General features: G+C 42.5%; 5 protein-coding genes across 5 annotated transcripts; all 5 read right to left on the bottom strand.

The window, feature by feature from the left end:
- Positions 1–11,303: 11,303 nt before the first annotated feature.
- Positions 11,304–13,091, bottom strand: LOC115582446 (tripartite motif-containing protein 16-like). The gene has a single exon (XM_030418422.1). It carries the CDS (start codon positions 13,089–13,091, stop codon positions 11,424–11,426), a length of 1,668 nt encoding a protein of 555 aa, XP_030274282.1. The 3' UTR covers positions 11,304–11,423.
- Positions 13,092–20,388: 7,297 nt separating this feature from the next.
- On the bottom strand, positions 20,389–28,848 carry LOC115581744 (uncharacterized). Its single transcript, XM_030417067.1, has 3 exons — positions 27,160–28,848; positions 24,002–24,331; positions 20,389–22,181 (listed from the first exon to the last, which is right to left on the bottom strand). The coding sequence occupies exons 1-3, from the start codon at positions 28,846–28,848 to the stop codon at positions 20,514–20,516; spliced, it is 3,687 nt and encodes a 1,228-aa protein (XP_030272927.1). The 3' UTR covers positions 20,389–20,513.
- A 9,434-nt stretch (positions 28,849–38,282) lies between these two features.
- Positions 38,283–40,008, bottom strand: LOC115582445 (tripartite motif-containing protein 16-like). Its single transcript, XM_030418421.1, has one exon. The coding sequence runs from the start codon at positions 40,006–40,008 to the stop codon at positions 38,341–38,343; it is 1,668 nt and encodes a 555-aa protein (XP_030274281.1). The 3' UTR covers positions 38,283–38,340.
- Positions 40,009–45,499: 5,491 nt separating this feature from the next.
- LOC115582443 (tripartite motif-containing protein 16-like) lies at positions 45,500–47,298 on the bottom strand. The gene has a single exon (XM_030418418.1). It carries the CDS (start codon positions 47,296–47,298, stop codon positions 45,625–45,627), a length of 1,674 nt encoding a protein of 557 aa, XP_030274278.1. The 3' UTR covers positions 45,500–45,624.
- A 5,516-nt stretch (positions 47,299–52,814) lies between these two features.
- LOC115582444 (tripartite motif-containing protein 16-like) lies at positions 52,815–54,932 on the bottom strand. Its single transcript, XM_030418420.1, has one exon. It carries the CDS (start codon positions 54,930–54,932, stop codon positions 53,259–53,261), a length of 1,674 nt encoding a protein of 557 aa, XP_030274280.1. The 3' UTR covers positions 52,815–53,258.
- Between the last annotated feature and the right edge of the window lie 17,157 nt (positions 54,933–72,089).

The raw sequence follows: 72,089 nt of genomic DNA, 5'->3' as shown, positions 1-72,089 counted from the left end.
GGAAACATGTGACAGAGAAAATGATTAATTCATGTATTTTTTAACAACAACACATCTGTCTCTCTCTCTCTGTCTGTCTGTCTCTTTTACTCCGGCACATATTTGTACACACATCGCATGCAATATATTTTGCTAATAGTATTCACGCAGTGTTTACTTGGAGGCGGCCCCAATCCATGAAAAATTTAAATGACTTCTACCTGATTCAAACCATCCTTTCAAATATTTTTGCTGCACACCAAAGTGAAGTTGGAGATAAATCGAGCCCACTCTGTAACGGCTCCTTACACTTCAATCACCCACATCTGAATAACCCCAAAGTGTTTCTATGAATACTGATGGCTCATATGAGGAAAAGCAGCTGGTGGGAGTCCAAATATTGATTAGAGGTAAAAAAAAAAATAATAATAATGTGATTAGCAAGACTGACATGAACTCATTTGCTGTCAGCTCAGGGTTTCTCCTGTATCGACTCCGCCGTGGAGAATCCGACTATCAGCACGGTCGATTATCACGACAGCCATCGCGTTAGAATCGATGACACGTCTGAGGGCGCCATGAACATCTGTACATCCGGCCAATGCTGCATGGAAAATTATTGATGATGTCATTTATCTCTCCTTCGGGGGCGTGTGACAGAAAACACGCGCTCCACATGTAAGTACCTCCATCCCGGCTCGTGCTTCGGAAGTGTTGCCCGTGCTTTGTTGTCATTATGTGAATCAGGCTTGTTCTATTATAGAAGGTACTTATGGTCAGTCTGAAAAGGAGGTATGGAAAAAACGCCTCAAGCGTAAAGAATAAAATGAAGGTAAATTACAGCTGCTGTAGAGGTCTTCCGTCAATGCCGCACGCTACAGAAGATTTAGTTCCCAGGCAACAGAGCAAGATGAATAAAGGCCATCCCATTTCCATGAGTGTGCAGGATAGGCCGGCGATGAAGCCTCCACAATTTCACATCAGAAGAGGCAGGAGGGAGATAAAGAGGAGCCCTACAGCCGCTGTCTTAGAGGAAATGATGCAGGGAGAGAGCAGAACTGTGGGTTTGTGTGCAGCCTCTCGCCACAGGAAGCTGTCAGAAACCACTTCAGGACATTTATACCATTCTTCTTCCACGACACAATTTGTCCCGGAGGAATTAAGCAACCACCCACGATGAGACGTCGCACGTCATCCCCCCCAAAAAAATGCATCATCCGCTGATTAAGACAAGCGTGCATTTAATTCTCCCTGTGTGTTCCCCTCTAATCACGGATGAAGAGGGCGAATCTTCTGGCCTCTGTCGGGGGGCAGACGTCTGTATTTTTTGGGCAGATAGGATTGTGGGAGGAGGGAGAACACGAGCCACAGTACGAGGCCAGCCGGGAGAGAAAAGTGGAAATAAATGAAATGACAATAATCGGTTAGGAGACGCTGTTGAACATGAGCGGTGCACACTCGCAGTGCAGTGACAGGCCAATACGTTCAAGAGAGGGAGGGGGTGTTTGTTTTTGGACCCCTGTGGCCACGGTCATTATACGATGACGCGTGAGTTTCCGTCAGTGTCTGAGCCTGTTTGTCAAGCTCAGGTGGAAAAAAATAACAGAGCAATGAAAAGCAATTTCATTTATCTGGTCCTTCAACAATGGAACAGCTTCAAAGACGACGATAAGGGCAAAAATAAATACAAACGTATGAGCAAAATTCATACCAGTTATGCAAATGTGACTTATCATGAAACAAGAAAAATGGTACTATATAAATGTGTGTGTGTGTTTGTGTGTGTGCTTAATTTCTAAGCAGTTGGTGGCATATAGTAGTCAAGTCTCTGCAGTAAAGCTAAAATCCCAGTTTTGAAGGTTCACATATACACTTCGACTGATGGAGACCCTCTGTTAGACTCTCTGCTGTTGTTTCCTTCCATGTATAAAGTGTCAGCAGTTTCTACTGATTTCATCATTTACACAATTTTTTTTATAAAAGAAGAGGATGACATTTTATTAACGGCAAACATGTCAAGTTTTTAAAATACAGTCAACAGCAACGAACACTGGCAACGTCTTTGCCGTCTGTGAAGAAAGTCACCAGACTCCCTTAAAAAAATGCTCAATTTTGTGAGTTGTGGAGTTCAGAGACACTTTATAAACTTTGTGAAACATTGTCTACAACCAATTCTGAACTATTTGGACTTTCTTGTTAATTCAGCAAATGTTCTACAGCGGAGATATTTCTTTATTTGTTTGTGTCGCACATGAGATGTGTGTTCATGCGGTGTGATCGGATCACTCAGGACAGATGCTAACACCAGCTCTGACTTCCCCCTGAACATGTGGTTTGTCAGGCAAGAAGAAGTCGTCAGCTCCTCTGGATGTTGTTGATATCTGACTCTTTATTCTTTACATTTTAGAGTCTTAATTAACTTAATTTGCATTTGTAGACGCAGCGATGAACTGTGTTTACAGACAGCCGTGTTCCTGAGTCCATGCAGTAAAATCCTTTAAATCACGGCTGCAGTGTCGCCTGAAAGATCGAAGGATTCTGCTTCCTTTGTGTTTCCAGTCTTTATGCTAAGCTAGGCTAACCATCCAAGGAGCGTAAAAAAGAAGGAAGGGTCATTACCAGACAGTGGTGACAGCAGACAAATGGAGAAACCAAACGTATGTACGTGATTCAACTTCTGATGAAGAAAATGCCTCCAGAAAATGACAGAAGAGACTTAAAAGAGCAGATCAACCGCTGATTTATTTTTATCTACATGCTGTTTGTTCCTCAAATATGTGTGAAGGGAAGGCTTCATTCTCTGTATATCTGCAGTCACATCAGAGGAAATCAGTCGGACGTGCCCCGTTTGATCACAACATTATCAGCCCTGCTAATCATCTGGGGGGAAACTCAGCTGTTAACCTCGTCTCTGACGTGTGTGCTTTCATTTTCTGGAGGCTTTTCCTCATCAGAAGTCAGACAACGTAGACGTAGAAGTCCTCTAACCCCATCTTAATATTTAATGCAAAGATATGAGAAAGTTATCAGTCCCCTTGTGTGTCAAACGATTCCTTTTACAGCGTTTTAACTAAACTGGAGGGTCAAAACTGCAACTTATTTGGGTTTCTGTCACCATTTGAACACAACTGCAGCAAACAAATTTCCTGATGTAAAAAGAATAAGCACACCAAGTTTTAAGTTTAGGTTCAGACAGAATTTGCATTTCTACACACGTTATTCTTTTGTTTTGAACGTCGAGTCAACACGACGTGGATACAGAGGGATTCATGCTGCTCTGTGTTGTCTGCGGTTGACTCTGAACAGTCAGTCAGAGTCATTATCCGACTATTTCACAGCGTGAAACAAACGCAGAGTCGGAGGTCAGAGATGTGTACGTGTAATGAGTCATTCCCACTTGGTTTCATTGTTCCCGGTGCTTCTACAGCATCGTTTTCTGATGAATGAACGGCTCGCTCATCTCCCTTCAATATAATAACTCAGACCATGTGACATTCTTGAATGTGCTATGCGTTTAAATCGGTAAGATGTGGATAATTATGCGATGCTACACGCAGCAGTAATTGAGGCACTTAGAGGGTCTTTGATGATGGGAGGGAGAAATATTCTGCATATCTCACTCTCGCTGTTATTTCTGTCAATCATTCATTCTCTCCACCACAAAGTAATACTAATAGTATCTGAATCAGTTTGACTGTACATCCTCTGCCTCTCTCTGGATGCTGATGAGACATTTCCCTCCTCATCCTCTCTTCTTTCCTGCAGCTCTGAGTTTCTCTTTCTGGTGTTTTCACGTGTTTTAAACCAGTTTGTGGTGTTGTCACAGTCATGAACAGCCTCATACACACATCACAGTTCACAAGGTTTTCATTTACAGCCGTAGTCGTGTAGTTTTGTTGTCCTAAAACCTGGAAATCAGTTATAATTTGTGCACATCCAGTTCTGTCCTCTCAAAGTCTGAGAGTATCTTTTATAGGTTATCGGTTATATGACTGAAATAAGGTGTGTGGTTACCGCAGCTGAAGATATTCACAAGTTTGTTCTGCATGGTTGCTAACGAGTGTCTAAATGAGACTACAGAGGTTGTCGGGGACATTAAACGGAGACTCATCTACTCACTAGTCCGTCTTTACAGGCCCACTTTAGTTACACACTGTTCTAACTCTGACTTTACAACTTGTACATTGATCAGTTTGTAGAAAACCTGGATAGTGATTGTGCAGTAAGACTCTTAGTGGTGGTGCAATGAAGTCATGTGACCGTGATGTCGTGTGTTTGTGGCCTAACATTTGCTTCTTACTTCTTAATCCAAAATCCAATTCAACTCCCGCTGGCTTTATGTGGAGGGAACCAGGGCGATGCTAACTTCCGGGCTAGCCTACACAAATACGTCATCACTACACCTCTCTATCGACACTCCTCCTTTTGTTCAGCCATCGCTGCCAGAAGTCGGATCAAGCTAGTGAGCGAGGCGAGCTGCACAACACAACACAACAGGACAACAGCTCTACTCGTTAGTGAAATACAAATATGTTGGTGAAACGTGGAGGAGAGAAACTGAAATGAATATTTTGGGATCCATCCGCTCACCCCTATCACACTTTCCGACGATGACTGGAGGGGAAACTTTCCAGTGCTCTTGGAGACTAATATATTGGGATACACTGATGCATTTGGAAGGCAGGGATAGCTGAATCAGGTGAGAACGATCCTCACTGGCTGTCAAACTGTCAGCTGCTCTAACAGGCTCTCAGAGGACCGTAGGAGCACCATGAAAAAATCAAGAGCGGCGCTGGTGCAGAGACAAGTGGAGTGATTACAGGTGGGAGCGGGTGAATATGCAAGTGCCTGACCTTCTTTATATTTGATAGCAGGCCGTCACTCTTTGTTTCGCATTGTTCTGTGAGCAGCCAGGAGACGAAGGAAAGGAGATTTTAACAGGCCTCCAGACGGCACAGCAAATTAACTGTCTGCCAGTCAGCGAGATGTTCTTAAATATTTAGAGCAACTGTGAAAGAGCGAGGTCAGAGAACTGACCTGAACACCTGCATGTCCAGTCGTCGAGTCAGGATTCACTGCAGAGCAGCGAGAGACTTAATGTGAAACTCTCGCCAAAATGCAACCTAGGGTCTTTTTGTGAATGTATATGAGTCAAACCTTTGTGTAAAAGCATAATTATGACGAAAGAGGCATAAGATTTACCATATTTTAGTTTTCGGGTCAAACTCATTTTCAATGGGAGTGCTACGGGCACTTTTACGATAGCATCAAAATCTCTATTTTTAAAACAGTAAGAAGTCTCGACACAACATGAAACTTTGCTGGTAGTATCACCAGGGTCTCTACACATGAACACGAGCATTGAGAACATTGTTTGTGTACACAGAGTTTACTAAAAAGAAGGTTTTTGAACAACTCACGTTAGCAGTAGCTTGTTCCGCTCGCCGCCGTCCTGCCAGTGGAGAAGTGTCGATCTCAGAATGTGACGTAACCTGGAGGACAGTTAAGGTGGAACTACTGTCTTCCAGCAACAACTATCCACGCCAGATCTCACGTGACTTTTCCTGCTTTTTATTTTAGTATTGTTTCTTATATGAGGCTCCTTTTTCAACTTCAAGGTCAATATTGTTTTTCGCTAACGACAAAACAACGAATTATCCTGCATTTATATGGAAGTAAGCTTTAGGAGCATTCCACCTTAACTGTTAGCTTTTTAGTCTACGAAATAGATAAAGAAACAACTGTGTGCTTTGTGCTAACACTAGCTGCTGCAGATGTTGCAGATGTTTTATTGCTCAGGGACGGTGTGCTTCGTGCTACTTGGTTAGCACCTGAGCGATTGTTAGCACTCACATTTAAGCATCGTCTTCATTGCTTACCATATTCAATCACCTCATGTCTCACTTGTGTAAAAAACCATCTTGCATTAGCATGATGAGCGTGAACAACCAACATGACAAACCAGACGGCTGGATGAGGTTATTAAAAGCCTTTAATAGTTTGAGATACTGGATTTATTTGAAATTCATCGACAGTTATATTTGAAAGAAATTCTCTCAAACATGCTTCTGGACTCACTTATTAACCCTGAGCTTTAACAGGAGACCTGGCAGGCTGGAAGTGAGCCACGGGAGCTCCGCACTTTCTCATCAACTGCTGCTAAAAATTGCCACGAGGAGCCCGGACCACCTCGCTGCTCCAGTGGAGCTGCTCTGGAGAACCTCTCAGGTGTGAGATATATGCTCATAATCCTCTCCATCCATCAGTAACAGTGCTTAAGTAAAGTTAACATAAAAAAAAAAAACGTCTTCTTAGTGAGTCTGACTGGCTTCATTACTGTGAAATTGTAAATGTTGTTCATATGTTCTTCGCCATGTAATCCTCCCGTTGTTTAACTGTCCATTCCCTCCATTTATCAGTGTTCAGCAGATACACACTGCGCTCCAGTTTATTAATTGGAGAATATTGCGCCCCTCCCTTCTGACATTTAAACAGGCTTAGAGAAAACTAAATCGTTATCCATCACGGTTTCCTTTTCCCTCCCTCCTTGTCACCGAGCCTCTCCTCTGCACTTATGGGAGGCTGTTATTGTGCACATCTGTCTGGGACTTCTTGTTATTATCAGCGGAAAACTCTTTAAGGCTCGGCTTACAGTCGCATCACGTCCTCTGAGTTACAGGCGAGATACCGGCCTCCCACCATGAAATGAAGGAGCCCACTCGCGTCTCGTATGGTGGAGCATCATATAATTGCGTCCCCTACTCATGTTCATTGATCTCCTCGCCAGACGATACATCACCTATCAGGCTGGTATTGACACTTTATTAAAAAGAAATCCTGCAATGAAATGAAAATCCTGATAATTTCAGTGGTGGCAGTCAAGATACAGGATTAGAAAACTGAATTCTTCTTCTTTTTTGCATTAAACACGATTAAAAAGCTGCTGAAACATTTCATAAAGCCCCAGCTAGCATCATTTTTAGCATCTTTGTGCTCACAAAAAACTGTTCTTGTCGATACCATCACGCTGATAATCTCAAAGATCTCATTCACACCACGACAAATTCCAGGAAGCTGAATATGTAGGTGAAGTTATCAATGATTTTACAGTATGTTAAGACCGGTTGTCATGTTATTCACCTCCAGGCGTCCATTTCTCTCCGTCTCCAGTAATCACCTAGATTCTACTCAAAGCCCGGCCACCGAGAATAAAGCTCAGAACCAGATAACATCCCATTAGAGATCCACGCTGCAGCTTCATCTTTATCGTCACATGTTCATCTTTGACTGACTGGTGTTCAAGTTCGTTTGAGCATTTTAATAACATTTCTTAAACAAATAAACTTGGACTGCAAACTTTTTTCCATTTAAATGCATTTATTTAGCTCCAGGAATCAGTTGTTGTTGTTGTTTTTGGGGAAGACATTTAAATCACAGGAGAAAAACCTTGACGGACTGATTTTCATTAGTGAAACTGCATAAACAAACTTCAGGCAGGGTTATAAAGGGACATTATTTCCCTCTGAGGATGGCGTTTTTTTATATTTATGTGATTCTGACTTTAAATTACAAATAGACAACTTTTCCCTGAGGCACAGAAAGCATTAAAACAAATATGTATAGTGGTAAATCGCGAGAGAAACACAATTTTGATGCCAACATATAACAATAATGTCATGAATTACACATGTGTGACAACAGATGAAAGATAATTTTGCAAGTTAAGAAAGTCAGAGTTTGTTGTAAAAATATTAAATACCATCTAGTTTTGTGTGAAACGATTGCGTGAACAGATTTACATCACCAACGCCAATGTCGCTATCAAGTTGGCAAAGAAAAAGTCCCAACAAATCCTTCTGTATTGAAAGTTTTGATGTGAAAGAAGAGTCAGTTCTGTGAGCCAGTTTATATGTTGTACTGGTTAAACGTCTCAATCTGACATGATGTGATCCCCAGTGAAAGAAGACATATCTCACCGAACTACAAAAATACTCGTGAATAAAACTGAGCCGTCATTTGTGGCACTTGTTGCTTAAAGTCCTCCAAGATTTATATGTGTAAAATCCATGAATGATCGTACTGTCATTTTACTACAATGGTTTATTCTGGAAATGAAGCCGTCAGCTGCTCTTTCTGAGGTTTTTTCCTACTTCAGGAAGTTTCTGTTTGCTTTTTTATCTGGATCCAGGGCCTGAGGAAAGAGGATGTTGTGCGCTGTGCAGATTTTAAAGCCCCTTGAGGAAAATTTGTGATAAGAATAAAATCACCTTGACGAGTGTTATTGGTTCCACCTGAGCTTTTGCCGTTAAAAACTCAAGTGAACTGTGTCCTTGACAGCTCAGCTTTGTGCTGCACCTCCCAAAAGCATCAGTCAAGCTGTCCTTGAGTCCATCAGTCCAGTTAACTGACAGCCGTCCACCTCCTCTCATCTTCTAGGAAGTAAATCCTTCAGCCACATCATGAACACATACAGAATACAGTACTGTTTTAACGCAGTATGATGTCCGCTGATGTGAGAGATAATTCCACTCACAACACAGGAAAGGGAAAACCAGTAAACTGCTTCTTGCAAATTACAGAACATATATACAGTTATTGATACATTGATATATCTGTTAAATCTGCATCAGGGTAAATGTTAACAGCAGAAACAAGATCACTGAGCATCGATATTGTAAACACAGAGTCCATCTCACGTCATCCAGCTGTACTCATTTCCTTGTCGTGGCCCAGTTGTGCCCTCTAGGGCGACAAAACGTGTGCTAAAATGCCCCCTTGGCTGGTTAAAACATAATAAACTGCCCTCTTGGGTGGCAAAAACGCATGCTAAAGTGCCCTCTTGGTTGGCAAAACACACTAAACTGCTCCCCTTAGGTAAAAACATGATAAACAGCCCTCTTTGGTGGCAAAAACACACGCTAAAGTGCCCTCTTGGGAGCCAAAATGCTTGTTAAAGTGCCCTTTTGGTTGGCAAAAATGCATGCTAAAGTGCCCTCTTGGTTGGCAAAACACACTAAACTGCCCCTTTGGTGGGTTTAAACATGATAAATTGCCCTCTGGGGTGTCAAAAACGCACGCTAAAGTGCCCTCTTTTTAGCCAAAATGCACGCTAAAGTGCCCTCTTGGGAGCCAAAATGCATGCTAAAGTGCCCTTTTGGTTGGCAAAACACACAAAACTGCTCCCTTTATGGATTAAAACATGATAAATTGCACTCTGGGGTGGCAAAAACGCGTGCTGAAGTGCCCTCTTCAGTGCCCTCTTCAGTGGTGAGAACGCGCTGTATTTTTGCCCCTGCCCTTCAAAAAGTCTGTGCACGCCACTGCCAGACAAGCTGGATTAGCTCGGCCTTTATTCTGACTCTCTTCCTCCTCCAGCTGGTCAGGATGGGTGAAAGACACTGAGGTCTGTGATGATCTCAAAGTCTACTGCTCTTAATCCAAAGCACCACACTTCCCTCTCCAGTGATGATGACAGTATTCCTGCCTTATGCATTATGTAGTTCAGCAATAAAACCGAAAGTATTAATGTTAAAAACAGCAGCATAATTTGGAGGAGGGAACAGCCGCTGCATCTTCCTGTGCTGCTGCTGCCATACGTGAATTAGTAAATGAGTAGTTCATAAGTTAGTTTACCTTAAACAAAGTAAATATCATGCTAAATGAAAAAAGAAGGCTTCTTATTTTGTGTTTTTGTTGTTCCTCTACACTTCAGTCAGCTTGCTGAGCTTGCGTGGCTAAATGTTTCCTTCAGTCACGCAGGCTTAGCCTTTAACTTTCGCTCAAAGATGAATGAACCAGCAAACAACATCACACTTAAGAAGACTCCACACACATACACCCAACTGAAAACACTCTCGATCCCATTTCTTTTTGAACCCCACTAAATGACTCGCGGGGCCGAACAATGCAGCACATCCGCCCACTGACTCAACAACCAGATCCATCCTCAGCCACACAGCGCCCGAGTGTTGTTAATCTTTGTGCTGCTGCGTTTCTGTGCGGTGTAGATTGTGGCCCTGCCGCTCCATCACTCATCTCGTGTTAGCCCCTCGACCTCAAGTCAATTGCATCGACATTTCCCGGGCTCCGTGTGCTTCAGTCTCGCCTCGGGTGAGTGAAGATGTAATTAACAGGCACTTCATTTCATGGCCTGCCCGACCTTCTCTTGAGAGGTGCGCTGCAAAAGTGAGCACTTCTACACAAGTTTTAGAGAGACGACTAACAGGAAACGGATGATCTTTTTAACTATTTTGTATGAAAACAAAAATGATATTGAAGAGAGAAATAGAGTTAAGAGAAAATGTGAACCAAATGCCAAAGATGTCCACTCACACAGGGCTGCTTACACTGTACAGAATAACCAGGTAGTTGGTCAGGGTGCTCGACTCAGACCTTTACCATGTAATATTATTTATGTGCAAGCGAGCAACCACCAAGTCATAATGTCGGTCGTAATGATAACATTCACATTTCACTAAGACATTTCACTCGAGCACCACAAACGTCTGCATCATTGTGACACGTAAGGAAAATTAAGGATGTCACATTAATTGCTATTTATGCCATTTTTGTGCCATTCTGCTCAGAAGGTGTTTAAATACTTCACAGAAAAAGTGAAACGTTGACCAGCTGGTGGATGTCTAGGGAAAGTGAAGTGATCATTGAAGCCATTAGGACCCAATTTGAAGTTGACCTTATTGCAGTTCCTAAAATGGCCTCTTGAGGCTCCAAAAACAAGACTATCCTGTTAACACCTGTGCTGAAGTGCCCAACTTTACAGCATGTTTACAGCCTGGTACAGAAAGTTGGTAAAGGTTCCATCTCTGATTCCAGAATGTAGTGGAGTGGAAGTACAACAGAGCAGAAAATGGAAATACTCGAGTAAAATACAAGTACTGCACCCAAACTTCAGCTAATGAACTCTCATGTTAGTTTGACATGTTCTCCGTCAGCTCTGTATGAAGCCCTGAATGAAGACGAGGAGAAAAGACTTTGTTCATGTTTGTTTATTCATGATTTAAAGCTTCAGTTTGTTCACACGTCCCGTCAGTAAAGTCTGTTAAAGCACTCTTGTTCAGTGATTTCATGATCAGATTGACTTCATCCACACAATCAGTGTGTTGGAGCAGAATCTCAGCTATGTACAAGCAAATAATGAAGCATCTCCTTATTGATTATGATCATGTGAAGTGAAGTCATCAGGAGCAGCGAGAGCCTCCGTGGCTGAACAGACACAGGAAGGAGCGCCGCCTGAAGAAAGTCCAACATTTACACAACAACAAGAAGGCGGCAAAGTACCGCCCACAATGTTTGATTGACAGGTTGATCTGTGTACAGTGAAGAAATGCCACAACAATCAGCTCTCAGCAACAATGATGGAAACACAACAAGTCTGAAGGAATGAAACACACAATTTAACCCACTGACCCTGAAATGACTTCAGACTATTTCAGTTTACTGAACTCAGCAGAGTCATAAACATAAACTCCAGCATAGAGAGGCTGAGTGAATGTGGTCTGGACTCTGTGGAGGAGAGTCATGGTGTCAGAGACGCTGTAGAAGGACAGAATACCTGCACTGTGATCCAGGTACACTCCAACTCTGGAGGACCGAGGACCTGAGACGGGAGTTCTGACACTGTTGTGATAAAAGTTATAACTGTTTGTGTCACAATCTAACCTCCAAGATTTGTCATTGAATCCAAATAAACAGTCATCTGAGCTCCCTGCTCTGCTGATATTCTTGTATGCGACTGCTACAATAACTGTTCCTCTCCTCTCCACCTCCCAGTAACAACGTCCAGTCAGACTCTCTCTACTCAGGACCTGACAATAGTCAGTAAATCTGTCTGGGTGACTAGAATAAGACTGTTGTTGACTCACTCTTGTTGCTTTTCTGTTCCCCTCAGATAATAACAGCTGTGTGTTTGCTGTGTTTGGATCCAGTGTGATTTCACGTGAATATCTTAAGAAGTCAGCTCTGGTCTCGGGCTCTGGTTGTGGGTTTGACAGTAAAACATCCACTTGAGTCACTGTCAGTGAGATGTTGGTCCATGTCTCTCTCAGGACGTCCTGTAGTTTGTCTCTGAGCGCTGACACAGCTGCTGTCACATCCTCAAAGTACTTGAGAGGACGGATCTTGATGCTGGATGAGTGTGTCGACTCACTGAGTGCTGACAGTGAGGGGTAGTTGTGTAGAAACTGGTTGTGATCCTCTGTGTGTGAGAGCTTCTTCAGCTCAGCGTCTTTCCTCTTCAGCTCAGTGATCTCCTGCTCCAGCTTCTCCTGAAGCTCTTTGACTCGACTCACTTCAGTTTCCTGCTGGGATCTGACCTGCTGCTTCACATCAGAGCGTCTTTCCTCCATGAGACAGATCAGCTGGGTGAAGATCTTCTCACTGTGCTCCACTGCTTTATCAGCAGAGCCATTGATGGCCTCCACCTCCTGTTGAAGCAGCTTCACATCTTCCTCTCTGTCCTGGATTCTCTGCTGGATGTTGTGTCGACTCCCCTCCAGCTCTCTCTGCCTCTCAGTCCTCTCTGCTGCAGCTGACACTGTGTCGTGGCCTTTATGTTCGTCCACAGAGCAGAGATAACAGATACACTGCTGATCAGTACGACAGAACATCTTCATCACCTCATCATGACGAGAGCAGATGTTCTCCTGGAGCTTCTCTGACGGCTCCACCAGCTTGTGTTTTCCATAGGCAGGGATTTCAAAGTGAGGCTGGAGGTGTTTCTCACAGAAAGAAATCACACAGAACAAACAGGACTTGACAGCTCTCAGTTTCCTCCCAGTGCAGACATCACAGGCCACATCTTCAGGTCCAGCATAGCAGAGATCAGCAGGAGCAGCTTGGAGTCCAGTCTTCTTCAGCTCCTCCACTAAAACTGCTAACATGGTGTTTTTCAGCAGCTCAGGCCTCGGTGTGAAGCTCTTCCTGCACTGAGGGCAGCTGTGGATCCCCTTCTCATCCTCTGTGTCCCAGTGGTCTTTAATACAGTTCTTGCAGTAGCTGTGTCCACAGGCAGTAGTCACCGGATCCTTCAGTAGATCCAAACAGATCGGACAAGAAATTGTTTCTCGGTCCAGCTGAACTGCTTTCTGCTCCATTTCACCTCTCAGTGTCAACGACCGTCTGAGCTTCACTTCCTGATAACTGAAACTAGTCTGAGCTCTGATCTGAACACGTGTGTTTGTGCAGCGAATGAGGTCTGTCAGCTCAGTTACGCCCATCCACAGACTGTAGATATGAAGGGGAGGGAACAAGGAAATATAGTGACAGAGTGGAGCTGCTGTGTGAGAGGAGGAAGAAGAGGGAGGGCTGATGGAGCTGTGAGTCACTCCAGGACGAGGAGCAGCTCTGTCAATCTGAACTTTGTTCCCTCTTTTACAACAGAGCCTCAGTTAAAACCTGCTCCACACTTGAAAACATCAAAGTTTGTAGTTGTAAAATGTTTCTTGGCTCCTCAGGCTTTGCTGGTATTTCTCTGATTCTGTTCACTTTTCTTCTCCTGGTTAAAAACAGCTGACTGACAGTCGGGAGTGATCAAACTGAACTCTCATAAAGATTCAAGCTGCTGTATAATAGTTGTCTCACACAGTTAATGATCTACTTTGAAGCATTCGTGACAAAACAGTTGAGTGTCAGAATCTCATCCTGAGCCAAAGCAGCATTTCAAGCTTCAGACGTGTTGAAACAAAAATCATCACAGCAGTTTTTAGTGAACTGTGAATCCAGAAGGACGAGAATGAACCAGATCAGCTGCTTCTGCTGATCGTCTTTGGATCAATATGAATCAATGAATCTGTACAGTTGACACACTTTGGTTTGTTTGTTGTATTTGATCATTAGTTTTAGTTTTCGTCGTAGCCCTGAATCTTCCCTATATGAGCTACAACCTGTCCGGGGTTCCTCTGTCACCTGATCAATAAAATAGTGATGCTATGAGCAGTGACACAGCACGACTCAAACCTCCAAGGAGATCAGTAGTATTCACTAGGCCTAATTTTAATATTACAACTAGCTAACACTTACAATTAAATTAACCATCATGTCCTTATTGAAGTCCACCTGCTGCTGTGACCCTGCCACTCCACCCTGTCTGATGAATCAAATCAATCACCATTAAGAGTGAGAAAACGGTTGGAAACAATGTTTTGCATTCAGTAGCAGCAGCCTATGAGGGGGGACTATTTTCCTCAGGTGACTTACACTTTGTTTGGTGAAATAACTTCTATAGTGGGGCTGTTAAACTCTTAAAATATGGACAATCTTGCTTTTTGTGAAAGAAGCATAAAACTTCAGGATTTGTTCCTGATGACCTAAGATTTAATTTAAGATTTGGAGGTATTCTCAATTTGACCCCTGAGGTCAGCTAGAGGTCTTTTACCTCTGTGATATGACATTTCTAGGCCCGATATTAGAAATGGGTGTATCTAGAAACGTAAACTAAAGATGTATTTCCATGTTTCTGGGCACGAGGAACTTGAACTCGATTTCACCAAACAATTCCATACAAATATGGAAATGACACAAATGTAGCCCTACTTGAAGTTGAACTCCGATCAGAAACTCACATCTTGTACTCCTATCAGAAATTCCCAATGTAACATTTAACATGTTACATATCATCATTCTAAAACAGTACAGTGAACGTTGTTGTAGGGGCCTTAGCTTTTGGGGGTAAGAAAAATTTAGGCCTACAAAACAGTTTTAGTCACTGCAGTCACCAGAACATGTGCAGAGTGCTGTGCACTTTGATGCTGCCTTTTTGCATTTACAGTGCCTGGTGCAACCCTTTTTACAACCACAGTGCACAAAGTTAGAGCAAGCCTGTGATGCCTCAGGGAGTGTTGTCCAACGTGGCTGCCAGCCTGCATCTGTATCAGTCAATCCCCAGTCTGAAGGACTTGGTAACTGTGGGCTTGGAACCAAGGCAAGGTTCCATTATGTAGCCTGGTGCATTGCTCTTCTGATGTGTTGCCTCAAAGCAGCTTGTGTAGGGGGGATGTTTTCCAGTAATCTTGACCTCTGGGTAAAAAGTTGTTTCCTTGCCTCATTGACATCTAAGCATGCACTTGTTCTGTCATAGATCAGCACCACAAAACGTTCTAGTTGAGACAAGGAAAGATCACTCAACTCTTGTGGCATATGCGACATTTCATGGAAAGCCTCTGTAATTTCTGGATGTACACGCCATGTATCCCAGGCAGTCTTTTTACCACGACCTCAGAACGAAGATGTTCTATCACAGCCAGTGAAAGAGCAGTGCAGAACCAGCGGAAGGACCCAGTGCAGTAACCACATTGTGAATGCCTATATAACAGAAATGGCTTCCAGCTCCAAAGGCAATCCACATTTCTTCCAATTTGACCTTCTGAAAGACAGCAACTGCCAAGATGACCACATCAGAGTCTACAGTTCGCACGCATCACCTTCTTGGTTCCCTTGTTGGCAACATCTGCCACATGAAGAAAGAGACGCGTATCAGCTTCCTCATGAGTGCATGGGACCAGGAGACTCAAGTCACAGAGTTGGACAACAGAGGACAGTGTTTTCTTTTGTGGCAAACACTTCTTTGTCAGGATTTAATGGTATGTTTACCAAAGTAAAGTTCAGCTTCGGTTTCTTCCACAGACAAGAAATCTTTCAAGTTTTTTGGTACTAAAGTACGAGGTTCAACTTTTCTTTGAAACCCCTTTCCCCTCCTCTGTCTTGTCATGACCTTAAGGCTATTTGTTTGGTACACATCCAAAACAATGTCAATGCATTTTGTGTCTTTCAACTGTGATACTGTGTATGGTACGAAAATATTGTCAGTATAGGCCTGGAAGGGTTCAGCAGTACCTGGTTCCAACATATGTGCAGCTGCAGCACCATCGATAAAAACAGCTTCTACCTGACCAACGTTGGTTTCTGACAAGCCAGAATTCATGGAATTACAGGATAACAGAAGTAGATGTCCAGAAACCCTTCTGTAATTATTTTCCCATCTAATATGACAACAAAATGAAAAAAATATTTTTCAGCCTGGCTTTATCACATGATCTGATTTCGTTTTTTAAAATACATGAAAATTAGCACATTTTTAATGAGATAAGGCCTTGTTTGCATATTTAAACATTAAATTACAAAAAACTTGCAATACATTTTTCTCTTAGTTTAACACGAGTAATCAACTGAGAAAGTTTCATGGTGATATCTGTTATTTATTTTTTTTACCCTATTCACCCATAGTCTCTCCTTAAAGGGATAGTTGGTGTTTTTTGAAGTGGGGTCATATAAAGTACATATCTATAGTCGATCTGTTTCCTACCATAATCACTGATCAGTGCAGCCTCAGTTTGAAGGAGCAGAGAGCCGCTCCAGCCCAGACGCTCAGCTTTGTACTGCAGTGAACGGAGTTCAGATATGGAGGACCAAACCTGACATAAGTATAAATAAATGCATAAATGCATAAATGCATAAATGCATAAATAAATAAATAAATAAATGCTGAAATAAATGTATAAATAAATAAATGCATAAATAAATACATGCATAAATAAATGAATAAATAAATAAATGCTGAAATAAATGTATAAATAAATAAATAAAAGTATAAATAAAAGAATAAATGCTTTTTATTTATTTATACATTTCTGTTCACCTACATTTATTCATTTCTGTATTTCTGTTCACCTACATTTATTTATTTCTGTATTTCTGTTCACCTACATATATTTATTTCTGTATTTCTGTGTCCATATGTAAATGAGGAGGTAGGAGGTCCTAACCTCAGTCAAGAGCATGATTGGTCAAATCGGACAGCCAGACAAAAGCAAACGATTCCTGATCTCAAGCCTCGCTCTCTGTAACGTTGTAAACAGCTCCAGTTAGCTTAATGGCCTCGACCAGTGTGACAGGTTAACTGGCGTTCATTTTAACTTGCGAGGGTCCCAGATGTGCTGGTGGTGTGGTTTGAGAATCCTGTCTGGAGAGCCATGTCCGCTATCCAGGAAAAACATTCTGCTTATCGCTCCAAGTCATGTATATGTGTATTCGTTTTGACGTGGCTTGAACACTTCTATCCACACGGAGAAGCCAGGGCTGCGACTTGCAAACCACTGCTAGACAAGCGCTACAGAGCACAAATCGTCCAAAAGTGCATGTTGTCGGTCTCATATCTTTGTCGTGAATCTCTGTACTCTTAAACAACTCATGTGTGGAACAGTATTAAGCATTTGTTCACGCCGAGCGGCTCGAGAGCGGCGTGGACACCGCTGTTAGCTTTTAGCAGTTAGCTGCTCGCTGTAGCGCTAAGAGCGTAGTGTCCAGGTTAACTGTTGATACATGTTACCACAGAGAGTGAGATACATGTCTGGGCTTTCCTATGAACCATTGTCGCTACTGGTGTTTGTATCACAGGTTGATCTGGACGTCTCACGATTTGCCACAGCTGATTGACCTCACACTGAGCTCGGGCTGGATGTGAACATACCCTGCAGACTGTTTGACCAGCAGGCTGTATGACAGTGTACAGTTTTCACACCGACTTAGCTTCAGCTTAATAACGATGTATGCGGCTCGGAACGATGGCTTTAAGCGAACATTTGAACAGTGCGGAATGAAAAATACCCGATGGTAACCGGTGTCACAAGGTAGCCTGGACGCTGCGCTACAGCGAGCAGCTAACAGCTAACATAAGAGCTAACCGGGGTCTCCACGCCGCTCTCGAGCCGCTCGGCGTGAACAAATGCCTCAGCCTGTTCCACACATGAGTTATTTGAGAGTACAGACATTCACAACAAAGATATGAGACCGACAACATGCACTTTTGGACGATTTGTGCTCTGTAGCGCTCGTCTAGAATACACATATACATGACTTGGAGCGATGAGCAGAATGTTTTTCCTGGTTAGCGAACATGGCTGAGGACCCCTCTCTCTCCAGACGGGATTCTCAAACCACACCACCAGCACACCTGGGACCCTCGCAAGTTAAAATGAACGCCAGTCAAATTCATAACTAAACCAGAGCTACATGACCAAATGTCAACAACTGCAGCTAACAGTTAGCAGAGCGGGCTTGCTGGTAGCCAGCAACATTCCTGTACAGTGTACAGGAATCAGCGCTGCTAGTAAGGCAGAAGTAGTAGACCCTCATCGAGCACACTCCTGTAACCAATCATGCTCTTGACTGAGGTTAGGACCTCCTACCTCCTCATTTACATATGGACACAGAAATACAGAAATAAATATATGTAGGTGAACAGAAATACAGAAATAAATATATGTAGGTGAACAGAAATACAGAAATACAGAAATAAATAAATGTAGGTGAACAGAAATACAGAAATAAATAAAAAGCATTTATTCTTTTATTTATACTTTTATTTATTTATTTATACATTTATTTCAGCATTTATTTATTTATTCATTTATTTATGCATGTATTTATTTATGCATTTATTTATTTATACATTTATTTCAGCATTTATTTATTTATTTATGTATTTATTTATGCATTTATTTATTTATTTATACTTATGTCAGGTTTGGTCCTCCATATTCAGATGCGAAGTGAATATTAACCAACTATAACAAGGCCCACCTAAAAAAGTCTATATCACCGCTTCACATCCCCATCAGACCGGCCTTTCTTTTGGCACTACATTTTCTCAACCGTAGAACCGCCGTATCCCTACGCATTAGCGCAACTGGGCAACAGGTGATCTGCTAGCGGTGAAGACACAGACCGTAGAACCTCCGTATCATTGCGGAACAGATCGACTATAGATATGTACTTTATATGACCCCACTTCAAAAAACACCAACTATCCCTTTAAGCCACTCACATTCCTAGTAACCTTCACTGCACTTAAACATGTCGACCTCTTAGAGTGCCATCAATGGCATAAATGAGTTCCTCAAGCCCAGAAGCTTGGAAATACATATTTGGTTTACATTTCTATCACATTGAGATCAAAAGATACACACATTTACAATTTTGTGCATAAAAATGACATATTACAGAGGTCAATGACCTCTAGCTGACCTCAGAGGTCAAACTGAGTTTGCCTCCACATCTTAAATTAAAGCTTATGTTCAGAAGAACATCTTCAGAAGAGCACAAATTTGCAATATATATGTGGATGATTTGATCCTCTACCTAACTAATATATCACAATCCCTGGAGGTAGTTATGGAGGAAATAAAACAATACAGTGCAACGTCTGACTATGAACTAAATATGGGTAAATCAGAAGCAATGATAGTTGGGCAGTCAATATCACAAACTATCAGATCTACATATAACCTAAAATGGCAACACAATAAATGGAGATACTGCGGGGTGACAATTTGACTTTAATCAGCTTCATCAATATAATTTTGGGGCTTTGGAGAGTCAAATTAAACAAGACTTACAAAAATGGAAACTGATCCCACCAACAATAACAGAGAACTGAGATTATAGAAACAAACATTTTACCAAGGTTTTTATTCCTCTTTCAAAATTTGCCAATTACCATACCAAAAAAAGAACTGTTAAAATTATTAATACATTTATTTGTGGAGAAAGAAATCCTCGTATAAAACTGAAGATGCTCCAAACAGCCAAACTACACGGAGGACTCGCTCTCCCAAATTTAATGAATTATTACTACGCTGCTCTAGTCAAACCGCTCACCGTCTGGTTATGGAACTCCTCAGTAGCAAAGTGGAAAGAAACTGAAATTCAACAAATGGGTAAATATTGGAATATGTATATATCTGCTAAAATAACTATCAATGACACCCAAAAAACTGAGAACACATGTACAAGAAACACAATAATGGTCTGTGGAAAAGTTACAAAACCAAAGGATATTCAAAAGTATCTGATATTTATGAGACAGATTGTGATGGACAGAGAATTTAAACCAACTTTAAATGTCAATACTCTTAAAAACTGTTTAAGTAAAGGCTTGACTGATATAATCAGATAGTTACAGATAAAGGAATAGAGATTTTTGAGAACTTATCAAAACTATATAACCTACCAAAATCAGACGTTTATGAATATTTACAATTGAGAAGTTACCTTGTGGAAGAAATATGACTAAATAAAACAGTGAAGGACATACACCCTTTAATAACTTGTATATTAAACATATCAGTAAAGTCTGTTAAACCACTCTTGTTCAGTGATTTCATGATCAGATTCACTTCATCCACACAATCAGTGTGTTGGAGCAGAATCTCAGCTATGTACAAGCAAATAATGAAGCATCTCCTTATTGATTATGATCATGTGAAGTGAAGTCATCAGGAGCAGCGAGAGCCTCCGTGGCTGAACAGACACAGGAAGGAGCGCCGCCTGAAGAAAGTCCAACATTTACACAACAACAAGAAGGCGGCAAAGTACCGCCCACAATGTTTGATTGACAGGTTGATCTGTGTGCAGTGAAGAAATGCCACAACAATCAGCTCTCAGCAACAATGATGGAAACACAACAAGTCTGAAGGAATGAAACACACAATTTAACCCACTGACCCTGAAATGACTTCAGACTATTTGAGTTTACTGAACTCAGCAGAGTCAGAAACCCAAAGTCCAGCACCAAGAGGCTGAGTGAATGTGGTCTGGACTCTGTGGAGGAGAGTCATGGTGTCAGAGACGCTGTAGAAGGACAGAATACCTGCACTGTGATCCAGGTACACTCCAACTCTGGAGGACCGAGGACCTGAGACGGGAGTTCTGACGCTGTTGTGATAAAAGCTATAACTGTTTGTGGAACAATCTAACCTCCAAGATTTGTCATTGAATCCAAATCTACATTCATGTGAGTTCCCTGCTCTGCTGATATTCTTGTATGCGACTGCTACAATAACTGTTTCTCCTCTCCTCTCCACCTCCCAGTAACAACGTCCAGTCAGACTCTCTCTACTCAGGACCTGACAATAGTTAGTGAATCTGTCTGGGTGACTAGAATAAGACTGTTGTTGACTGAATGTTGCTGTTCTGTTCCCCTCAGATAATAACAGCCGTGTGTGTGCTGTGTTTGGATCCAGTGTGATTTCACGTGAATATCTTAAGAAGTCAGCTCTGGTCTCGGGCTCTGGTTGTGGGTTTGACAGTAAAACATCCACTTGAGTCACTGTCAGTGAGATGTTGGTCCATGTCTCTCTCAGGACGTCCTGTAGTTTGCCTCTGAGCTCTGACACAGCTGCTGTCACATCCTCAAAGTACTTGAGAGGACGGATCTTGATGCTGGATGAGTGTGTAGACTCACTGAGTGCTGACAGTGAGGGGTAGTTGTGTAGAAACTGGTTGTGATCCTCTGTGTGTGAGAGCTTCTTCAGCTCAGAGTCTTTCCTCTTCAGCTCAGTGATCTCCTGCTCCAGCTTCTCCTGAAGCTCTTTGACTCGACTCACTTCAGTTTCCTGCTGGGATCTGACCTGCTGCTTCACATCAGAGCGTCTTTCCTCCATGAGACGGATCAGCTGGGTGAAGATCTTCTCACTGTGCTCCACTGCTTTATCAGCAGAGCCATTGATGGCCTCCACCTCCTGTTGAAGCAGCTTCACATCTTCCTCTCTGTCCTGGATTCTCTGCTGGATGTTGTGTCGACTCCCCTCCAGTTCTCTCTGCCTCTCAGTCCTCTCTGCTGCAGCTGACACTGTGTCGTGGCCTTTATGTTCGTCCACAGAGCAGAGATAACAGATACTCTGCTGATCAGTACGACAGAACATCTTCATCACCTCATCGTGACGAGAGCAGATGTTCTCCTGGAGCTTCTCTGACGGCTCCACCAGCTTGTGTTTTCCATAGGCAGGGATTTCAAGGTGAGGCTGGAGGTGTTTCTTACAGAAAGACATCAGACAGAACAAACAGGACTTGACAGCTCTCAGTTTCCTCCCAGTGCAGACATCACAGGCCACATCTTCAGGTCCAGCATAGCAGAGATCAGCAGGAGCAGCTTGGAGTCCAGTCTTCTTCAGCTCCTCCACTAAAACTGCTAACATGGTGTTTTTCAGCAGCTCAGGCCTCGGTGTGAAGCTCTTCCTGCACTGAGGGCAGCTGTGGATCCCCTTCTCATCCTCTGTGTCCCAGTGGTCTTTAATACAGTTCTTGCAGTAGCTGTGTCCACAGGGAGTAGCCACCGGATCCTTCAGTAGATCCAAACAGATGGAACAAGAGAAAGTCTCTCGGTCCAGCTGAACTGCTTTCTGCTCCATTTCACCTCTCAGTGTCAACGACCGTCTGAGCTTCACTTCCTGATAACTGAAACTAGTCTGAGCTCTGATCTGAACACGTGTGTTTGTGCAGCGAATGAGGTCTGTCAGCTCAGTTACGCCCATCCACAGACTGTAGATATGAAGGGGAGGGAACAAGGAAATATAGTGACAGAGTGGAGCTGCTGTGTGAGAGGAGGAAGAAGAGGGAGGGCTGATGGAGCTGTGAGTCACTCCAGGACGAGGAGCAGCTCTGTCAATCTGAACTTTGTTCCCTCTTTTACAACAGAGCCTCAGTTAAAACCTGCTCCACACTTGAAAACATCAAAGTTTGTAGTTGTAAAATGTTTCTTGGCTCCTCAGGTTTTGCTGATATTTCTCTGATTCTGTTCACTTTTCTTCTCCTGGTTAAAAACAGCTGACTGACAGTCGGGAGTGATCAAACTAAACTCTCATAAAGATTAAAACTGCTGTATAATAGTTGTCTCACACAGTTAATGATCTACTTTGAAGCATTCGTGACAAAACAGTTGAGTGTCAGAATCTCATCCTGAGCCAAAGCAGCATTTCAAGCTTCAGACGTTTCAAAACAAAACTCATCACAGCAGTTTTTAGTGAACTGTGAATCCAGAAGGACGAGAATGAATCAGATCAGCTGCTTCTGCTGATCATCTGTGGATCCATATGAATCAATGAATCTGTACAGTTGACACACTTTGGTTTGTTTGTTGTATTTGATTATTAGTTTGAGTTATTTCAAAATGACGTGATGTCATCTGTTGATTTGCCGAGCCTTTTGGCATCACGGCCGTCGCCATCTTGGGTTTTTAGAACCAGAAGTGACCATATTTGGAAAAGAGGGAGGAGCTGGCGTGGATAGCCGTAGCGACTTATCACTTAGCATACCTTGCTTTCTCGTAGGGCTAGGTATCACCAGGTACCACGCGATACGATACTATCACGATATTTTGCCCATGATAACGATAATATCACGATACAGCGATTCTGCGGTAATCAATCTATTGCAAGAAACTTCCTGCACGATACATCACGATATCTGTATCACTGAAGAAATTCAGAGTTTATTGACTGCACTGAATCCATTTCACAGGAATTACAAAACAATGACAATCAATTTCACATGAATGGCAGCCAAGTAAAACAAAGTGTATACTGCACAGTGGCTCTTCTTAACACACACACTGACCACAACTTGTTCAAGTTTAAGGGAAGAAAGATACAAAATAATGCTTCACCAAAATATTTTCTGTTCATGCAAATTAACAGAAAATTATAAAAATCAAAATGAACGCAGAAAATACACATTTCAGTGCTAGTATTATCAACTTCTTCTCTGCAAACATGGACACATATCAGTGCTGCTTAACAAGCAAAATCAAAATGTTTTATGAAAACTGGCAAATTTCAGAGTTTTATTTTTCATATGAAAAATAAACATTTCAGTCAGTGCATTATAATATAAACAACTGGGTGATCTCTGAAAACCTGCGCACACGTTTTAACTTGTACTTACCACCATGTGTAAAGTTTAACTTAAACCTGCACTTCAGACTGCACATACATTTCAGTGCTAATACTAATATTAATTGTTCTTTGTAAACTTGAAAACCTGAGAACATTTAACTTGTGCTTAGCACTTAACAACTTGTGTAAAGTTTAACCTAAACCTGTTCTGCACACACATTTCAAAACTGCATGTTCTTCTACAGGAAGAGCAACTGGTCAGCATGCTCAGAGGTGAGACAGCTCCTCTGAGATCTGATTATGTCACCTGCAGTAGAAAAGACACTTTCCGCAGGTACGCTGGTCCCTGGGACACACAGATGTCTCTGGGCCAGCTTGGCAAGGAGTGGGCAGGCTTGAGCATGAGATTTCCACCAGTGCACCGGGTCATCAGTCAGTGGTAGAGGTGGAGCATCTAGGTATTGCTTGACCTCCGTTTCAGCTATGGAAGTAGCCGTCAGTCGATGGTGGGTGGTCTTGAACGTCTCCCCAAGGAGATCAGCAAGTGCAGACTTCCTCTTCTTCTTTGGTGTGTGTGCATTGGTCTCTGGAGTCTGCTGCTCAGTGCTTCCCTCCTTGTTGTCAGTAGGAGTAGGGCTCACTGGAGATTCATCCATGTCTGCATCTTCCTGTAAGAAAATAATCAGTGACACACTATTTACATTACTATTTAAAAAAATCTTTTTAGGTCATATTAAGTCTCAAAACTATTACTATAATTTTTTTTATTTTTTTGCACATCTTTTTAATGATAATAATAACTTAGATTTATATAGATTTATTCATTCATAGATTTATTTGTATATATATTTTTATATATTATTTATTTTTGTGCATGTATGGATTAGATAATGCCTATATATGGCATCTACCTGAACTTCAAGGCACAAAAGAAGAGAAAGAAACTAAGAGAAAGATGACCTACTATTGTTAAAATCATCTTAATAATACCTTAAGAGCAGCAGCCATTTCCATCAATTCGGCATACGTGCCGGAACGTCTTGTTGCAAAAGTAACTGCAGAGACTCACACCTGGGGTCTCAGGCTGATGAGATGTGCAGGATGTCATATTGCTTGGACAGGTCTTGGTGGATGGTGGTCTTGATCTCTCTGACAAGAGAGTATTCTTCAATGGTGCTGGTTGTGTCACTTCAAAGCTGGGCATGGAGCAGAGCGATGATGGCGATTGTTGGGCTCTTCTCCTGACACATGATATTTGTTGCCACCAGCATTGGCTTGAGGGCTTGCACAACCTGTTTGGCATTTGAGATGTGTAGTTTCTGGGCTTCCCTCCTCAAAGGTGTCGGCGTGTAGTTTGATGATAAAGAATTCTGCGGAGGCAAGGCTGGGTGAAATAATAGAGCAATCTTTATTAAAACAGAATCTAACGCCTTGAGTCCGGATCAGAAGCGGCCGCGTTCTGATATTATCAAATCTGTGGACAAAACAATGCCAAAATGCTTTGCCCTCTGCTCCATCAAAACCTCAGCCTTTGCTCTTAGGAGGTTTACCAAGTGCCACCCCCTGTTCATTCTGTCAGAGCCTTTTTTAGAGTCTCTTCTCAAGGACACCCACTTCTTCTGATTGGTTCCCTTGCCGAATTATTTAACAGAAAAAAAGGAGTTTGACCTGTGTTTAGGCATCTCTCACTATTTGGCAGGCAGGTCGAGCTTAGCTAAGCATTTTATCGTCTGTTACCTTTGGCCCCTTACAGTTGGAATCTACCTCCTGGACTTCTATTCACACAATGGAAATGAAGTGGTCATGATTGAATTCAAATTAAGTAGATCAGTCATGATTGAATCTAACCTAAGTAGGTCAGAATGTGTTGTCCTCTAGATACCTCTGATGTCAGTGGTTATTCTGTCCTGGCTAACACATGAGCTGTATTTGTAGACAGATAGCTAACAAAGACCCAGTAGGCTTGACTCCAGGTTGAGAGATGTACTGCAGTTTTCTGAGACTTTTTTGTAAAACTGCAACACAATGAAAATATACACAATGTTACAATTGAAATGAAATATATGCAACCACACTGGTCACACTTCTTCCTTTAGAGGTTACAAATCAGGTAAATACAACACAATATTAAATAAGGCATATGTAATTTTTTAGTTTTACAGTACAATCCTCTCACAGCTAAGTAACAGTGCAAACACAGCAAATGGCAACAACCCATGCAGTGGTTTACACACACAACACAAATGAGGCCCAGCAATGAATTCAATCAGCCTATGCTAACAGCTAGCATCCTGATTAGCTTTAGCATTGTTAGCACGGTTTCCCAACTCAAATTAAAAGGTTTTCAACACCACTCTGAAGTACAGAATGTTGTTAAATGATGATGCAACTTAAATAAACTAAGAGCAACCATACTCACTGATGGATCTACTCCAAGGATCAGACAACAACTACTCTGTGGTGGAGCTCAGCCTGCAGGCAGGAGAGTAATGGTGGACCGCTCCTTCTTCTTCCTCTTAGGTCGTTTTTAGTAAACTCTGTGTACACAAACAATGTTCTCGATGCTCGTGTTCATGTGTAGAGACCCTGGTGATACTATGAGCAAAGTTTCATGTTATGTCGAGCCTTCTTAGCAGTGCCCCTGTAAAAATGTCCCTGGCCCCCGCTGTGGCCCCCCCCTGAGCTGACTGAATGATAAAATTAAAATGAAATAAATTCTACACAGATTAATCAGAGCAACCCACCCAAACACTGCGTAGCCAGGTGCGAGATTAGGATGAGAATGGCAGCAACAAGTTTTTGAAGAGAGGAGCCTCTAATGTCTTCTTGCAAGAGGTGAAGGTAAGCAAAATGATTTCATCTCTTGAAGTGATTTGTTGCATGTTAAGGACCAAGCTTTGAGCAGTAACATTTTCTTCTGGGGTATAACAGTAGCAGAAAATGGAAACACTCGAGTGAAATACAAGTGCTGCACCCAAACTTCAGCTAATGAACTCTCATATTAGTTTGACATGTTCTCCGTCAGCTCTGTATGAAACCCTGAATGAAGACGAGGAGAAAAGACTTTGTTCATGTTTGTTTATTCATGATTTAAAGCTTCAGTTTGTTCACACGTCCCGTCAGTATAGTCTGTTAAACCACTCTTGTTCAGTGATTTCATGATCAGATTCACTTCATCCACACAATCAGTGTGTTGGAGCAGAATCTCAGCTATGTACAAGCAAATAATGAAGCATCTCCTTCTTGATTATGATCATGTGAAGTGAAGTCATCAGGAGCAGCGAGAGCCTCCGTGGCTGAACAGACACAGGAAGGAGCGCCGCCTGAAGAAAGTCCAACATTTACAGAACAACAAGAAGACGTCAAAGTACCGCCCACAATGTTTGATTGACAGGTTGATCTGTGTGCAGTGAAGAAATGCCACAACAATCAGCTCTCAGCAACAATGATGGAAACACAACAAGTCTGAAGGAATGAAACACACAATTTATCCCACTGACCCTGAAATGACTTCAGTCAATTTGAGTTCACAAAACTCAGCAGAGCCAATAACATGAAGTCCAGCATAGAGAGGCTGAGTGAATGTGGTCTGGACTCTGTGGAGGAGAGTCATGGTGTCAGAGACGCTGTAGAAGGACAGAATACCTGCACTGTGATCCAGGTACACTCCAACTCTGGAGGACTGAGGACCTGAGACGGGAGTTTGGACTTTGTTGTGATAAAAGTTATAACTGTTTGTGGAACAATCTAACCTCCAAGATTTGCCGTTTAATCCAAAGTAACATTCATCTGAGAGCCCTGCTCTCCTGATATTCTTGTATGCGACTGCTACAATAACTCCTCCTCTCCTCTCCACCTCCCAGTAACAACGTCCAGTCAGACTCTCTCTACTCAGGACCTGACAATAGCCAGTGAATCTGTCTCGGTGACGAGAATAAGTCTGATGTTGACTTGTGTATGTTGCTTTTCTGTTCCCCTCAGATAATAACAGACGTGTGTTTGCTGTGTTTGGATCCAGTGTGATTTCACACGAATATCTTAAGAAGTCAGCTCTGGTCTCGGGCTCTGGTTGTGGGTTTGACAGTAAAACATCCACTTGAGTCACTGTCAGTGAGATGTTGGTCCATGTCTCTCTCAGGACATCCTGTAGTTTGTCTCTGAGCTCTGACACAGCTGCTGTCACATCCTCAAAGTACTTGAAAGGACGGATCTTGATGCTGGATGAGTGTGTAGACTCACTGAGTGCTGACAGTGAGGGGTAGTTGTGTAGAAACTGGTTGTGATCCTCTGTGTGTGAGAGCTTCTTCAGCTCAGCGTCTTTCCTCTTCAGCTCAGTGATCTCCTGCTCCAGCTTCTCCTGAAGCTCTTTGACTCGACTCACTTCAGTTTCCTGCTGGGATCTGACCTGCTGCTTCACATCAGAGCGTCTTTCCTCCATGAGACGGATCAGCTGGGTGAAGATCTTCTCACTGTGCTCCACTGCTTTATCAGCAGAGCCATTGATGGCCTCCACCTCCTGTTGAAGCAGCTTCACATCTTCCTCTCTGTCCTGGATTCTCTGCTGGATGTTGTGTCGACTCCCCTCCAGCTCTCTCTGCCTCTCAGTCCTCTCTGCTGCAGCTGACACTGTGTCGTGGCCTTTATGTTCGTCCACAGAGCAGAGATAACAGATACACTGCTGATCAGTACGACAGAACATCTTCATCACCTCATCGTGACGAGAGCAGATGTTCTCCTGGAGCTTCTCTGACGGCTCCACCAGCTTGTGTTTCTTTAAAGGAGCTGCTTCATAATGATGCTGGAGGTGTTTCTCACAGTAAGAGGCTGGACAGGATAAACAGGACTTGACAGCTCTCAGTTTCCTCCCAGTGCAGACATCACAGGCCACATCTTCAGGTCCAGCATAGCAGAGATCAGCAGGAGCAGCTTGGAGTCCAGTCTTCTTCAGCTCCTCCACTAAAACTGCTAACATGGTGTTTTTCAGCAGCTCAGGCCTCGGTGTGAAGCTCTTCCTGCACTGAGGGCAGCTGTGGATCCCCTTTTCTTCCTCTGTGTCCCAGTGGTCTTTAATACAGTTCTTGCAGTAGCTGTGTCCACAGGGAGTAGCCACCGGATCCTTCAGTAGATCCAAACAGATCGGACAAGAGAAAGTCTCTCGGTCCAGCTGAACTGCTTTCTGCTCCATTTCACCTCTCAGTGGCAACAACCGTTTGTCGAACTCGCCGCCTGAGTTTCGCTTCCTGATAACTGAAACTAGTCTGAGCTCTGATCTGAATAGGTACTGTTTATGCAGCGAATAAGGTCTGTCAGCTCAGTTATGCCCATCCATAAAACTGTAGATCTCAAGGAGAGGAAACAAGAAAATATACTGACAGAGTGGAGCTGCTGTGTGAGAGGAGGAAGAAGATGGAGGGCTGATGGAGCTGTGAGTCACTCCAGGATGAGGAGCAGCTCTGTGAATCTTTAGGTCATTTGCATAACCCCGGTTCTCTAAGTAGCATGAGTGAGTGTCTCACTTTGGGTAATGCCCCTGCCTTCCCTCAACTGAAGCTCATTATTACATGGCACCAGTGCATAGGCTGGCCCTGATGACGTGAATGTCATCAGGCCACCCGCCCTTCCCTAGTTGAGGGGCTGACATGCTGTCATTCATCATTCAAAATATTTAGCCCACCTCTTCCTCGCTTCAAACCAGCAATAAGGGTAGTTTGGTGAGACACTCACTCATGATATTTAGAGAACCGGGGTTATGCAAATAAACTAAAATTCTCTTTCATAGCATTCGTTTTGTGTCTCACTGTGAGATACACTGACTCTTGGAGTGCTTAAAAGCCCATGAACCAGCACTAACAGTGGATTTATTCCTGTGAATAACCCTTGTCACCAGTTACCCCTACACTTCAGCACTGCGTGAGCTAAGGATGGTGCTGTAACGTCCAGGCTGTAGAAACGAGCAAAAGTTAGAGATGAAGACCATCTGGCTGAAGCACAAATATCCTGAATTAAGACTCCTCTGACAATAGCCCAGGATGATGCCAATCCTCTAGCAGAGTGTGCACACAGACCTGCTGGAGGTTGTGAGCCACCAGTAGTGTAAGCCAGTGCAATGGCCCCCACTATCCATTGGGACAGCCTATGTTTCGAGATTGGTCTTCCTTTATGCGGTTTAGCCCAGGACACAAACATCTTATCAGATCTTCTGAAATTTGTTGTATCGTCCACATATATCCGTAGAGCTCGGACCGGACATAAGGTGTGTAGCCGTTCCTGCTCTGCAGGAGTAAAAGGTGGAGGGTTGAAAGCGAGTTGCACACTTAAACCATCAGGTGCAATTTTCATGCAGGCATTATTCACCAACAAAGCGTGCATTCCCCCCACCCTCTTAGCAGAGGTCAGGGCCATCAGTAATGCAGTCTTTAAGGACACCATTTTCTTATCCACCTGTCCCAGGGGTTCAAAGAGTACTTTTTAGAATGCCTCCAGGACTGTTGGCAGATCCCATAATGGTGTCATTGACCTTACTGAGGGTAATTTTCTCTGTGCCCCCTTCATAAACTGACACACCAATGGGTGTTGTCCCACTGTGTGACCATCAAAACCCACATGGCAAGCTGTAATAGCTGCCAAATACACCTTTATCGCCCCACTTTCTTTGGGATTATTAATTATCTTGAATAAAACCCCTCCTGGCTCTGACCAGCCGGGACAATTCGTATGGCTCCTTTTACCAGCAGAGAGTGGATCTCTTCTTGTGAAATACGAGCCGACTCTCCCTGAGCCTGAGAATAAATAATTTCTTTGAATTGTGGTGGAACGATAGCGAACTGAAGCCTGTAGCCCTTGTTTATCGTTCTCAACACCCATTCTGAATTTGTACAAGCACTCCACTCCTTTACTGTCTGCGAGAGGGGACTGACTGGCCAACTCACCGTTTGTGTGTTGGTATTTTCTTGTGGCCTGCTGTGCCGTTAACCTTCTCCGAGCTGGGGAGCAAGTGCTCTCCCCACTGGGTTCATGTGGGAGGTTGTGGTTGTCAACAATTTTGTTTTTGTTTTTAACATTAACTGTGCCCTCGGCATTTCACCTGGTTGCGACAGTTGGGATAACTTTATTGCATTATGACAACTAACAGTGCTTGTGAGACACGTGTGGAACAATGAACATAACTTTGTCTCTTGTCCTCACTGGGGACTCTGTCTCTGTTGGAGTTGGTCCCTGCTGTGAACACTGCTGCAAATTGGTCCCATAGAACGCCGCCTCGAACTGAGACGGAGGTGTGATTGAAACAGTTGAGGCGAGAAGAGTGGTGCCTGCCCGCTCCTCTCTTACCACCGGTGCGTCAGGCTGGCCTCTTCCTCCTCCGCATGCCCTGAGCGGGTTGAGGGGGTCGCTGGCCATCCTGGGTGGTGGCCTGGTTCACTGGCCTCCTCACCCACGGGGTCTTCACCGGTGGAGCTCTGGGGGTGGTCTGCAGTGCAGGCTGCGCTCTGGAGAGCTTTGGGATCCTGAAGCCGGGCATGGGGCACGTAACCACCTGCCCAAATGTCTGAGTTTCCTTGGTAGGCAGAGCTTTAGTGCTTAATTTTTCCTTTTCTTGTCCTTGCATCTCTTCTGCATAAATGATGGAAAAATTATGCTTATATTATCAGTTTCTTGCATTGCATTGATATAACCTGCTTGTCTTCCTTTATATGTTTGTGGAAGTGTACCGAACTCCTGGAAAAGTACTGTGAAGAAACACACTCACCCTCCGGCGGGACCACAAGGCCTCGAATGGCATCTTGTGTGAATAACATTTGGTGGACATCATAAGAATGTTTGTGTGAAGGATAGATGCTGAAGGCCATAGGTCCGAAAGTGTGTACGTGTACTTCTCCATCATGCATAACAACTGTATGACTCATATGTACTGTCAAAGAGCCAATCATATACGCTTACGCCCTATTGTAGGTGAATAAAAGATGCTTGGGGAGAGCAGCTCATTGGAACTCAGGAGCCCAGACTTTGTGTGCTGACTTCTGCTCTTCCCCTTTGCCTAGAAAGACAATCTCCGTGTCCGTGTCTCATTTCTTAACAGATTTAAACCCAACATTTCTTGGTGCTGTGACCCGGATCCCAACATACCCAGCTCTGCCAGAAGGAGGACGACACACCGAAGCCCGTCGACGGGCAGGACCACAACAGGTGGCCTGAAGGAGATGTCCCCTCCAACTGAACAGCGTTGGATTGACGGGATCCGGACTTTGAAACTAAGGAGACAGGACCGGAGAACTGAGGAATAATCATATCACCTTCTCTTGTGAGTAAAAACACCCTACATTTAGAAACAGGATATTGCAAATTCCTAGGTAAAGTAAAATAGAAACAAAATTAAAATCAGTTTAAGTAGTATTTCTCTTTGAAGCAGCAGCATAGACTGAAACCTTATCGGTGTTAACGAATGTCCATGGCCTGTTGAAGTAGAAGAGAACGCATAAAAAACACAATGCAGACTAGGGAAAAGCATTAAAAATAACGATAACTGAAACGAAAATTTGCATACAATGGGTGGGAAGAATTCTCGTGAAACTGTAGATGAAGACAGTACAGGTGATAAAAAGTATATGAAGCAATGGAATCCTCAAAGTGTCAAGTATCTAGATAAATGGAAAAAGAAGTATGGATTTACAGGCCGCCTAAAAGTAAGAGAAATAGAGGATTTAATATCCCGCTTGGAGACTAGTCTCATCACCAAGCGAGGGAAAAAGCATGAAAAAAGAGCTGACGAGCTCCGCATAGCGCAAGGATGGTTAACGCAGTCTAAAGCCAGACAGGATAACCTTAAGAAGCAAAAACAAGTGAAAAAGGAAGCTAAGAAAAGCCAAATCCTTTTTGTGCGCAAAGAAGACAATGAGACAAACTGCAGGCAAGCGCCTGAACCTCCCCCATACGTGCCAGTGGCTAGTGCGCCGGTCGAACAAAACATTCCAGAGCAACAAAACATTCCAGAGCCAGTTCCAGAGCCAAAATTGGCATCTGCAGCTAAACCATCCCATTTGTCCCACTGGCCGCCTCTGTACCCAAAGGTGCCAACTCCTAAAACTGAAAAAATGAACGATAGGGGGGGCCCTAGTCATGGGTTGCGACCAGTAGGCCTCCTCCACGCACCCAACAGATACACCCCCACAAACAGCCCGGCTGGAAGCCCCAGCCTGACTGTCAAACTTAAAAAAAGAGGACCACCAGAGAAAAAATCTTCAAATATGATAGCTGAAGAAGTGTTTCCCCAGATCCAAGTTGCCAATCCTCAGGCGGGGGGTGAGGATCAGCCTCCAATCCTGTACGTTTTTCGTCCCTGGACCCTCGCGGAGGCCGCGAATGCTGTAGCCGGCATTCCTCCACCGGAGGGTGATCCAGAGGAATGGATAAAATGTATGAGAGAGCTGATAGACTCCTACCGCTTGAATGGACAGGAAGCAGGGGAAGCTATGCAATCTTCATTGAAAATTAAATGGGGGAGGGTAAAGGGTAATTACACAGGGAGAAATGGTGCAGGGACAGTGTTTGCATATCCAGCCGATGGAGTGCTGACGGGAGAATATAAAGAGGCTCTCAATGCGATAGCAGCTAGAGTGAAGACTGCTTTTGCGCGCACCGCGAACTACTCTCGCATAGCTGCCATAAAACAGAAACCAGACGAGGATCCTGAGGATTTCAGGGCCCGACTAGAACCCGTGTTTCGTGCTAATAGTGGTATAGAATTTAGTGAAAATAAAACTGATGCATATCAACAACAATTCAAACATGCCATCATGCATGGCTTACACCCAGATGTTGCAGGCTGGGTCCGCAACATTTCATTGAATTTGACACCGCGGACGTTCCTACCACTATGCAGTGGGTCCGCCATGCAACCAAACACTTAGACTCCAAGAATAAGAAAGGGAAAGGAGGAAAAGGAGCGAACACATTTTTCTATGATGACGAAGACTGTGATGCTTTCCTCAATGACAGCCCAGATTGTCACACAGTGGAAACGAAGGGGGATGATAACCTCAACAGGGAAGCCTGTCCTCGGGATGTTTTGGCAATTCTGACACATGCTCAGCAGAGGCAATACACCCTCTTATCACCCTCGATGTCCTCCGTGATATGCAGACCTCTGCTCCTGATAATGAAAAACAGTATCGGGTCAAACAAGGCGCTGAAACAGACAAAACAGGACTGTATACACAGGCTAACAAACCTATTCTCCCTAAAAACTTGTACAAAGCTGCCGCCATTTTGAGTCATGGGCCTTGCCATGTCTCAACAGGAGGGATGACAGAATTCCTACTAAAAAAACTTTTGCAGATCATGTGTAATTTGCATAAAACACAACCCACAGGGCAATGTAAGACCAAAACGAGGGAAATTCCCAGAACCAACTTGTTTTTGTTTTTAACATTAACTGTGCCCTCGGCATTTCACCTGGTTGCGACAGTTGGGATAACTTTATTGCATTATGACAACTAACAGTGCTTGTGAGACACGTGTGGAACAATGAACATAACTTTGTCTCTTGTCCTCACTGGGGACTCTGTCTCTGTTGGAGTTGGTCCCTGCTGTGAACACTGCTGCAAATTGGTCCCATAGAACGCCGCCTCGAACTGCATCTCTTCTGCATAAATGCTGGAAAAATTATGCTTATATTATCAGTTTCTTGCATTGCATTGATATAACCTGCTTGTCTTCCTTTATATGTTTGTGGAAATGTACCGAGCTCCTGGAAAAGTACTGCAAAGAAACACACTCACCCTCCGGCGGGACCACAAGGCCTCGAATGGCATCTTGTGTGAATAACTGATGGTGGACATCATAAGAATGTTTGTGTGAAGGATATATGCTGAAGGCCGTAGGTCCGAAAGTGTGTAGGTGTACTTCTCCATCATGCATAACAACTGTATGACTCATATGTACTGTCAAAGAGCCAATCATATACGTTTACGCCCTGTTGTAGGTGAATAAAAGATGCTTGGGGAGAGCAGCTCATTGGAACTCGGAAGCCCAGACTTTGTGTGCGGACTTCTGCTCTTCCCCTTTGCCTAGAGAGACAATCTCCGTATCCGTGTCTCATTTCTTAACAGATTTAAACCCAACACGCCCATCCACAGACTGTAGATATGAAGGGGAGGGAACAAGGAAATGTAGTGACAGAGTGGAGCTGCTGTGTGAGAGGAGGAAGAAGAGGGAGGGCTGATGGAGCTGTGAGTCACTCCAGGACGAGGAGCAGCTCTGTCAATCTGAACTTTGTTGTTTTACTATGTTGAGGTCTCACCTGTAACTCCACCTGGCCTCTCCCTGATGCAGCACACTAATGAAACAACACATGATGCCAGCCTGACATTAACTTTGTACGATGCATTACCTGCTGTATATAAGCAGTCAAACGTATGCAGTGAAACAATTAGTATAGCACCATGTCAAATTTACCTGTAGCCCTGAATCTTCCCTATATGAGCTACAACCTGTCCGGGGTTCCTCTGTCACCTGATCAATAAAACATTGATGCTATGAGCAGTGACACAGCACGACTGACATCTCAAAGAACATCAGTAGTATTCACTAGGCCTAATTTTAATATTACAACTAGCTAACACTTCAAATTAAATGAACCACAGTGTCCTTATTGAAGTCCACCTGCTGCTGTGACCCTGCCACTCCACCCTGTCTGATACATCAAATCAATCACCATAAAGAGTGAGAAAACGGTTGGAAACAATGTTTTGCATTCATTAGCAGCAGCCTATGAGGGGGGACTATTTTCCTCAGGTGACTTACACTTTGTTTGGTGAAATAACTTCTAATATCTTCCACCTTTCTTTTCTTGCCTGACATCCTCAGACATGTGTTGCATGAGAACAGTGTCGACCTCCTCTCATCAACTCTGCAAAGTCTGCAAGTGAAACAGCTTCAACAGCCTGCAGGAGGAGGAGGAGCCTACAGGGAGCTCAGCCAATCAGAACACACACCTGTCTCAAAGACGTATTTGGGAGGCGGTGCTGAAGTGGGAAAGGATTTAACCCTTTGTGTGCCGCATGAAGCACATTTATTTACCTTCAACCTTAATATTGGTGTGGACACGTTCATACGGTCCATACACAATTCTACACCTATGACTCTGCCAGAAGTAACGGAAGATCAAAATAATCATTTAATTAAGTCAATAACAGAGACAGAATTGTATGATATTATAAAAAGAGAAACGTCCAGGAAGTGATGGATTCACAAATGAGTTGTACAAAGTATTTCAAGCTTTATTAGGACCTCTGCTATGTAAAACCTTTAACTGGCTCTGGAGAACAGATAATATGCAGATACTTGGAATTCTGCTGTTATCACATTAATTCATAAAGAAGGTAAAGAACTAACAGATTGTGCCTCATATCGCCCAATATCTTTATTAAATGTAGATCATAAATTACTCACTTCAGTTCTTGCAACATGACTTAAATCCATTATTCCTAACATTATAAATCCTGATCAGTCAGGTTTTGTCCCCAATAGAACTCTGGGGGATAAACGTCAGAAGAACCTTGAATATAATAGAAAACTCTTTAAAGACAAAACAACAAATGATTATCTTAACGCTAGACGCAGAAAAAGCATTTGGTCTTTTATATTTGAGGTGTGTCAAAAATGTAAATTTAATGACACATTTATCAGCTGGTTAAAAATTATATTTAATACACCTAAGACAAGAATACGAGTAAATGGTATAATATCAGATTCTTTCAGTCTTTTTCAGGGAACAAGGCAGGGAGACCCTCTCTCCCCACTGATTTATATTTTGGCCATGGAACCATTTGCAGAGAGAATGAGACTAAACTGTAAAATACAAGGACTGTTATTGGGACAAGAAGAGCACAAATCAGCAATATATATGTGGATGATTTGATCCTCTACCTAACTAATATATCACAATCCCTGGAGGGTAGTTATGGAGGAAATAACACAATACAGAGCAACGTCTGACTATAAACTAAATATGTGTAAATCAGACGCAATGATAGTTGGGCAGTCAATATCACAAACTATCAGATCTACATATAACCTAAAATGGCAACACAATAAATGGAAGCTTACTGCGGGGGTGGTGACAATTTGACTTTAATCAGCTTCATCAATAATAATTTTGGGGCTTTGGAGAGTCAAATTAAACAAGACTTACAAAATGGAAACCTTGATCCCACCAACAATAACAACTAACTGATCATGTTACCCGTACCCATTCATTTGCATTGTAGTGGAGGAGACCAGAGATGGAATGTGGAGTCAGAAATATATTTGTCAAACATTATTTGTTCCACCATTTCAATCATTTCTTTTTAGATGTGAAGAATGTGAAGTCTAAAAATACATTTGTTAAATTTTGAATAATTTAGGGTATTTTTATTTAGGGGGGACAATTCATGTTTTTCTGAAATTGAGGGGGACATGTCCCCCCCGTCCCCCCGGGATCTGCACCCATGCTTAACCATCACATCTGAATGCCTAACCCAACCCTGCGCTGGCTTGAAGGCTCCGTTGGGGGCACAAAACACCATCAGGCTCCCGATGTTATTAGCTTCCTTTGGTTCATGTTACTAGCATTTAGGCTAGTTGATAAAGGTTAATAAAAGGCAATGTTGCATGAAGTGAGGCAAACGTTAAGAACTGCACATTATTCGAGGCCAGGTGGACACTCTTTTGTATCATTCACAGAGCATTTGTGACCTCCATAACTTCTAAAACGCACCTGACTGACAAACTCTCCCTCTCGTACACCTACAACCTGAACTGCACAGCCGCAGTGTTCAGTGTGTCAGATTAAAGTCACGTGACGAGGAGCAGAGGTCATCGCTGACATTGTCAAAAGAAAATAACTTTTTTATTACAGAAAAAAAGGTTGAATTATGTGGCGATTTAATTTGTTTTAACACTTCTACTTTACCAAGTATGGACTTATTGTATTGACGTAAACACGACAGCCAAAAAAATAAATAAAAAGGCACTCTCTCCAGAGGGGCAGCTCAGCTACTGAGGGCAAACGGGCTCTTACCTGAGCAACAATAGCCCGTACCTGTGCCGTCTGTGAGTGGAAGTATAACAGAGCAGAAAATGGAAATACTCGAGTAAAATACAAGTACTGCATCCAAACTTTTAGTTTGACATGTTCTCCGTCAGCTCTGTATGAAACCCTGAATGAAGACGAGGAGAAAAGACTTTGTTCATGTTTGTTTATTCATGATTTAAAGCTTCAGTTTGTTCACACGTCCCGTCAGTAAAGTCTGTTAAACCACTCTTGTTCAGTGATTTCATGATCAGATTCACTTCATCCACACAATCAGTGTGTTGGAGCAGAATCTCAGCTATGTACAAGCAAATAATGAAGCATCTCCTTATTGATTATGATCATGTGAAGTGAAGTCATCAGGAGCAGCGAGAGCCTCCGTGGCTGAACAGACACAGGAAGGAGCGCCGCCTGAAGAAAGTCCAACATTTACACAACAACAAGAAGGCGGCAAAGTACCGCCCACAATGTTTGATTGACAGGTTGATCTGTGTGCAGTGAAGAAATGCCACAACAATCAGCTCTCAGCAACAATGATGGAAACACAACAAGTCTGAAGGAATGAAAACACACAATTTAACCCACTGACCCTGAAATGACTTCAGACTATTTGAGTTTACTGAACTCAGCAGAGCCACAAACCAAAACTCCAGCATAGAGCGGCTGAGTGAATGTGGTCTGGACTCTGTGGAGGAGAGTCATGGTGTCAGAGACGCTGTAGAAGGACAGAATACCTGCACTGTGATCCAGGTACACTCCAACTCTGGAGGACCGAGGACCTGAGACGGGAGTTTGGACCTTGTTGTGAAAAAAGTTATAACTGTTTGTGTCACAATATAACCTCCAAGATTTGTCATTGTTACCAAATAAACATTCCTCTGAGTACCCTGCTCTGCTGATATTCTTGTATGCGACTGCTACACGAACTCTCTCTCTCCACTCCACCTCCCAGTAACAACGTCCAGTCAGACTCTCTCTACTCAGGACCTGAGAAAACCAAGTGAATCTGTCTGGGTGACTAGAATAAGACTGTTGTTGTCTCACTCTCGTTGCTTTTCTGTTCCCCTCAGATAATAACAGCTCTGTGTATGCTGTGTTTGGATCCAGTGTGATTTCACGTGAATATCTTAAGAAGTCAGCTCTGGTCTCGGGCTCTGGTTGTGGGTTTGACAGTAAAACATCCACTTGAGTCACTGTCAGTGAGATGTTGGTCCATGTCTCTCTCAGGACGTCCTGTAGTTTGTCTCTGAGCTCTGACACAGCTGCTGTCACATCCTCAAAGTACTTGAGAGGACGGATCTTGATGCTGGATGAGTGTGTAGACTCACTGAGTGCTGACAGTGAGGGGTAGTTGTGTAGAAACTGGTTGTGATCCTCTGTGTGTGAGAGCTTCTTCAGCTCAGCGTCTTTCCTCTTCAGCTCAGTGATCTCCTGCTCCAGCTTCTCCTGAAGCTCTTTGACTCGACTCACTTCAGTTTCCTGCTGGGATCTGACCTGCTGCTTCACATCAGAGCGTCTTTCCTCCATGAGACGGATCAGCTGGGTGAAGATCTTCTCACTGTGCTCCACTGCTTTATCAGCAGAGCCATTGATGGCCTCCACCTCCTGTTGAAGCAGCTTCACATCTTCCTCTCTGTCCTGGATTCTCTGCTGGATGTTGTGTCGACTCCCCTCCAGCTCTCTCTGCCTCTCAGTCCTCTCTGCTGCAGCTGACACTGTGTCGTGGCCTTTATGTTCGTCCACAGAGCAGAGATAACAGATACACTGCTGATCAGTACGACAGAACATCTTCATCACCTCATCGTGACGAGAGCAGATGTTCTCCTGGAGCTTCTCTGACGGCTCCACCAGCTTGTGTTTTCCATAGGCAGGGATTTCAAAGTGAGGCTGGAGGTGTTTTTCACAGAAAGAAGCCAGACAGAACAAACAGGACTTAACAGCTCTCAGTTTCCTCCCAGTGCAGACATCACAGGCCACATCTTCAGGTCCAGCATAGCAGAGATCAGCAGGAGCAGCTTGGAGTCCAGTCTTCTTCAGCTCCTCCACTAAAACTGCTAACATGGTGTTTTTCAGCAGCTCAGGCCTCGGTGTGAAGCTCTTCCTGCACTGAGGGCAACTGTGGATCCCCTTCTCATCCTCTGTGTCCCAGTGGTCTTTAATACAGTTCTTGCAGTAGCTGTGTCCACAGGGAATAGCCACCGGATCCTTCAGTAGATCCAAACAGATGGAACAAGAGAAAGTCTCTCGGTCCAGCTGAACTGCTTTCTGCTCCATTTCACCTCTCAGTGTCAACGACCGTCTGAGCTTCACTTCCTGATAACTGAAACTAGTCTGAGCTCTGATCTGAACACGTGTGTTTGTGCAGCGAATGAGGTCTGTCAGCTCAGTTACGCCCATCCACAGTTTGTAGATATGAAGGGGAGGGAACAAGGAAATATAGTGACAGAGTGGAGCTGCTGTGTGAGAGGAGGAAGAAGAGGGAGGGCTGATGGAGCTGTGAGTCACTCCAGGACGAGGAGCAGCTCTGTCAATCTGAACTTTGTTCCCTCTTTTACAACAGAGCCTCAGTTAAAACCTGCTCCACACTTGAAAACATCAAAGTTTGTAGTTGTAAAATGTTTCTTGGCTCCTCAGGCTTTGCTGATATTTCTCTGATTCTGTTCACTTTTCTTCTCCTGGTTAAAAACAGCTGACTGACAGTCGGGAGTGATCAAACTAAACTCTCATAAAGATTCAAGCTGCTGTATAATAGTTGTCTCACGCAGTTAATGATCTACTTTGAAGCATTCGTGACAAAACAGTTGAGTGTCAGAATCTCATCCTGAGCCAAAGCAGCATTTCAAGCTTCAGACGTGTCGAAACAAAACTCATCACAGCAGTTTTTAGTGAACTGTGAATCCAGAAGGAAGAGAATGATCTGTTGGTTTGACGACGTCCGTTATGAAGGCTCTTGGCATCACGGTCGTCGCCATCTTTGTTTTTTAGAACCAGAAGTGACCATATTTGGAAAAGAGGGGGGAGCTGGCGTGGATAGCCGTAGCAACTTATCACTTAGCATACCCTGCTTTATCGTAGGGCTGGGTATCACCAGGTACGGCTATACGACAGTATCAAGATATTTTGCCCAAGATAACGATAACATCACGATACAACGATTCTGCGATAATCAATATATTGCAAGAAACTTCAAGCACGATACATCACGATATCTGTATCACTGAAGAAATTCAGAATTTATTGACTGTACTGAATCCATTTCACAGGAATTACAAAACATAGTCAATTAATTTCACATGAATGACAGCCAAGTAAAACAAAGTGTATACTGCACAGTGGCTCTTCTTTACACAGACACTGACCCCAACTTGTCCAATGTCCTTGTTTTATGTATAAGTTTAAGGGAAGAATGATACAAAATAATGCTTCACCAAAATATTTTGTTTGTTTGCTAAGTTTGTGGAAATTAAAGGAGTCATCACCTGGTTTTTTACATATCCAGTCCCTCTTGGATCGCTTTGGATCAATTCTCAAAACTTATTAGAAATTTAAAAAAAAAAAAAAATCAAACATAGAGCTTGTTCTGACACTTTTTCATACCACGACTTTCTCACGCGAGATTATGCGCGAGGTTTTGACCGGTCCGGATGTGCATTGTATTAATATGTAATGAGGCGCGCGTTGATTGGCCGCAGGAAGGACAGAGCCGGAATGGGGGGCGAGCCTGCATGCACACACAGACTCCAAAACATAAACAGCCCCGTTATGGCGCACACACTAAATGACGAACCTTACGGAATTCAGGCATTTATGTACGAGCCGGAGTCGGAAACCGAACGGGAGAGTGAAGAGGCAGAGACGGTGGAAGAGACACGTTTACAGCAGGACGTCTCTGAATGGTAAATTCTTTTTTTTTCTGTCTTACTTTTCACACTCGTGTTTTACATGTAAGACCTGAGTTTTAATGCTGGCGGTGACGATGTATGGCGTGAAAATGACAGAGAAATAAGCAGACTCGGCGTGCTCACTCTGGCTGAGGACGGCTGTGAGCCGATGCTTAATATGCAAGTAGCCTCCTGTGGTAACGTCACCACAGGAGCAGAGTCAAAATCTTGTGCTTTAGGAACGCGCACTACTGTGCGCTATTCCTGTTCGGAAAAAAAGCCAAAGCGAAAAAAATAAGCCACTTTCAAACTCCAGCTTTTCAGGCAAGTTTCAACAGAGGTCCAACACCAATATGCATGATTTAACGAGAGAAATTGCGATTTCCAGGTGATGACTCCTTTAACAGAAAATTATAAAAAACAAAATGAATGTAGAAAATACACATTTCAGTGCTAGTATTATCAACTTCTTCTCTGCAAACATGGACACATATCAGTGCTGCTTAACAAGCAAAATCAAATTGTTTCATGAAAACTGGCAAATTTCACTTCATATGAAAAATAAACATTTTAGTCAGTGCATTATAATATCATAAATAACTGGGTGGTCTCTGAAAACCTGGGCACACATTTTAACTTGTGCTTAGTACTTAACAACTTGTATAAAGTTTAACCTAAACCTGCACTGCACACACATTTCAAAACTGCATGTTCTTCTACAGGAAGGGCAACTGGTCAGCATGCTCAGAGGTGAGACAGCTCCTCTGAGATCTGATTATGTCACCTGCAGTAGAAAAGACACTTTCCGCAGGTACGCTGGTCCCTGGGACGCACAGATGTCTCTGGGCCAGCTTGGCAAGGAGTGGGTAGGCTTGAGCATGAGATTTCCACCAGTGCACCGGGTCATCAGTCAGTGGTAGAGGTGGAGCATCTAGGTATTGCTTGACCTCCGTTTCAGCCATGGAAGTAGCCGACAGTCGATGGTGGGTGGTCTTGAACGTCTCCCCAAGGAGATCAGCAAGTGCAGACTTCCTCTTCTTCTTTGGTGTGTGTGCATTGGTCTCTGGAGTCTGCTGCTCAGTGCTTCCCTCCTTGTTGTCAGTAGGAGTAGGGCTCACTGGAGATTCATCCATGTCTGCATCTTCCTGTAAGAAAATAAACAGTGACACACTATTTACATTACTATTTAAAAACATATTTTTAGGTCACATCAAGTCTCAAAACTATTACTATCAATTTCACATTTTTATGCACTTCTTTTTAATAATAATGATGATAATAATAATAATAACTTAGATTTATATAGATGTATTTATTCATAGATTTATTTGTATATAGATTTTTATATATTATTTATTTTTGTGCATGTATGGATTAGATAATGCCTATATATGGCATCTACCTGAACTTCAAGGCACAAAAGAAGAGAAAGAAACTAAGAGAGAAGATGACCTACTATTGTTAAAATCATCTTAATAATACCTTAAGAGCAGCAGCCATTTCCATCAATTCGGCATACGTGCCGGAACGTCTTGTTGCAAAAGGAACTGCAGAGACTCACACCTGGGGTCTCAGGCTGATGAGATGTGCAGGATGTCATATTGCTTGGACAGGTCTTGGTGGATGGTGGTCTTGATCTCTCTGACAAGAGAGTATTCTTCAATGGTGCTGGTTGTGTCACTTCAAAGCTGGGCATGGAGCGGAGCGATGATGGAGATTGTTGGGCTCTTCTCCTGACACATGATATTTGTTGCCACCAGCATTGGCTTGAGGGCTTGCACAACCTGTTTGGCATTTGAGATGTGTAGTTTCTGGGCTTCCCTCCTCAAAGGTGTCGGCGTGTAGTTTGATAATAAAGAATTCTGCGGAGGCAAGGCTGGGTGGAGTAATAGAGCAATCTTTATTAAAACAGAATCTAACGCCTTGAGTCCGGATCAGAAGCAGCCGCGTTCTGATATTATCAAATCTGTGGACAAAACAATGCCAAAATGCTTTGCTCTCTGCTCCATCAAAACCTCAGCCTTTGCTCTTAGGAGGTTTACCAAGTGCCACCCCCTGTTCCTTCTGTCAGGGCTTTTTTTAGAGTCTCTTCTCAAGGACACCCACTTCTTCTGATTGGTTCCCTCGCCAAATTATTTAACAGATAAAAAGGAGTTTGACCTGTGTTTAGGCATCTCTCACTATTTGGCAGGCAGGTCGAGCTTAGCTAAGCATTTTATCGTCTGTTACCTTTGGCCCCTTACAGTTAGAAATCTACCTCCTGGACCTTCATTCACACAATGGAAATGAAGTGGTCATGATTGAAATCAAATTAAGTAGATCAGTCATGATTGAATCTAACCTAAGTATGTCAGAATGTGTTGTCCTCTAGATACCTCTGATGTCAGTGGTTATTCTGTCCTGGCTAACACATGAGCTGTATTTGTAGACAGATAGCTAACAAGAAAGACCCAGTAGGCTTGACTCCAGGTTGAGAGATTTACTGCAGTCGTCTGAGACTTTTTTGTAAAACTGCAACACAACGAAAATATACACAATGTTACAATTGAAATGAAATATATGCAACCACACTGGTCACACTTCTTCCTTTTGAGGTTACAAATCAGGTAAATACAACACAATATTAAATAAGGCATATGTAATTTTTTAGTTTTACTGTAAGATCCTCTCACAGCTAAGTAACAGTGCAAACACAGCAAATGGCAACAACCCATGCAGTGGTTTACACACACAACACAAATGAGGCCCAGCAATGAATTCAATCAGCCTATGCTAACAGCTAGCATCCTGATTAGCTTTAGCATTGTTAGCACGGTTTCCCAACTCAAATTAAAAGGTTTTCAACACCACTCTGAAGTACAGAATGTTGTTAAATGATGATGTAACTTAAATAAACTAAGAGCAACCATACTCACTGATGGATCTACTCCAAGGATCAGACAACAACTGCTCTGTGATGGAGCTCAGCCTGCAGGCAGGAGAGTAATGGTGGACCGCTCCTTCTTCTTCCTGTTAGGTCGTTTTTAGTAAACTCTGTGTACACAAACAATGTTCTCGATGCTCGTGTTCATGTGTAGAGACCCTGGTGATACTACGAGCAAAGTTTCATGTTATGTCGAGCCTTCTTAGCAGTGCCCCTGTAAAAATGTCCCTGGCCCCCGCTGTGGCCCCCCCCCTGAGCTGACTGAATGATAAAATTAAAATGAAATAAATTCTACACAGATTAATCAGAGCAACCCACCCAAACACTGCGTAGCCAGGTGCGAGATTAGGATGAGAATGGCAGCAACAAGTTTTTGAAGAGAGGAGCCTGTCTTGTTGCAAGAGGTGAAGGTAAGCAAAACGATTTCATCTCTTGAAGTGATTTGTTGCACATTAAGGAGCAAGCTTTGAGCAGTAACATTTTCTTCTGGGGTATAACAGTAGCAGAAAATGGAAACACTCGAGTAAAATACAAGTGCTGCACCCAAACTTCAGCTGATGAACTCTCATATTATTTTGACATGTTCTCCGTCAGCTCTGTATGAAACCCTGAATGAAGACGAGGAGAAAAGACTTTGTTCATGTTTGTTTATTCATGATTTAAAGCTTCAGTTTGTTCACACGTCCCGTCAGTAAAGTCTGTTAAACCACTCTTGTTCAGTGATTTCATGATCAGATTCACTTCATCCACACAATCAGTGTGTTGGAGCAGAATCTCAGCTATGTACAAGCAAATAATGAAGCATCTCCTTATTGATTATGATCATGTGAAGTGAAGTCATCAGGAGCAGCGAGAGCCTCCGTGGCTGAACAGACACAGGAAGGAGCGCCGCCTGAAGAAAGTCCAACATTTACACAACAACAAGAAGGCGGCAAAGTACCGCCCACAATGTTTGATTGACAGGTTGATCTGTGTGCAGTGAAGAAATGCCACAACAATCAGCTCTCAGCAACAATGATGGAAACACAACAAGTCTGAAGGAATGAAACACACAATTTAACCTACTGACCCTGAAATGACTTCAGACTATTTGAGTTTACTGAACTCAGCAGAGGATCCAGAATAAACATTAACTCCAGCATAGAGAGGCTGAGTGAATGTGGTCTGGACTCTGTGGAGGAGAGTCATGGTGTCAGAGACGCTGTAGAAGGACAGAATACCTGCACTGTGATCCAGGTACACTCCAACTCTGGAGGACTGAGGACCTGAGACGGGAGTATTGACTCTGTTGTGATAAAAGTTATAACTGTTTGTGTCACAATGTAACCTCCAAGATTTGTCATTGAATCCAAATAAACATTCCTGTGAGCTCCCTGCTCTCCTGATATTCTTGTATGCGACTGCTACACTAAGTCCTCCTCTCCACTCCACCTCCCAGTAACAACGTCCAGTCAGACTCTCTCTACTCAGGACCTGCCACCAGTTAGTGAATCTGTCTGGGTGACTAGAATAAGACTGTTGTTGACTCGTGTATGTTACTTTTCTGTTCCCCTCAGATAATAACAGCTTTCTGTGTACTGTGTTTGGATCCAGTGTGATTCCACGTGAATATCTTAAGAAGTCAGCTCTGGTCTCGGGCTCTGGTTGTGGGTTTGACAGTAAAACATCCACTTGAGTCACTGTCAGTGAGATGTTGGTCCATGTCTCTCTCAGGACGTCCTGTAGTTTGTCTCTGAGCTCTGACACAGCTGCTGTCACATCCTCAAAGTACTTGAGAGGACGGATCTTGATGCTGGATGAGTGTGTAGACTCACTGAGTGCTGACAGTGAGGGGTAGTTGTGTAGAAACTGGTTGTGATCCTCTGTGTGTGAGAGCTTCTTCAGCTCAGCGTCTTTCCTCTTCAGCTCAGTGATCTCCTGCTCCAGCTTCTCCTGAAGCTCTTTGACTCGACTCACTTCAGTTTCCTGCTGGGATCTGACCTGCTGCTTCACATCAGAGCGTCTTTCCTCCATGAGACGGATCAGCTGGGTGAAGATCTTCTCACTGTGCTCCACTGCTTTATCAGCAGAGCCATTGATGGCCTCCACCTCCTGTTGAAGCAGCTTCACATCTTCCTCTCTGTCCTGGATTCTCTGCTGGATGTTGTGTCGACTCCCCTCCAGCTCTCTCTGCCTCTCAGTCCTCTCTGCTGCAGCTGACACTGTGTCGTGGCCTTTATGTTCGTCCACAGAGCAGAGATAACAGATACACTGCTGATCAGTACGACAGAACATCTTCATCACCTCATCGTGACGAGAGCAGATGTTCTCCTGGAGCTTCTCTGACGGCTCCACCAGCTTGTGTTTTCCATAAGCAGGGATTTCAAAGTGAGGCTGGAGGTGTTTCTCACAGAAAGACATCAGACAGAACAAACAGGACTTGACAGCTCTCAGTTTCCTCCCAGTGCAGACATCACAGGCCACATCTTCAGGTCCAGCATAGCAGAGATCAGCAGGAGCAGCTTGGAGTCCAGTCTTCTTCAGCTCCTCCACTAAAGCTGCTAACATGGTGTTTTTCAGCAGCTCAGGCCTCGGTGTGAAGCTCTTCCTGCACTGAGGGCAGCTGTGGATCCCCTTCTCATCCTCTGTGTCCCAGTGGTCTTTAATACAGTTCTTGCAGTAGCTGTGTCCACAGGGAGTAGTCACCGGATCCTTCAGTAGATCCAAACAGACGGAACAAGAGAAAGTCTCTCGGTCCAGCTGAACTGCTTTCTGCTCCATTTCACCTCTCAGTGTCAACGACCGTCTGAGCTTCACTTCCTGATAACTGAAACTAGTCTGAGCTCTGATCTGAACAGGGTGTGTTTGTGCAGCGAATGAGGTCTGTTAGCTCAGTTACGCCCATCTGTAAAACTGTGGATATGAAGGGGAGGGAACAAGGAAATATAGTGACAGAGTGGAGCTGCTGTGTGAGAGGAGGAAGAAGAGGGAGGGCTGATGGAGCTGTGACTCACTCCAGGACGAGGAGCAGCTCTGTCAATCTGAACTTTGTTCCCTCTTTTACAACAGAGCCTCAGTTAAAACCTGCTCCACACTTGAAAACATCAAAATTTGTAGTTGTAAAATATTTCTTGGCTCCTCAGGGTTTGCTGATATTTCTCTGATTCTGTTCACTTTTCTTCTCCTGGTTAAAATCAGCTGACTGACTGTCGGGAGTGATCAAACTAAACTCTCATAAAGATTCAAGCTGCTGTATAATAGTTGTCTCACACAGTTAATGATCTACTTTGAAGCATTCGTGACAAAACAGTTGAGTGTCAGAATCTCATCCTGAGCCAAAGCAGCATTTCAAGCTTCAGACGTGTTGAAACAAAACTCATCACAGCAGTTTTTAGTGAACTGTGAATCCAGAAGGACGAGAATGAACCAGATCAGCTGCTTCTGCTGATCGTCTTTGGATCAATATGAATCAATGAATCTGTACAGTTGACACACTTTGGTTTGTTTGTTGTATTTGATTATTAGTTTTAGTTTTCGTCGTAGCCCTGAATCTTCCCTATATGAGCTACAACCTGTCCGGGGTTCCTCTGTCACCTGATCAATAAAATAGTGATTCTATGAGCAGTGATACAACACGACTCCAATCTCGAAGGAGATCAGTAGTATTCACTAGGCCTACTTTTAATATTACAACTAATTAACACTTACAATTAAATTAACCAACATGTCCTTATTGAGGTCCACCTGCTGCTGTGACCCTGCCACTCCACCCTGTCTGATAAATCAAATCAATCACCATTAAGAGCGAGAAAACGGTTGAAAACAATGTTTTGAATTCATTAGCAGCAGCCTATGAGGGGGAACTATTTTCCTCAGGTGACTTACACTTTGTTTGGTCAAATAACTTCTATAGTGGGGCTGTTAATCTCTTAAAATATGGACAATCTTGCTTTTTGTGAAAGAAGCATAAAACTTTAGGGTTTGTTCCTGATGACCTAAGATTTAATTTAAGATTTGGAGGTATTCTCAATTTGACCCCTGAGGTCAGCTAGAGATACCTCTGTGATATGACATTTCTAGGCCCGATATTAGAAATGGGTGTATCTAGAAATGTAAACTAAAGATGTATTTCCATGTTTCTAGGCACGAGGAACTCGAACTCGATTTCACCAAACAATTCCATACAAATACGGAAGTGACAAAAATGTAGCCCTACTTGAAGTTGAACTCTGATTAGAAACTCAGGATTTGTACTCCTATCAGAAATTCCCAATGTAACATTTAAGTGTGAATAGAACAGCTGTTCAGATCATCCTCCTGTAAAACACTGTTGGTCAAATATTTAAACTTGATGTCTGCATTAGAGAACAGGGTGTGGGGTGAGGCTGTAAATCTTCTTTTTAGCACGTGTCAAGTAAATTGCCATGTAACATGTTTCACGAATTGCAAATTGGGAACATGACTTGGCTACAGGTTCTGCTGAATGTTGACCTTGGTATTTCAAAAATCCTGGCTACGGCCCCGGTTTTACCATGTTGAGGTCTCACCTGTAACTCCACCTGGCCTCTCCCCGATGCAGCACCCTCATGAAATAACACATGATGCCAGCATGACATTAACTTTGTACGATGCATTACCTGCTGTACATAAGCAGTCAAACATATGCAGTAAAACATTTAGTATAGCACCATGTTAAATTTACCTGTAGCCCTGAATCTTCCCTATATGAGCTACAACCTGTCCGGGGTTCCTCTGTCACCTGATCAATAAAACATTGATGCTATGAGCAGTGACACAGCACGACTCAAACCTCCAAGGAGATCAGTAGTATTCACTGGGCCTACTTTTAATATTACAACTAGCTAACACTTCAAATTAAATGAACCACCGTGTCCTTATTGAAGTCCACCTGCTGCTGTGACCCTGCCACTCCACCCTGTCTGATAAATCTAATCAATCACCATTGTAAGATCCCGAGTTCTACCCCTGTCCAGGAGGTACTCGACCAGCTCTCCGTTATAAAGGGTTAGATCCCTATGACCTATAAAAGGTTGTTAAAAAGTGGGAATTTTAAATAGGGATTTTTAAGCTGGTAACGAGGAGACTCGCCTAGCTTCTAACTGCCTGAATCCGAACGTCTACCCTGCTTCCTCTGGTAAAGCACCTGACATGAATAGCCCTTGAGTCAGATACAGCCACCAGCCACGCCCGTTAATGGCAGCTCTCCTCTAAATGATCTGGGCTCTTGGTATGGTGCCAGGTTTGATTTTAAGGGCTTTTGGTAAAACCTAAGGGCCTGTTTCAATTTGGTAGGCTAGAGTAACCTTTAAGAACCTTTAAGATATTATGCACACTTAACACCTGACTTTTACTTCCACTCAAAGAGACATAAAATCAATGTCCACAACTTTAACTTTAACTATATTATGTAGGTTTTATTGCATAGATTTTAGCAAGGGCAAAGCATACAGCGCAATACTTGTTTCAATTACTATCAATCATTATCAAAAATCCTTATTGATAAATCACAATACTTCAAATAACAAATTAACCTAAAAGAGCTGAGGCCTGGTTAGAAATACTTAAATTTAGGTGAGATGGAGAGGGTCAGGTCTGTCCATGGCTTGCCTTTCCCTTCCTGCTGAAAGTCCAAGTCCTTGAGGCAAATCACCAACCCAGCCGGAGCTCTCGTAACTTCCTCAAAGTCCAAACTTCACGCCAGCAGCATGAACAAAAGTACTCCAATATCCAAATTGTAATCCACAGCATGTTGGCAAAAATGGTTAATCCGTTGTGCTCTTAATTCCTTGGTCTGTTTCTGCTGAAGATTTCTTGAAGTCCTTTCTGCGATGTTTAGGCTGCTCACATTCTCCGTCTCAGGTGTTTCTTCAAGGCTTGAGCGAGTGGACACTCTTGCTTCGGACACTGGCTTGGTTTTGTGTCCTTATTAGGACATGTTTTCAGCATCTCTCCATTCACTGGTTGATAACCCCTTGATCAAGATTTAATAACGCTTCTCTCTTGCTTTGGACGGTGGCACGGTTTTATGTCCTTATTAGGACATTTTCCCACCATCTCTCCGTTCAATGACTAATAGTCCCTTGATGACGGCTGACGATTTCATAATGATCCAACACGCTCTGGTCACGGACCGTGCACGTGCCCAACGCGTGATCAGATTTCGACACATCCTTTTGGTCTCACGTTGACCTGATCAGTTCTTTAACACTTTCTCATGACCTCAGCTCAACACTGTTTCTTTACTGATTTTCATTAGATCTCTAAACTTCAATACATCATGGTTACACCTTACACCTCCTTTAACTTTGCAAAGTTAATACTAAGTCAAAAATGATCATCAGAGACAGAGTGACAGACAGAACCTTGAGTGTAACACTTCCTCTTTTTCACAGACACCCCGTGTTGCCCTTTCCTCTTCACTTCCTATTTCACCACATCTTTAATGTAATGGTTTAACACTTTCCAATTAATTTATGGCAAACACAATGCAGCAAGCAAAGTTTTGATATATTGCAGAATCATTTCAGGACTAAGTTTAATGTCCCTTCCTTGTGTCTGTGTCTGACAGGAGTGTATGACTCCCAACTTTCTTGACACTGTCACTATGTGTGTACATACTGGTAATTATATTAGACAGGAGTAAATGGATCTCAACTATTTTGACACCCCCTTCTTGAGATCAGGCACTGCTGTCGTCTCCAGTGCTTCCTTCATGAGCACAAGGCAACCATCTGCCTCACCTGCTAAGGTGAACGGTGAGCCTGCTGCTGGTATTGATGACAGACCCAGGGCATCGATGATGATGATGATGGGCTCACCCGCTGAAGCCTGTCGCAGCTTGGTCAAGTTGGGACGATATAGCTGTATCCGTCCCGCCGACTTGATGCTCTGTAGCAGCTCCCTCAACTCCTGAGTTGACAGGTGAGTCTGCTGATGGCGTTGGTGACCGAGTCATTCCTGCAGTGCGTGTTCTCCGCTGAAGATGGTCCCGGCCTGGTGCTGTCAGTTTCCATCGCTGTCTGGTCAAGTTGAGATGCTATGGCTGTTGACTCTCCTTCGCCGCTCTCCCAGAGCCCGGAGATGAGGGTCCCTCCACGACAGCGTTGCTTCTCCCCAACACCAGCTCACCCAGTCCATTTGGGTAGCTGAGTCGGCAGTAGACTTCTTCGGGGCAGGCAAGAGGAGGCCCTCAGTGCTGGCAGCTTGCTCCGGGTTGGCTCTGCGGTGGAGCAAGGTGTTACAACACAAAGTCTGGTTATAGATTGATATTGTGCAAAGCGTAAGCGTGCCCGTAGAGACCTGTACTTTCCAAGTCTCTATCTAGAAATTTCTTCAGGAGTGCCTCTGCCAAAGAGGTCAGCCAGGGGGATCTTAGCATAACTGGGGGAGTCCCCCCTGAGCCAGCTGCAGTCTCTCTGAAGGGGAAGAAGGCAGCATAAATCATAAACAAGATGACTATGTGCTGAGCTTGATTAGCCAACACCTTCTTCTTTCTTGCAATGCCTTCCTCCTCTTTCTTGCAATGCCTTCTTCCTCTTTCTTGCAGGAAGCAGCTTGCAAGAGGTGTGGATATGTGGATGGCCACACATATCCAAACACATTCATGATGATGTCACTTGTCACTCGACATAATCCACAGATTTAGGCATTCATGACTTTTACAGACTTGTAGTCCATACCTTTGAACTCTCCTCTGGCCCTGTTGGGCCTTGCAGGTTTTTCATGACCTGGTCCTTTCCATCGGACCGTTAATGTAGTAGGCTTCATGCGTACTACACAACAGTTCTTTACTTCTCTACACTCCAATAACTCCTTCTCTTCTGACAGGAATCTCTTTGGCATAATCCAATTTCTTCAGGGCTCTGCCTGACTCCCAACTTTCTTGACACTTTCACTATGTGTGTACATACTGGTAATTATATTAGACAGGAGTAAATGGATCTCAACTATTTTGACACTATCAATGACACCCAAAAAATTGAGAACACATGTACAAGAAACACAATAATGGCCTGTGGGAAAGTTACAAAACCAAAGAATATTCAAAAGGATCTGATATGAGACAGAATGTGATGGACAGGGAACTTAAACCAACTTTGAATGACAATACTTTTAGAAACTGTTTAAGTAAAGGCTTGACTGATATAATCAGATAGTTACAGATAAAGGAATAGAGACTTTAGAGAACTTATTAAAACTATATGACCTACCGAAATCAGACTTTTATAAATATTTACAAGTGAGAAGTTACATTGTGGAACAAATAGCAGACATAAAACAGTGAAGGACAAACACCCTTTAATAACTTGTATATTAAACATATCAGTAAAGTCTGTTAAAGCACTCTTGTTCAGTGATTTCATGATCAGATTCACTTCATCCACACAATCAGTGTGTTGGAGCAGAATCTCAGCTATGTACAAGCAAATAATGAAGCATCTCCTTATTGATTATGATCATGTGAAGTGAAGTCATCAGGAGCAGCGAGAGCCTCCGTGGCTGAACAGACACAGGAAGGAGCGCCGCCTGAAGAAAGTCCAACATTTACACAACAACAAGAAGGTGGCAAAGTACCGCCCACAATGTTTGATTGACAGGTTGATCTGTGTGCAGTGAAGAAATGCCACAACAATCAGCTCTCAGCAACAATGATGGAAACACAACAAGTCTGAAGGAATGAAACACACAATTTAACCCACTGACCCTGAAATGACTTCAGACTATTTGAGTTTACTGAACTCAGCAGTGGTGTTAGGTTCAAGCCAGACTCCAGCATAGAGAGGCTGAGTGAATGTGGTCTGGACTCTGTGGAGGAGAGTCATGGTGTCAGAGACGCTGTAGAAGGACAGAATACCTGCACTGTGATCCAGGTACACTCCAACTCTGGAGGACCGAGGACCTGAGACGCGAGTTCTGACTTTGTTGTGACAGAAGTTATAACAGTTTGTGTCGCAATATAACATCCAAGATTTGTCATTTTTTCCAAATCCGCATTCCTGTGAGTTCCCTGCTCTCCTGATATTCTTGTATGCGACTGCTACATCAACGTCTCCTCTCCTCTCCACCTCCCAGTAACAACGTCCAGTCAGACTCTCTCTACTCAGGACCTGATACTTGTCAGTGAATCTGTCTGGGTGACTAGAATAAGACTGTTGTTTACTCACTCTTGTTACTTTTCTGTTCCCCTCAGATAATAACAGCTGTGTGTGTGCTGTGTTTGGATCCAGTGTGATTTCATGTGAATATCTTAAGAAGTCAGCTCTGGTCTCGGGCTCTGGTTGTGGGTTTGACAGTAAAACATCCACTTGAGTCACTGTCAGTGAGATGTTGGTCCATGTCTCTCTCAGGACGTCCTGTAGTTTGTCTCTGAGCTCTGACACAGCTGCTGTCACATCCTCAAAGTACTTGAGAGGACGGATCTTGATGCTGGATGAGTGTGTAGACTCACTGAGTGCTGACAGTGAGGGGTAGTTGTGTAGAAACTGGTTGTGATCCTCTGTGTGTGAGAGCTTCTTCAGCTCAGCGTCTTTCCTATTCAGCTCAGTGATCTCCTGCTCCAGCTTCTCCTGAAGCTCTTTGACTCGACTCACTTCAGTTTCCTGCTGGGATCTGACCTGCTGCTTCACATCAGAGCGTCTTTCCTCCATGAGACGGATCAGCTGAGTGAAGATCTTCTCACTGTGCTCCACTGCTTTATCAGCAGAGCCATTGATGGCCTCCACCTCCTGTTGAAGCAGCTTCACATCTTCCTCTCTGTCCTGGATTCTCTGCTGGATGTTGTGTCGACTCCCCTCCAGCTCTCTCTGCCTCTCAGTCCTCTCTGCTGCAGCTGACACTGTGTCGTGGCCTTTATGTTCGTCCACAGAGCAGAGATAACAGATACACTGCTGATCAGTACGACAGAACATCTTCATCACCTCATCGTGACGAGAGCAGATGTTCTCCTGGAGCTTCTCTGACGGCTCCACCAGCTTGTGTTTTCCATAGGCAGGGATTTCAAAGTGAGGCTGGAGGTGTTTCTCACAGAAAGACATCATACAGACCAAACAGGACTTGACAGCTCTCAGTTTCCTCCCAGTGCAGACATCACAGGCCACATCTTCAGGTCCAGCATAGCAGAGATCAGCAGGAGCAGCTTGGAGTCCAGTCTTCTTCAGCTCCTCCACTAAAACTGCTAACATGGTGTTTTTCAGCAGCTCAGGCCTCGGTGTGAAGCTCTTCCTGCACTGAGGGCAGCTGTGGATCCCCTTCTCATCCTCTGTGTCCCAGTGGTCTTTAATACAGTTCTTGCAGTAGCTGTGTCCACAGGGAGTAGTCACCGGATCCTTCAGTAGATCCAAACAGATCGAACAAGAGAAAGTCTCTCGGTCCAGCTGAACTGCTTTCTGCTCCATTTCACCTCTCAGTGTCAACGACCGTCTGAGTTTCACTTCCTGATAACTGAAAGTAGTCTGAGCTCTGATCTGAACAGGATGTGTTTGTGCAGCGAATGAGGTCTGTCAGCTCAGTTACGCCCATCCACAGACTGTAGATATGAAGGGGAGGGAACAAGGAAATATAGTGACAGAGTGGAGCTGCTGTGTGAGAGGAGGAAGTTTGTAGTTGTAAAATGTTTCTTGGCTCCTCAGACTTTGCTGATATTTCTCTGATTCTGTTCACTTTTCTTCTCCTGGTTAAAAACAGCTGACTGACAGTCGGGAGTGATCAAACTAAACTCTCATAAAGATTCAAGCTGCTGTATAATAGTTGTCTCACACAGTTAATGATCTACTTTGAAGCATTAGTGACAAAACGGTTGAGTGTCGGAATCTCATCCTGAGCCAAAGCAGCATTTCAAGCTTCAGACGTGTTGAAACAAAATTCATCACACCAATTTTTAGTGAACTGTGAATCCAGAAGGACGAGAATAAACCATATCAGCTGCTTCTGCTGATCATATGTGGATCCATATGAATCAATGAATCTATACAGTTGACATACTTTGGTTTGTTTGTTGTATTTGATCATTAGTTTGAGTTCTTTCAAACTGTGACGTCATCAGGTGGTTTGAGGACGACCGTTTTAAAGCTTTTTGGCATCACAACTGTCGCCATCTTTTTTTTTTAGAATCAGAAATGATTCCTGTGATTCCAAGTCATTCCTGGAAATGTATGTAAAATTATCCTAAACATCATCTCAGTCTAGAACGAAGTTTTGGCATGTTTTTAAGGCCTCCGATTACAGAACTTTTTAATAAAACTTTACCACAATGTTATACGATAACAAAGGAAGATCATTGTCAAAGCAACATGCGGAAAATGTTTTCGGAATATTATCAAGGCCTACAATCCTAAAACATTTTTCTAAAACGTTCTTGTAATATGATATGTTAACAAAGAAAGAAAGTTTTTGCTGTAACATTCTCGGGATGTTGTGGGGATGTGGGTGAGGTAACATATTATAAATATATATATATAACATATATATAAACTATAAAACATTCCGAGAATGTTACATGAAAACAAAGGCTGAACATTCCTAAAGCAACATTTAGAAAATGTTTTCAGAATGTTATTAGGGCCTTAGATTATATCACGTTTTTTATAAAACATTCCAACGATTTTAAATGACAACAAAGGAAGGACATTCTGTAAGCAACACTTGGAAAAAATTTTGGGATATTATTAAGGCCTCAGTTCACAAAACATTTTTTCTACAACATTCCTGTAATGTGATATGTTAACAAAGGTAGAACATTTTGTCTGCAACATTCTGAGAATGTTTCGGTGACGTTGTTCAGGTAACAGATTATAGAATGTTCTTTAAAACATTCCCACAATGTTAGATGATAACAAAGGAAAAATATTCTCAAAACAACACTCTGTTGTCAGAGTTCGGCATATCTTTAAGACCTCCAATTACAGAAAGTTTTTTAATAAAACATTCCCACAATGTTACACAATATCAACGGAAGAACATTGACAAAGCAACATGCGGAAAATGTTTTCAGGATGTTATTAAAGCCTCAGATTTCAGCACATTTTTTAACGTTCCCACAATGTTATGTGATAACAAAGGAAAAACATTCTCAAAGCCACACACGGAAAATGCTTTGATACCTCAGATCACAGAAAAGAACATCCTAAAACGTTCCTGAAATATGACATGTTAACAAGGAAGGATGTTTTAGGTGTAACATTCTTGGGATTTTTTGGGGATGTTATTAAGGCCTCAGATTACAGAACTTTTTTTAATAAAATGTTCCTGTATTGTGATATGTTCACAAAGGAATAACATTCTCACTGCAACATTCTGAGGATGTTTGGGGGACATTGTTTTATAAATAATTCCCACAATATTACATGTTCACAAAGGAATAACATTCTCACTGCAACATTCAGAAAATCTTTCATGGATGTTATTAAGGCTTCAGATTACAGAATGTTTTTTATAAAACGTTTCTGTAATGTGATATGTTAACAAAGGGAGAACATTCTCAAAGCAACATTTGGAAAATGTTTTCAGGATGTTTTTAAGGCCTTAGATAACAGATGACAGAACTTTTTTTAATAAAATGTCATAAACCCATGCCAGCTCCAGGGAAGCAGGCTACGTTACCTCAAACCAAACACACCACAATGACGTCGCTAATCCATCCAGACTCCCAGCCGTCCCAGGGCTGATAAATTGGCTAGGTTGCCTTTTGCAAATGACTTTATCAGCTACAAAGCAACTAATGCCAGATCCATGCTGTCTGGCCACTGGCTGCTCGCTCCTGTGCAAGGTCGCTGTCTGCAGTTGCCCTAATGGCCATCAGTGTCATTCTGATTCTTATACATAGGCCTAGTAGGCCTACCTTTAAATTGCTGAGAACATCCAAGTGTAATGGATGGATGAATGGATTCTAACTTGTGACAATCACAAGCAATCACAATCAGTGAGTCAAGGATATTCAGGTAAAATCAAACAAATCATTTTATAGCCCAATATCACAAATCACAAAATAACCTCAAGGGGCTTTACAATATATATTCTACAACACAGACTACATGGGACGAATTTCCTACAGGGTGAGCAATGGAGGAAACCTCAGGAAGATCAACAGAGTTGGATCCCTCTCCTGGGATTGAAAGACATGTAATATTGCATGTAAAATGCCAGTATGGACAATCTGGGTGACAAAATTAGAGATAAATTCATGACCATGTCAGATCAACACAAGTGTTTCACAGTACGTTTTACATTATTGTTGTAGCCAAAAATTTTAGTTTAAAGTTTAGGTTTAAAGTGCACATATCTGGGGGCTTTGCCAGTTTTTGTTGATTTTTTGGTTGTTTTGGTTCTAGCAGAATGTCTAGTGGGGAAAGTGGAATTGAAAAAACGTAACCCTAACCGTTGTTTTAGCGAAAAAAATATAAATAATTCTGTTGAAAGACTTTTGAATATTGATGTTATCAAACTTTTACATGTGTTAATAGTCTAGTTCCAATAGTTAAGGAAATGATCAGTGATCCTAGTGAGGACATTTTTGTCTTAAGATGAAGTAGGAATGTTGTCATAATGTTTTAATGTTTAAATATATTAATGAAAAGTTACAGCAAAACATTCATAGTGTTTTTTTAAAGCATGTTATCCAACTCTAAAATAGTATCATTCCAGGAACATTAAAAACTTTCATCTAAAAATGTTTTAAGAACATTTGGGCATAATGTTCTAGGTTATCACTAAACATGTTTGTAATGTTTTTAGAGAACGTTATCCTCGAACATTCTGGGAACTTAAAAACTTCACGCTGGGAATGTTTTCATGAACATTAGGGCATAACGTTCAAGCAATATTGTCACTGAACTTTTTAAGGAGGTTATCACAGAACATTTTTAGTATGTTTTTAGAGAACGTTAACCTCAAACATTCTGGGAACTTAGAACGAGATATTTGGGGCGGCTGTAGCTCAGCCAGCGAGTAGAGCAGGTCGTCTGGTTGCCGGTTCGAATCCCGGCTCCCCCGTGCTGGGTTGAGCTGCGTGTTGAAGTGTCCTTGAGAAAGATACTCAACCCCAAATTGCTCCTGATGTGCAGTTGGCACCTTGCATGGCAGCCTCCTCCATCAGTATATGAATGGGTGTGTGAATGGGTGAATGTGGCAAGTAGTGTGAAGTGCTTTTGGTACTCGAAAAAGCGCTATATAAATGCAAATCCATTGAAAGAAAATGTCCTGCTGAGAACGTTTTCAAGAACATTAGGGCATAACGTTCAAGCAATGTTGTCACTGAACAGTTTAAGGAGGTTATCACAAAACATTTTTGGAATGTTTTTAGAGAACGTTATCCTCGAATACTCTGGGAACTTAACGAAAACTTCCTGCTGAGAACGTTTTCAAGAACATTAGGGCATAACGTTCAAGCAATGTTGCCACTGAACGTTTTAAGGTTATCACAAAACATTTTTAGAATGTTTTTAGAGAACATTATCCTCGAACATTCTGGGAACTTGATGAAAACTTCCCGCTGAAAACATTACAAGAACATTCTCGGTTAACATTCTCAGAACGTTTCTGGAACAATAAATTGCTAGCTGGGAGGAGAGTAGACCCAACATAATGGAAACATGATCATTTGAGAGATGGAAATTCGGCCACTACTTTGAACGTGTTGAGAGAAAAGAAAAAATTTGATTGTGAAATGAAAGCTGAGCCCGGGACAGAAACAGCTATCCACCACTGCCAACACAACCTCTAACCTGACCAAGCACCTTCAGCGGCAACATGCTAGCATGAAGCTAGTGGCTGCTAAAGATCGGACCGAGAGTGAAGCTGATAAGAAGATGCTGCAGACTCCGACACCAACGAAACAGGCAAGGCTTGACTTTGAGCAAAAATGTGCAACAAAGGCGGAGATAGATTGGCTTGTAGCCGCATATTTTGTGGAGGAAAGGTTTCCTGTTTCCACGGTGGAATTGCCGTCTTTTCGAAACATACTGAGCAAAATACACATAACGTGGAGCGGACGCCCACCATCAGACAGGAAGACCTTTACAAGCTACCTGGACTAGTGTTATGTCAAGATGGAAACTGAGCTAAAGAAAACATTTGAGAGCTTCAGGTATGTATCAACTCCGGCTGACATTTGGACTTGCCACAATAAAAGCTTTTTAGGTATGACAGCCCACTGGATTAACCCAAGCAATTTCCAGAGTGAGAACGCTGCAGTTGCCTGCAAAAGAATAAAAGTGAAATTGAACAGGTTCAGTCAGAGTTTAGTCTGTCACACAAGGTGGCTGCTTCTGTAACTGACAATGGGTCAAATTTTATTAAAGCATTCAAGACGTATGAGCCTAGACTGTCAGATTCAGACGAGGAGGGACGGTGGAGATGAAGACGTGATGTTCACAGATGTTGAAGAAGTCCTCTCCAATGGTACCCCAGAGGGACAGTGTTCCCTAACCCCTCACTTGAGACGTGCATCGCACACACTGAACTTGATTTCTACTAATGATGTTGACAAATGGCTGACAGCGAACCCTGAGTCCAGATCAGTGTACAGACGTGCTCTGCCCTCTGGACTAAGACCAGTCGTTCTACTGTGGCCTCTGAGCTTGTTGAGGATATGTGTAAAAGAAAACTCAAGGTGCCGACAACAACGAGATGGAACTCATTCCATGATGCCGTGTCCCGCATCACTGACATTCCCATCCCAGAGTTGAACTCCCTCTGCAGTCGACTAGAAATTAAAGCCTTGAACTGGAGTATCAGTTTCTTAAGGAATACTGCACAGTCATGAAACCACTCACTGTGGCTTTGGACACACTGCAAGGTGAAGATAACTGCTACTATGGGAGTCTGCTGCCAACGCTGGAGATTTTGATGTCAAAGACACTGGCACAGGCCATCAAGACTCGATTTGCATCGGTGCTGGACATCGAAGAGGCTTTACTTGCTGCTGTGACACTGCCAAAGTTTAAAGTGTGGTGGCTGAAAGAAGAGGACAGGAGAGATGCTTTAAGGACACTACTGACCACCAAACGTTGTGCTTCCCCCTGCAATGAGCAGGATTTTCACACTCCACATACTCAGGCCTCCAGCAGAAACGAGAATGACTTTTTTGATGATGAGGAGGATCTAGCCCCCTACAACTCCGACACTGAGGTCATTGAATATTTGAAGTCAGAGTCACAGATGGCGATCCTGAACCGTTTTCCCACCATTAAGATTGTCCATGAAATTCAACACAGCCAAACCCTCTAGTGCACCGGTTGAGAGGCTCTTCAGCTCGGGCAGTCTTGTGCCGACCCCGAGGAGGAACAGATTGTCTGATAAACGATCTGAAAGACTCCTCCTCATGAGGTATAACCACTTCTTTGATAGGAATGTCCAGTAAGATGGAAAAATGAGCTGTCAGGCCATAGTTTGTTGAGTGAGCTACAGTGAGTTTCGCCTGTTAAACACAGTTCAAATTACATTTCATATTCAATGTAGTTTTCCTTTGAATTCTCATCATCATCTAATATTGTCCTGAGGGCCAGAGACTTATTTGAACAGGTTCATAATTGCACTAAATGGTTGAAACAACCACTTTTAAGTTATGTTGTATTGTAAACAATGTAAGTTTGATGATGCAGATCTAATGGCCTTTAAATAGAAAGACATTTATGATGATACAGGTTTCCAATGAAAATTTAAATGATTCATTTTATTTTGATACATTTTGCATTCTGCTAGTACTGTAGCCTCGTTCTGACACATTTTTCTGTTAAATGTTTCTTGAATTAAAGAGCATGAAAGAGATCGTGTGCATGTCCTCTTTTTAGAATAAAGATTGATGCTGATTTAGGCATCTTGTTTAATTTTATAGTGTTAATTGGCAATTAAGGTTTGGAGCATCTCAGGTGATGTCATGGAGTAATCCAAAGGTAATGTAACTAGTAGTGTAACTAATTACTTTAAGTAGTGGGTAACAAAGTAAAGAAACTAGTAATGTGTAATGGATTACTTTTTTTCAGTAACTACCCCAACACTGTTGATTATTGGTTTGAGTTTTTTCAAACCGTGACGTCATCTGTTGGTTAAAGGAACGTTTTGAGGCCTTTTGGCATCACAGCCGTCGCCATCTTGGTTTTTAGAACCAGAAGTGACCATATTTGGAAAAGAGGGTGGAGCTGAAGAGGATAGACGAAGCGACTTATCACTTAGCATACCCAGATTTATCGTCTGTTTCACTTTAAAAGGACCATAATCTACTGAATGAACATAATGCTGTGATGAAGAAGACTTGAAACTAACGACTGAGACCATAAACTCATCAGGAAACTGTTTACTGAGCTCATCAATTAAGACAGAAGTGGGGTCATTTTCTCATAAGCTTAAATACAATCTGACTTCTCTTTGAAACCAGTGGAGTCGCCCTCTGCTGGTCGTTGGACAGAATGCAGATTTAAGACACTTCTACATTGGCTTCATTCTTCAGACTCTGAAGCTCCGTCCATATTTTTGAGACTTTTTAGACATTTCATTGTAAAAAACTAAAACAAAGCTAAATTGCATTAGACTACTTTTATAAATATGCACCACATATATAGTTTATATCATCGTTATTATCATTATTATTGTTATTATCATTATCATTACTTATTTATTGATTGATTTACTGATTTTCTGCATATTCTTGACTTTGAATGGTAGCAGCTGTAACACAAGCAATTTCCTGTTCGGGATTAATAAAGTTTGTTCTGAGTCTGAATCATATATTAAGCAGGCAGTTGCCCATATTTAAAGTTATCCAAGTTGACAGTATGGTAGACAGATGTCACATTTACATGTCAGGATCTGGTTATTATAGACACAGATTAAATATTTAACTGTCGTGTATCGTCACAGTAACAGCGTCACATACATTGGCAGCTGTAAACACTCACCACAACAAACATGGTACAAAAAGATGTGACCTGTGAACGCCACTGTACGGAAAGACAGCTGGGAGCGAAAACAAAACACACATGTTCACCTGGAAAAAGAAGGTAAGATACATTGTTAATGTAATTTGAGTGAATTGGACATTTAGAGGGCAAGTGTTCATGTTGGTTCTGATCCCTCGGCAAAAACGTGTCTGCATATTATAACGTTAGCGTGTTAGCTAACATTAGCATCAAACCACCTTATGGCTATGAACTTGTTAGCATTAGCAGCATTAGCTATCATAGTTCGGTTACAGGGGGGAATAAAAAATTGTGTGAGACGGTGTGTAGAGGGCTCAGTTAATGTTAATGTTAAAGCTAATGTTATAGCAACAAATTAGCCTCTTAAAATGAGCAGAGGACACCAGCTAACTCTGCCTACAGCTAACGCGGTTTGAAGCTGTAGTTAAAACTCTGGTTTATTTTAAACTACACAACCTAAGGTAACATTGGTACCAAGCAGGCCATCCTACGATATGGGCAAGGGGGTAAATAATGCTCTAAAATTAGGTCACATTTTGCTGTGGGGATAAACTGACATGGTCATTTTCAAAGGAGTCCCTCAGTATAACTGTATGAACATAGATGCTTCAGGTACCCGCAGGTCTCCTCTTTGCAGACACGCCCATTTTATGTTAGATTCATGCAATTTGGGGTAGAAATCGTGTATTTTGCATGCAGTTGTAACAGGTTTGTTATAGATTAATCAAGTTTGTCAAAATGTATTTTTATATTTCTTCAGTATCTATTTTATTTCAACAGTTGAGCCTTGAGCAAATAATCTGCTGTGCTGTGAACCCAAGTAAAAGTCGCTGTGTGGTCTCTTCAGTCTGCTGAGGTTGAGCTGAATAGATGAGGTAACACAGTACAATCATTATTTTCACCGTTCCTTAAATGACACATTTGATTATCTTTGCTTACTGTGTGTCTTAAACAGTTTGTGTGTTGCAAAAAATAGGTATGAACAGAAAGCTGTGACTATTGTAGATCCAAAGAACATCATATTATTGATCTGTGGTGATCTGAGCTCTCAGTAGTAGTCATTTATAGTAAGAAATAATTTCAGTTAGCCCATTAACAACCCTGAAATAAAGACCTGTAGGGCACAGGGTTTCTGCTAGAAAAAACTGGCACCGGACAACGTGACCGGCAGGTTTTCAATTTACCGGACAAATGTTTGAAATTCCGGTCAAATACCTATCTGAATTTATTGAGCTTAAAATGATAAATGATATGCAGGATATATAAGAATGATATCAAAGCATGTCAATTTATAATCCTTTTTATTGAAAAGTATATGCTGTATCAAATAAAATGAGTGCCGTCAACAGACTCCCGTGCGTAACTTCTAAAATAAATATTGCACAATGTGCTCTTTTAACGTGAACATAAAGAAACTGAAGGCCTGTTCTCAGATAAAACAATTTGCAAACAAAAACACATCTGGACTGGCTCATACCATTTTAATAACGCGGTGTGCTGCCAACTTGAAATAAAAAAAGGAAGTCTGTTCTCTATAATCTTATTGAAATATATATGCAATAAAACTCCATATAAACAAAATCCCTTGACATGTTTCAGGCTTTTTTAATTTTTTAATTTTTTACGCATTTTTGCTGCAGCGAAGTGTGCAGCAGCTGAATTAAAATGGAAAGTGTGCAGTGTCTCTCCACAACTTGCAATGCGCATCACTCTTGTCACCTTGTTCTCCCCGAGGCGACTTCGCTGTGCTGTTTTGATGCAGTTCTGCACACTGGAGACGGAGATCACGCAGGTCAGTTTAGCCCACTCGGAGAGATTTCGCTGAAATCCCTGTTTGAGAACTTCGCAGGCTGTTGAGAAGTTCAAGCCTCCATAACTGTCATTACAGCGATGGCGTCCCGTTGCACACAAGTGGCATCGATAAGCGGGGCTGTAGCTGCTTCCGACTCTCCTAACTTGTAAATAAAATTCAAACTGTGCTTGGGGGAATGTTTTCACCGGATGTTTTGACCGGCGGGGTTAAAAAATACCGGACTTCGGCAGATTTTACCAGTCAAATTCCGGTAATTACCAGATAACAGAAACCCAGGTAGGGCATTTAGAGAGTGTATGTGTTTCTTGGTGAGGTGACTGTAGTTTCAGTAGTAAGGTTTCTGTGCACCACATGATATTAATGTAGGATTTGCAGCAGAAACATAATAAATGTAAAGTCGAAGTTTACTCAGAGCCACATTTAAAAAAAAACAAAAAAGATTTGTACTTTAATGTATTTCATAGAAAGAAATGTTCAGCAGGAACAGTTAAAAAAGAGATGGCCAAAAGACTGCGCTGCCCACTGAGGATGATATCAGCCAGACCCTGGCTCACCCGAGGATGACCAAAATGGTAACGCACAGTTTTTAATGTTTAGAACAATGTTTCCCCTCGCTTCACTGTTTTGGGGTGGTGGTGGGTGGGTAGTGAGAGATTCAGGTTGGGTGGGTTTAAAAACAGATATTTAGGCCCAACTTTCATGGATTTCATCATCCCTTCACCACATTCTTCTTTCCTCATATAATTCACCTGAGCAACATGCACCTCTACTCAATACAAACACAGATGCAGCTAATGTGGACAGCAACCAAGCTATTTTACAACTTGGCTGGTGTTACACGTCCAACAAATATATCTGGGTCTAATCTGGATCTAAGTAAGTACATTGATTATTTTGTTGTATGTTTATTTTTCACGTGTGTATTCACACCACAGGACTTTATCATGTTTTGTTTTAAAATGCTGTATCATTCATTATTTACCCCGTACACACAAATATTCAGATCTGGGTCAGCAGGTGGCAGATCTGCTCATATCAGTCTGTGTTTCATTCATTCTTTTCATATTCAATAGTGAGTCCAACATTTGAAAATTACAAAAATGATGTTATTTCGTTCTTCAGTTCTGAATCCAACGCACTTACATGAAAAGAAAACAAATAATGACTTTAAAAAATGTATGAATATAAAGCGTATAAAATTAGAGATGCACCGATCGATCGGCAACCGATCGCAATCGGCTGATAATGCCCCTATCGGTTTTGATCGGAGTTCTCAAAATAGATCACATCAGGCCGATCAGATGACGTTTAAGTATAAAGACAGTGCATTAACTGCATGCAGGGAGGGAATTTCATGGCCGCCGTTGCCCCGCACTTTGGCCTTGATGCCCCGTGAAAAAAAAACTCACCGTACGGCCACAGTGGCCTCTGTGCCCCTGGCCCGGTCAGCGGAGCGAGCTTGCCTTTAATTACAGCCACCTGAGTGCACAGTAGTCACTCACAGTAACTTCAGTGAGTCCGCAGTTCGTGCAGGTGGAGTCTCATCATCACGATGATCTCACGTGAAAACCTCTCAAACAGCAGCAGCGTCTCAAAACAGAAGAACGAAACTTACAGCACAGCGAGCGAGCGCAGCCGGTTTTGACATGATACGTAACTGACTTATGTGGTAGGATTTAGTCCGGTAAAGTGTGAAATATATTCACAGATTTGAACTTCCTGGATCAATAACTCATAAGTGAAACCTTGTTAAAACACAACTGACGGCTCTTTCCTACCGTAGTGAGGAAGACAACGAGCTACAAACCGTATGTTAATCAAAACGAGCGTCTGGACATTAACTCTGGTCTGTATGGTCAGCCAGCTGTGAGACGAGGGCGCAGGGACCGTCTACAAAGTGCAACACTGAAAAGAGAAACTACAAAAAATTCAATAACTTCACTATTATTCAGAGTGTATTGTCACCAAAATCACTCCACACATCAGTGGTCTCCTGCTGGTTATTCTACAATTTTTTGTTTGGAAAAAATGTGCTTTGCCATAATTTTGGGGAATTTCTATTGGGAGAAATATTCAATAACACTAATATTCAGTGAGGTGTCACAAAACCCACCTCACTCTGACCCTACTTAAAAAAAACTACTTTCTAATGTAACTTTAACTTGATATTGGTATTTAAAAAATGTTTTAATACACAATCCATGTCTTATTATAAATTAGGATGTTATGGTATCAGTCTGAAAGGTAAATCAACACATTTTACTCAGCGGCCTTTGTGCCCTGTCATGTGGTCTTGGTGCCCCTGGAAAAAAAAAGTGAAGGCCAAATGGACTTGCCCCTAAAATGAGGAAATTCCCACCCTGACTGCATTCCCACTAGTAAGCTACAGTTACTCTATGTAAGCTGAGTCCAAGTTGTCTCTAAGAGTCTCTAGAGTGTGAAATATTGCACATTGCCTCAGCCTGCAATAAAACGGTGGTCAATTCATGATACTTTCTCATCTCCTAATTTTTATACTTAATAATACAATGTCAATGTTGTGTAAGAAGAATCATTAATTAAATATATGAAAGTTACACAAGACAACAATATAGAAGAATTTATGGATTTGACGCTGTGATCGGTGATCGGCAATATCGGGATCGGCAGATACTGCTTTCAGTGATCAGCCCCAAAAATCCTGATCGGTGCATCTCTATATAAAATACCACATGAAGGTTAAATAAGTGCAATGCAAAGAGTGGACATGGACTGTCCTCTCCATAACAATTCAGTAATGAGTTTATATTTGATAGTTTGCTATTATGGTATGTTCAGGGAATGTATTTGTAGTCTGGGCTTTCTGTCATTCTTGCAGGTACATCATGCACTATGGCACACGGGATGGATGGGCATCAGTTGAGAAGGTATTTGGTGAGGTGATCAAGGTCAAATAAGTCCTCATACACAAACACTGCTGAAAGACTAAAGTAATGAAATGCTCTGCATTGTTGTGCAGCTGTGTGGAACACTGTTAGACACTTCTTTAAGAAGTTTCACTGAGAAGAGAAGAGCGCCGCCTGAATAAAGTCCAACATTTACACAACAACAAGAAGGCGGCAAAGTACCGCCCACAATGTTTGATTGACAGGTTGATCTGTGTGCAGTGAAGAAATGCCACAACAATCAGCTCTCAGCAACAATGATGGAAACACAACAAGTCTGAAGGAATGAAACATACAATTTAACCCACTGACCCTGAAATGACTTCAGTCTATTTGAGTTTACTGAACTCAGCAGAGGATCCAGGATCAAGCCAAACTCCAGCATAGAGAGGCTGAGTGAATGTGGTCTGGACTCTGTGGAGGAGAGTCATGGTGTCAGAGACGCTGTAGAAGGACAGAATACCTGCACTGTGATCCAGGTACACTCCAACTCTGGAGGACTGAGGACCTGAGACGGGAGTTTCAACACTGTTGTGATAAAATTTATAACTGTTTGTGGAACAATTTAACATCCAAGATTTGTCATTGAATCCGAAGAAACATTCATGTGAGTCCCCTGCTCTGCTGATATTCTTGTATGCGACTGCTACAATAACTGTTTCTCCTCTCCACTCCACCTCCCAGTAACAACGTCCAGTCAGACTCTCTCTACTCAGGACCTGATAATACCAGTCAGTGAATCTGTCTGGGTGACTAGAATAAGACTGTTGTTGACTCACTCTTGTTATTTTTCTGTTCCCCTCAGATAATAACAGCTCTGTGTTTGCTGTGTTTGGATCCAGTGTGATTTCACGTGAATATCTTAAGAAGTCAGCTCTGGTCTCGGGCTCTGGTTGTGGGTTTGACAGTAAAAACATCCACTTGAGTCTCTGTCAGTGAGATGTTGGTCCATGTCTCTCTCAGGACGTCCTGTAGTTTGTCTCTGAGCTCTGACACAGCTGCTGTCACATCCTCAAAGTACTTGAGAGGACGGATCTTGATGCTGGATGAGTGTGTAGACTCACTGAGTGCTGACAGTGAGGGGTAGTTGTGTAGAAACTGGTTGTGATCCTCTGTGTGTGAGAGCTTCTTCAGCTCAGCGTCTTTCCTCTTCAGCTCAGTGATCTCCTGCTCCAGCTTCTCCTGAAGCTCTTTGACTCGACTCACTTCAGTTTCCTGCTGGGATCTGACCTGCTGCTTCACATCAGAGCGTCTTTCCTCCATGAGACGGATCAGCTGGGTGAAGATCTTCTCACTGTGCTCCACTGCTTTATCAGCAGAGCCATTGATGGCCTCCACCTCCTGTTGAAGCAGCTTCACATCTTCCTCTCTGTCCTGGATTCTCTGCTTGATGTTGTGTCGACTCCCCTCCAGCTCTCTCTGCCTCTCAGTCCTCTCTGCTGCAGCTGACACTGTGTCGTGGCCTTTATGTTCGTCCACAGAGCAGAGATAACAGATACACTGCTGATCAGTACGACAGAACATCTTCATCACCTCATCATGACGAGAGCAGATGTTCTCCTGGAGCTTCTCTGACGGCTCCACCAGCTTGTGTTTTCCATAAGCAGGAGATTCAAGTGAGGCTGGAGGTGTTTCTCACAGAAAGACATCAGACAGAACAAACAGGACTTGACAGCTCTCAGTTTCCTCCCAGTGCAGACATCACAGGCCACATCTTCAGGTCCAGCATAGCAGAGATCAGCAGGAGCAGCTTGGAGTCCAGTCTTCTTCAGCTCCTCCACTAAAGCTGCTAACATGGTGTTTTTCAGCAGCTCAGGCCTCGGTGTGAAGCTCTTCCTGCACTGAGGGCAGCTGTGGATCCCCTTCTCATCCTCTGTGTCCCAGTGGTCTTTAATACAGTTCTTGCAGTAGCTGTGTCCACAGGGAGTAGCCACCGGATCCTTCAGTAGATCCAAACAGATGGAACAAGAGAAAGTCTCTCGGTCCAGCTGAACTGCTTTCTGCTCCATTTCACCTCTCAGTGTCAACGACCGTCTGAGCTTCACTTCCTGATAACTGAAACTAGTCTGATCTCTGATCTGAACACGTGTGTTTGTGCAGCGAATGAGGTCTGTCAGCTCAGTTACGCCCATCCACAGACTGTAGATATGAAGGGGAGGGAACAAGGAAATATAGTGACAGAGTGGAGCTGCTGTGTGAGAGGAGGAAGAAGAGGGAGGGCTGATGGAGCTGTGAGTCACTCCAGGACGAGGAGCAGCTCTGTCAATCTGAACTTTGTTCCCTCTTTTACAACAGAGCCTCAGTTAAAACCTGCTCCACACTTGAAAACATCAAAGTTTGTAGTTGTAAAATGTTTCTTGGCTCCTCAGGTTTTGCTGATATTTCTCTGATTCTGTTCACTTTTCTTCTCCTGGTTAAAAACAGCTGACTGACAGTCGGGAGTGATCAAACTAAACTCTCATAAAGATTCAAGCTGCTGTATAATAGTTGTCTCACACAGTTAATGATCTACTTTGAAGCATCTGTGACAAACAGTTGAGTGTCAGAATCTCATCCTGAGCCAAAGCAGCATTTCAAGCTTCAGACGTGTCGAAACAAAACTCACCACACACCGGTTTTTAGTGAACTGTGACATCATCTATTGATGCCGTCCATATTTTTGAGACTTTTTAGACATTCATTGTAAAAAACTAAAACAAAGCTACATTACATCAGACTACTTTTATAAATATGCACCACATATATAGTTTATATCATCGTTATTATTATTATTATTATTTTATTATTATTATTATATTATTATTATTATCATCATCATCATCATCATCATCATCATCATTACTTATTTATTGATTGATTTACTGATTTTCTGCATATTCTTGACTTTGAATGGTTGCAGCTGTAACACAAGCAATTTCCTGTTGGGGATTAACAAAGTTTTTCTGATTCTGAATCAAAATATCAAGCAGGCAGTTGCCCATATTTAAAGTTATCCAAGTTGACAGTATGGTAGACAGATGTCACATTTACATGTCAGGATCTGGTTATTATAGACACAGATTAAATATTTAACTGTCGTGTATCATCACAGTAACAGCGTCACATACATTGGCAGCTGTAAACACTCATCACAACAAACATGGCGCAAAAATGTGACCTGTGAACGCCACTGTACGGAAAGACAGCTGGGAGCGAAAACAAAACACACATGTTCACCTGGAAAAAGAAGGTAAGATACATTGTAAATGTAATTTGAGTGTATTGGACATTTAGAGGGCAAGTGTTCATGTTGGTTCTGATCCCTCGGCAAAAACGTGTCTGCATATCGTAACGTTAGCGTGCTAGCTAACGTTAGCATCAAACCACCTTATGGCTATAAACTTATTAGCATTAGCAGCATTAGCTATCATAGTTCGGTTATAGGGGGAATAAAAAATTATGTGAGACGGTGTGTAGAGGGCTCAGTTAATGTTAATGTTAAAGCTAATGTTATAGCAACAAATTAGCCTCTTAAAATGAGCAGAGGACACCAGCTAACTCTGCCTACAGCTAACGCGGTTTGAAGCTGTAGTTAAAACTCTGGTTTTATTTTAAACTACGTAACCTAAGGTAACATTGGTACCAAGCAGGCCATCCTACGATATGGGCAAGGGGGTAAAATAATGCTCTAAAATTAGGTCACATTTGCTGTGGGGATAAACTGACATGGTCATTTTCAAAGGAGTCCCTCAGTATAACTGTATGAACATAGATGCTTCAGGTACCCGCAGGTCTCCTCTTTGCAGACACGCCCATTTTATGTTCATGCAATTTGGGGTAGAAATCATGTAATTTGCATGCAGTTGTAACAGGTTTGTTATAGAGTAATCAAGTTTGTCAAAATGTATTTTTATATTCCTTCAGTATTTATTTTATTTTAACAGTTGAGCCTTGAGCAAATAATCTGCTGTGCTGTGAACCCAAGTAAAAGTCTCTGTGTGGTCTCTTCAGTCTGCTGAGGTTGAGCTGAATAGATGAGGTAACACAGTACAATCATTATTTTCACCGTTCCTTAAATGACACATTTGATTATCTTTGCATACTGTGTGTCTTAAACAGTTTGTGTGTTGCAAAAAAAGGGAAGAACAGAAAGCTGTGACTATTGTAGATCCAAAGAACATCATATTATTGATCTGTGGTGATCTGAGCTCTCAGTAGTAGTCATTTATAGTAAGAAATAATTTCAGTTAGCCCATTAACAACCCTGAAATAAAGACCTGTAGGGCACAGGGTTTCTGCTAGAAAAAACTGGCACCGGACAACGTGACCGGCAGGTTTTCAATTTACCGGACAAATGTTTGAAATTCCGGTCAAATACCTATCTGAATTTATTGAGCTTAAAATGATAAATGATATGCAGGATATATAAGAATGATATCAAAGCATGTCAATTTATAATCCTTTTTATTGAAAAGTATATGCTGTATCAAATAAAATGAGTGCCGTCAACAGACTCCCGTGCGTGACTTCTAAAATAAATATTGCACAATGTGCTCTTTTAACGTGAACATAAAGAAACTGAAGGCCTGTTCTCAGATAAAACAATTTGCAAACAAAAACACATCTGGACTGGCTCATACCATTTTAATAACGCGGTGTGCTGCCAACTTGAAATAAAAAAAAAAAGTCTGTTCTCTATATGCTTTTGAAATATATATGCAATAAAACTCCATATAAACAAAATCCCTTGACATGTTTCAGGCTTTTTTAATTTTTTACTTTTTACGCATTTTCGCTGCAGCGAAGTGTGCAGCAGCTGAATTAAAATGGAAAGTGTGCCGTGTCTCTCCACAACTTGCAATGCTCATCAGTCTTGTCACCTTGTTCTCCCCGAGGCGACTTCGCTGTGCTGTTTTGATGCGGTTC

The sequence above is a fragment of the Sparus aurata genome, chromosome 5 (genome assembly GCF_900880675.1).
Source record: "Sparus aurata chromosome 5, fSpaAur1.1, whole genome shotgun sequence".
NCBI lineage: Eukaryota > Metazoa > Chordata > Actinopteri > Spariformes > Sparidae > Sparus > Sparus aurata.
Note: the sequence above shows the minus strand (reverse complement) of the source record. Positions and strands in the feature narration are given on the sequence as shown.

What these genes read in the sequence shown, in the direction of transcription:
- LOC115582446 (XM_030418422.1), bottom strand. Translation starts at nt 13,091, where the DNA reads ATGGAGCAGAAAGCAGTTCAGCTGGACCGAGAAACAATTTCTTGTCCG.
- LOC115581744 (XM_030417067.1), bottom strand. Translation starts at nt 28,848, where the DNA reads ATGGAGCAGAAAGCAGTTCAGCTGGACCGAGAGACTTTCTCTTGTCCG. An exon ending in CTGAAGTCATTTCAGGGTCA is followed by an intron (nt 24,332 to 27,159) that starts GTGGGATAAATT and finishes ATTTTCTTACAG; the next exon opens with GAAGATGCAGACATGGATGA. An exon ending in TGTGTGTCCCAGGGACCAGC is followed by an intron (nt 22,182 to 24,001) that starts GTACCTGCGGAA and finishes CTGAGAGGTGAA; the next exon opens with ATGGAGCAGAAAGCAGTTCA.
- LOC115582445 (XM_030418421.1), bottom strand. Translation starts at nt 40,008, where the DNA reads ATGGAGCAGAAAGCAGTTCAGCTGGACCGAGAGACTTTCTCTTGTTCC.
- LOC115582443 (XM_030418418.1), bottom strand. Translation starts at nt 47,298, where the DNA reads ATGGAGCAGAAAGCAGTTCAGCTGGACCGAGAGACTTTCTCTTGTTCC.
- LOC115582444 (XM_030418420.1), bottom strand. Translation starts at nt 54,932, where the DNA reads ATGGAGCAGAAAGCAGTTCAGCTGGACCGAGAGACTTTCTCTTGTTCG.